At 37.0% G+C, this 55,000-nt stretch overlaps 1 protein-coding gene across 1 annotated transcript; it reads left to right on the top strand.

Moving 5' to 3' along the window:
* Positions 1–2,243: 2,243 nt before the first annotated feature.
* LOC143032764 (trehalose synthase/amylase TreS-like) lies at positions 2,244–51,901 on the top strand. Its single transcript, XM_076197755.1, has 6 exons — positions 2,244–2,395; positions 7,255–7,580; positions 46,268–46,603; positions 46,759–46,926; positions 47,424–47,495; positions 47,859–51,901. Exons 2-6 carry the CDS (start codon positions 7,548–7,550, stop codon positions 48,084–48,086), a joined length of 837 nt encoding a protein of 278 aa, XP_076053870.1. The 5' UTR covers positions 2,244–2,395; positions 7,255–7,547; the 3' UTR covers positions 48,087–51,901.
* The last annotated feature ends 3,099 nt before the right edge of the window (positions 51,902–55,000 follow it).

The raw sequence follows: 55,000 nt of genomic DNA, 5'->3' as shown, positions 1-55,000 counted from the left end.
AGCGATAGGTTTGCTACAAACGTGCACAGAGCGACGTAATCCTTTCGCTTGATTAGCGTTTTGTGCTCTTGGTTTGCCCTTTCTTCTGCAGACAAGTGTTTTTCACTTCCCTTTTGGCTTTCGATTGTACCGGGAATGGCCTCCGCGTGGGTTTCGAACCTTGTTTGGCACTGATGGATGATGCTGGCTCTGAATGCTTCTGCAGTTGTCTTCTCCAAGTTTTCGATAAGCATTCTGCACAGCTTGGAATAGGTCCTTCCATAGAAGTTTTGCTTTATGGCAAATTCTGTGACCATGCAAGCAGCTTTTCCTGCTGTGGACGGGTGCTCGGCGATGAACGAATGAATCTATAAGGAGAGCTTTTCAAAATTCTTGGGCGACAGTTTGTTTTAACAGATTCGAGAAATATCTCGGGTAAGACTTGTGAATATATTATTAAAAAAAAGTGACTCGATAGTTCCAGGTCATCAGTATTAGCAGAAAAATATAGTTTATTTCATAATAGAGATAGTTAACGCTATTCACCCACTTTATATTGAACAAACGATTTGACAGATTTATGCCATAATGTCGACAACACGCAACCGCCTGAAATTTCTAAGCCTTTGCGTTCTGTATTTCTTTTCGTTCAGATTCACCCCACACCAAAAAGGTATTAGTAGAAATGTATGATTCATTTTACACTAGAAATGCTCAACGCTATTCACCGGATTTATATTGAACAGAGGAGTTAATTAATAATTTTATGCCATAATGTCGACAATACAAAACCGCCTGCAATCCAAAATCCTTTGCGTTCTGTATATATGTTGTCATTAAAATTTACCCCCATATTATGCATGTATCATCAGAAAATTATAATATATCTTATGCCAGAGAAACTTAACGCTATTCACCGAGTTTATATATATTAAACAGACGAATTTGTAAATTCATACAATAATGTCGACAATACGAAACCACCTGGAATTCCAAATCCTTTACATTCTATATTTTCGTTATCATTAAAATCCATCCCACGCCATCCCTTAACAACGAAATAATTATTAATGCTTTTATTTAATGCTCACAGATGTGCTGATGGATATTTTACCGACCCGACCAGCCCAGGTGGGGCTCCTTGCAGTGGTGCCAGATTGTTTTTTTTGACGCCAGATTTTGCCATTCTGGCTTATTTTAAAGCCGTTTGGCGTGCGAAAATATATTTAGCATTTTGGCTTTTTTCTTGGCTTATTCTGAATTAGCTTTGGGCAGTAATTTGTTTGTTTTTTATACATTTTTGAAAGAGACAAGACTTTTTCATTTGGTCTTTTTATGCATATTTACTTTGTTTTGGTTTCTTTTCCCAATTTACTTGGCTATAAAAAAAATTCCTTCTTTGGTGAACAGTGTTGACCAAAGTTATTGCGATGAAGCTTTGAATTTAGCACAATTACAGTGACCATAAATATAGTTTGCGGTTACACGCGTTTGGGTGTATTAGAGTGGTATTTAGTTAAATTATTGCAAAATCTATAATAAATTGAAATGATAATAATAAATGATAATAAATTGAGTATATGATTCTACTTAAATTGACAGCCATTTTTAATAATAAGCCGAGCGGGACTGACGTTGTGTTTACGGATTTGGTTTAGGTTAGTTTTCTTGTGCTTATTTTCGTTGCAACAGTTGATACTTGGATTGCACAATGCCTTTAACGTGATAGAAATATATGTGTTATTGCGAAGATACCAATATATCAATATTTCTCCATTGCAAGCAGTGTATATGCTTCAAATTGGTGATTCGAGTTTAATTTTTAGTTGGTCTGCAATCTTGAAAGTTTACATTCAATGTTGAGATTTTGTACACGAGATTAGAAAATTATATGTGAAATGTTCTCTTCAGTATTGTAGTTATACTTTATAGATTCTGTGATACTGATTCTTTTTTGTGGTTTATATAGATACTTAAGCAACCTAGCCATGTCACCGAAGAAATGGAAAACTTCTTATGATCATCATCATGATGGTACTGAAGCAGCATACATGGTGATCCACTGCAAGTCTACCTACATTGATTGCACCATTACAGGCAGTGCTAATTAGTTTGATGTATACAGTTTTCTAACTTCAAAATGTTTTCATATGTATGTTGTGTAATATAATAATAATTCAAATCTATTTTTTTTTTTTTTTTCAATATAGTAGTTGTTGGCAAGCTGTCTAGTTTTTTTTTAATTTTCCAGAGTGGCAACACTGCTTGTCAGTGCAATGAAAACCTTGTTCGGGGTGAGACGGGCACTCCTACGTGTGACAGCCTCACTGGGCGGTGTTTGGCTTGTACTGGGAACACAGCTGGTTGGCATTGCCATTTATGCAAACCAGACCATTATGTATGGTGACCCAGAGAAGTAAGTAGAAATAGATTGGATTAGTAAAATCTGAATAAAGAAATATTTTTTGTTGTCGCCATGATGCTAGTATGTGACTGCATGTACCTGTTACCTGTATGTACGTAGCCTTCTTCTGGCCTAAATCTCCCTAAGTAAGAGAAGGGACTCCATAGGCCACACCACTGATCATGTCAACTCAACATTTGTAGTTGTTCTCGATGGTTTTTGTCTGCAAATCGTAGCATTCACTCAGCAAAGAGGTGTGTTTTCAATCTTTTTTTGAAAACACTGATATTATCACACTGCTTGACACAGGTTGATAGCTTGTTAAACAGTCGAGGGGCACAGTTTTGAAAGGCTCTATATCCGATTTCTTGATAATATCTTGGTTCATTAAGCCGACAGTGTTCAGTGTTATGTCGCAGAATAACTTGAGACATTGTGTAGTAATCTTCTAGCTCATTTAAGTACATTGGTGTACTTTTTTTTTTTTTTTTTTTTTACTGTGAGTACACATATTTTGTATTCTATTCTAGCTTTTATTGGGAGCCAGTGTAATTCAATTAATGTGGGAGTAATTCTTTCTCAATGAGGAATATTTTTTATCAAACGTGCAGCTCTTTTCATTATCATATGCAGTTTCTTCAGCAGGTAGTTTGGCAGGCCGTAATAAGAAAAATTGCAGTAGTCTAACCTACTGATAACATGATTGTGAATTGTTTTTTTCATCAAATCTATGTCAAGGTATTTTCTAACAAAGGATAAGTTTTTCAAATGGTAGTTTGCAACTTTCACTATGCTATTTACTTTCTCACAGAAATCTAAGTTTTTATCAGTTATAATAATCCCCAAGTCTTTCACTTTGTTGTTAAGTGGCATGTATGTGTCAAGAGCTTTGAAACTTGTAAGGTCATAGCAAACTAGATCATTATGTTTTCCGATTACCATACACTCATTCTTGTCCTAATTAAGTTTCAATTTCTTTGAGTTCATCCAACTTTTCACTTCACTTATTATTTCATTCAATTTAATTTCAGTTTGGACAATGTTTGTTAATGTTAGATAAAACTGTGTGTCATCAGCATAAAGCCTAAAGTCATTTTCATGATTTCTTAGTATCTGTGCAAGGCCGATTGTGTAAATACAAAAAAGAATTGGACCTAATACACTACCTTGAGGTACCCCCTCTATGTAGCGTTCTTATTTCCGAAAAGGTACCACCAAATTGCACTCGATAAGTTCTGTTTTTAAGATAACTCTCCAGGTATTCCAAAGCTTCATTAACTATTCCAATGTTATGACAATCTTGTATTCATAGATTATGTTCAACAGTGTCGGAAGCTGCACTTAGATCTAACAAAATTAAAATGCTACATTTACCTTCGTCCATGTTTACCAACATATTATTCACCACGGCACATAAGGTTGTTTTTAGTTGAGTGTAGTCTTCTATATGCTGACTGATTGTCAGGAAAAATATTGATGGCCAACAAGTGTTCCATTAACTGTTCAAGGATTACTTTCTCAAACACTTTTGATAAAAATGTTAGGTGAGATACAGGTCTATATGAAGTCAAAGATTGTGGATCTTTATTGGCTTTAACTATTGGCTTCACTGTGGCATCAGGAAAAACCCTAGTGGCAATACTAGTATTCACCAACTCGGTCACTACCCCCCATGCCAGTTTATCAAGATTCCCACCGGTGAAAATTTTCCTGAAGGGAATCGGATCGTTATCACAGAACGTTGGATTTGCTCTAAGTATGATAGATTTAATCTTTGGTATGTCTTTTTGCTGAAAACATTCTAATCTCTCTTGATCGTCTGGTATAATTATTATAGGTATTCTGTAGTCATTGGTAGAAAAACCTCTTATTGCATTCTCAATTATCTCTTCAAAGAAGTAAAGAAACATTTGGGCCACTACACAATCAGAATATCCCTCCGGCATCTTTTTCTGTTTATTGTTGCCAGTTCAACTGCTTAATATATTATAGAGCAATCTAATATCGGATCCGGCTTCACTGGTTTTACCTCTACATTATTCATGTTTTCGTCGAACAATAACTTTTTTTCATCCTGTTTTGCTTCAATGTAGGCTAGTCTAGTTTCATTTGTCTGATCTCTGCACCATTTTCTTTCCTTTTCTTTTTTTCTTGTTAATAGTATTAAGCCCATTAAACCCCGTTGAATCATCTTTGATGGTCATTTCCTTTACAACTCTAGGGCATTGAGAGTTGTATAATTGTTTTATGGTGCTATTAAAATATGTTTGTCAAACAAATTGCACAATTTGTATATAACTTTTCATGGACGCAACTTTCTAGTTTTTTCTTAGTGAACATTATTTTCTTCTTTCGTTTTAAGTCTCTACTGAATGGAAGCTTAAATTGCACAAGTTTATCAACAGGCGACACATCACAAACTTCACCAACCTCCATCTCCATAACCAAGTCTCTATCCAAAGCACAGAAAACAAAGTCTAGAGTATGTCCACTTATTAGTTAAATTCAAGGAAGACATTATCTCCAAAAACGTGACTGTTGATGCAATGTTGTCATCAACCCAGATATTGAAGTCTCCACAATTAACAATTTCTGTACTGATCATATTAACTGTCTCTAAAAACTGGCGTAAATCAATAAATAGGTTAACATTGGTCTGCGGTGGTCTATATACAACCACAAAAGAACACTTTTCTGCTCCTGTCTCACACGTCATGTACATGCCTTCATATGTATATTGTGTTTCAATTTATTTAACAACAATTTTTTATTCAAAGGTATTTCTTAAAAATAGACCAACTCCTCCTCCACCTCTTCTTATATCCCTAGAAACATGAACAAAGTTATAAGAGTCAGGAGTCGTTTCTTTTATTTTCACATTTTCACCAACACTTAACCAAGTTTCAGTTAGCGCTAATATATCAAGATCATTATCCTTCAATAAGTTATATATTTCAAATGTTTTGTTGCCAACTGATTGTATGTTTCACAATCCACACTTAACACTACTATTCAGTCTAACAACAGCCATCATCTGTTAAATTACATATCCTACTTATTTCAGATTGGTAGACAGGGCAGTTAATGGTCATTAGCACTGAGATATTTCAGTTTTCTTGTATCTGACACAGTTAATACATTTCTCAATGGTAGCTGTACAGTCTTTGGATGCATGATTACCCGCACATTTAAAGCAAACGGGATCATCATCATTATCATTCTTAGCCTGACATTTATCAATCTTATGGTTGAACCTTTGGCAATAGTAGTAAACCATTGGGTGATACCTATCTCGAACAGTAAATCTCACTGTGTTATTAGCCGCATGTTTATCAAGTAGATAATGTGCACACCATTAAGTGCGCCAACCACATCTTTTTTCATTTCGCTGGATTTTTTCCCCATTTTCTTTTGCACTAACCACAAGCAAGTTTTTTTGTCTCCTTATCTCATTCCTTGATAACACTTGGCTCCATAATGGTGCTGAAGTCATGCCTACGGTAGTTTGGAGGTAAGCCGAGCCGGCTGCATGGGCGGTCGACTGTTCAGCAACCAGGCTGTCATTCTCTCACTCCTGCCACCTCTCTCTTTATACCCACAACAACATTCTCCTCCACATCTTTCTTCACTTCTTTAACCTCCTTCTTTGCATCATCTACCACGGTAACTACCTCTTTCTTCATGTCTTCAACTACTGTCTCAATTTCAGACTTGATCACAGTTTCCATATCACCTTTCAACAATTGTGAGCTATTTGACAACTGTGCCTTCATTTCATCCAACTTATTCATAATTAGATTGCCTGGGACAATACTTTCAAAACATGCGTCACATGCCTAGTTTATACTTGTAACATTGTCAGGATTGACACCTTTCAAACCTACACACTTCAAATGAGCCCATCTTATTTTCCTTGTAGGACATTTAGGGCAACCAATCCATTCCTGTTCCTTCCCCTTCGACTTGTTGCACTTATATGCTACTAGCACTCGCGGACACCCATCAGGGATAGCAGCGACATGACAGCGGTAGAGGGGTGCGCCAAGCAAGCGTCCACCTCTTGCGACTGCCATTCCTCAGGTTAAACTCGATTAGTTTGCACAAAAGTCTAATTGGCTGATAATTACCAGGATTGGATTTGTCACCCTTTTGAAACAAGGGTGCAGCATTTGCTATATATACATACATATATATATATATATATATATATAATGTATTTGCACACCTCTTCCAGATGCAAAAAATAAATTAAAAATAATACAGAGACATTTTCTGATTGCTTCTTATACACTCATATACAAAGGGTTTTTCCCCTTTACAAGGGAGGTAAACAAAAAAACAAAGGCATAAAATCCACTCCCACCCACTCCATCCCTACATACTCCACTCCCCGCCACCCTCTTCCCTCCCTCTTATCTTGGCACCTCATGGATGACGGATCATCCCTACATCTCGCCCACTGCCCTGGGTCAGAAGCAATGTCACAAGACACAGCACATCCACAGCAACGGCACTTCATAAAATTGGCAACCCCCCTCCCTCTCTGTCCCCTCATGCAGAAAAAGAGATGTGGAGAAATCCCTTCAGGCTGCGTCAATTTATTTCTCCAGGAGGAACCAAGACAGAGGGAGGGAAGTGGAGTATATGAGGGATGGGATGGGAGTGTTTTCTGTTGTTGTTTTCTGTTTTCTGTTGTTGTTGTTTTTTTTGTTGTTGTTTTTTTGTAAGGGGGGAAAAGTCTTTCGTGTATGTATATATACATAAGTAGGGCCCATAAAGTTGCCAGCTTCATCCTGATGCTTCATGACATTTGTAGATTTTTTTTTTTTATATATAACTGATTCAGATTTGTATAAATCTCCTCTCGACAGATGGCAGCTGGGCACGGCATTGGTGCCCTGGACGGAGACCTGAGTGAAGGCGACTTGCAGAGCGTGGTGCTGAATGACACGGTGGCCCCGTTAGGGTCCACACAGCCCCCTCCCCTCCCCTCCCCTGCCCCCATCCTCTGCTACCGACGACTCTGCCAATGTCGGATTAGGAGGCGGGGGAGGCCAGCCAGCTGGAGGGGTAGTGGGTCAACCGCCACCACCGCAGCAGCAGCAATAGCAGCAGCAAAGACCCAATTCAGTGCCACAGTACAATCCTGTACCTGCAGCTTCCTATGGTTCGCCAGGCAGCGCGGCGACCAGCCCAGGTGGGGTGCGGGGGGAGAGGAGCAGTGGAAGGGGGGGGGGGTTACTAGTTTCGCTTTATGTACAGTGATGCATAAAAAAGTGTTTTTTTAATCGCAAGTTTATTTATTTATTTTTTACTTTTTTCACTTTTTATTTATTTATTTATTTTTATTTTTTATTTATTTATTTATTATTATTATTATTATTTTTTTTTGCTGTGTCTTGCGACACTGCTTCTGACCCAGGGCAGTGGACAAGGTGCAGGGATGACCCATTATCCAGGAGGTGCTAAGATGAGAGGGAGGGTGGAGGGGTGTGGAGTGTATTCAGGGATGGAATGGGTGGGAATGATTTTATGCCTTTTCCTTTTTGGCTACCTCCCTTGTAAGGGGGGAAAAGCCTTGGTATGTGTATGTATGTATCTTTTACACATCCAAATTTGTTCAAGTATATGAAAACAGGTGTAAGTACTTGATTCATCCCTCCACATATGCGTATCTACCTTATCCAAAGAGACATCAGACACAGTATAAAAATAAACAAGTAATTGACCTTTTTAGCCAAGACTCAGATGCTGCAACAATATGGCTACCTTACAAAATTTGCTCTTAGTATAATCTTCAAAGATTAAACACTCCAAATTTCCTTGTCATGAATGGTTAAACATACACATAAAATAGGATATATAATAAGGTATGCACATATTAATCATGGTCTATGGGCCTGAAAAAAAACACGAAAATATCCATGTTTTCTATATTAGAAACATGTTTTTTATATAAAAAAAGGTCTTTTTATAAAAAAAACAGCAGTCTTTTTATTAAAAAGAATCAGCAGTTTTTCTTTTTCTTTTTTTTTTTAGTTGCATCTACATGTGTATGTGTCAGGAGATGGGAGACCAGGAGAGAAGTTTTGAAGAATTTTTCGGAAGGTCTTAGTTTAGTAGCAGCTTGTCGCATTGTGCTGCGGATTTCCCCGAGATCAGAAGTTTGTTTGGACACCATAAGTGAAATGATATTTATTTTTTATTCAGAGTGCATGAAGCAAAGGAGAACACCTTTTGACTACCTCCCTTGTACGTATGCATGAAGTAAAGAGTGCAAAGAGGCAAGTTGAAGAGAGAGAGGAAAGGGTAAAGGTATTTCAGCATAAGCTCGCTATATTAATCTCCCCCAATTGTGGAAAGCCTTGAATAGTAAACTCAGTAGTTTGAGGGAAAAAAATCTTGTTTCATAGATACATACCTACAAAGCAAATAATAATAAACAAACGGACAAATGATAACAAAATAAATAAGCAAATAATATAAAATAAATAATAATCATTCATACATTCTGTAAACTTTTCTAATTGGACTTTAGTTGAATTAGTTTGTTATATTGAGCTTGTACTGTAAATGGTACTTGTTAATGGAAGAGAAAGCTGTGAGGTGGAGATGGGCAGATTATTTCAAGGAGTTGCTAATTGTAGAGGAGGATAGAGGGAGCCAGGAGGTCTTTGATAGTAGCCATGGGAGATGATGATAGAGACTGACTGGGATAGGAAAGGAGAAAGCTGTTCTTAAGGAGGAGGTACCGTAAATGACAGTGGAAGAGAATGAAAGCTCTAAGGCACCTGTACTGGGTGGGTGCTGTCTATAGTGTTTGCCAGAGGGTGGGATAGTAATAGTGGAGTGACTGGTGAGATTGTTCAATGTGTGTCCAAGTGAAGGAAGGGTGACTAAGAGGCAAACTAAAATGGATGAAAGTTTTTTTTTCCCCACTGCCAAAGTTGCCCAGATATTAATATTGAGTATATAAAAACAAGTGCAACTTTGGCAGTGTAAAAAAGAAAAAAAAAAAAGATCCCAAGAAACTCAAATATTTTTTTTCTGCTACCCACACCACACTGCTTATGTCAGCGGCTATGTGTTAAGACAGAAATGATGAAAAACTCATCGAAACCCTGATGCATCCAAGATTGGAATATGCATCGATGGTATGGTCCCCGCACAGAGTGAAGTACATAAGCAAGATCGAGAGAATACAAAGGGCAGCAGTGACCAAACTGGTCCCCCCCCCCAAGCATGGCAGATAAACTGTGAACTCTCTCCCCCTCCGTCCATTTATTAGAGAGGTTTACGGAGAAGATGAAGAATGTTCCCTCAGGCTGCGTTACTTCCTCATCCACTCGGAACTTTTGCACTCTCTCTTCTTTGCTCAACAGGCACTCCTCTTGCATCCCTTCACTTTTGATGGAACAACCTGTCTGATTTCTTTCCACCTGTTATCTGCCTCACCTCCACACAACATAAGAATGGGGGAGACTGCAAGAGACCATAGAGCCTACACTAGGCAGTTCCATGTCCTTTACCATCTGTCATCCCATCCATAAAGTTATTGAATTTCCTCTTGATGATGATAATGATGATATGGTTTAACGTCACAACCCCCCCCTATTGGGAGACTAGGAAGGTGCCCCTTACAGTGAATTTTGTAGTGTGGAATTGAACAAAAATTTCCTCTTAAAACAATGAATAGTTTGAGCGCTTGCTACCTACGTTGTTACACAGTCCATTCCATTCGTTAACCACGCAGTTGGTGAACTGTTCTTGCCTATTTCCTTCTTAAACCCAAATTTGTCCAACTTGCACCCATTACTACCAGATCTGCCCTGTTGTTGTAATATGATGACCTTACCTGTGTCGCCCTTGTTCAAACCATTGACCCGTTTGAATACCTCTATCAGATCCCCCGCACTCTTCGTTTCTCCAGAGTTGAAGTTAAGATGCCACGAAGAGTCAAATATTGCTGACGTTATCCATTTTCATTACGCGGATTGTACTCCATCTTGAACACGTCAGGCTTCCTCTCCTCCTCCTCCTCAATCAGATTCCACGTCTCTGCTCCCTTGTATGATTTTCTCGTCCCTGTACATCTCTGCCTTAATTTTCACCCAAATTTATTTTTAGTCTATCCTCTTAAGTTGGTTGCTTATATTTTAGTTGCTCACTTAATTGTATTTAGTGATTAATTTATTATTAATAATTTTTTATTTTGCTTGTCATGAATTATTTTATGATATTTAAAGACCTGCTAGAAACACCAGAAGATGTATGTATTGTAGGACAGAGTTTAAGGTATTCTGCCAGGTTATGCTTTGAAGCTCTGCTTTAGTAGGTAAGTTTGCTGGTGCTATATTATGAGGTCTTAAAAGTTGGTCATTATATTCTAAACAAAAAGTACTTGTTGAATGTGCGCACTTTGAAAACCATGTCTATTTGTTATCATGGTTGCTACAGTTATGTTCTTGCATGTTTTATTCTGGGTCGCATTTGGTTATTCTGGTCATTTAGCGAGTATGGATCTCGAGCTTTTTCGGACGTGGAACAAACGTAATTCAATTCTTTTCACCTGTGTGACCTGAAATTCGGGAATATATATTAATTCCTTTTCATTTTGGAATGTTAATATTTCAATAATTTTGACAACCCTATGAACCAGTTATTTGGCATTCGTTTATAATTGAAGAGTAATCTCGACTTTTAAATTCTATTCCCCATGTGTCGTTGAGTCGGTAATTTAGGGATGTGATTGACATCCATATGGATCAGAGTCACAGAAATCTTATATGATCAGAAACTAATACCCATTCAATCTTTTTTTTCTCTCTCTCTCTCTTGTATACGTTATATACGTGGTTGTGGCCACCGCGAGCCACCAGTGTATACCAGTGTATACCAGTGTGGTACGGTTGAGTAACCGTTAAATATGGTGTGGGTGAGAGCACCGCTGGACACCAGTGTATACCGTTATGGTATGGTTGAGTAACCGTTAAATATGGTGTGGGTGAGAGTACCGCTGGACACCAGTGTATACCGTTATGGTATGGTTGAGTAACCGTTAAATATGGTTACGTAGGGAAGTCTTAATGTGGCGAGATAGACTCCAAAGCGGGAGTTTTCTATTTATTAAACAACAAGAGATTCAGTGGTTACACTACAAATGGAATGGCCCTTTGGGCTAAATACAATAAGTGCCAGGCCTTGACCTAGGGCACGATAGCTCTGACCTCCGGCCGGTAGGTTCGTGACCTACCCAGCCTCTGGCAGTAGGTTCTTCACCTACTCCAGCTCTGCCAACATTACATGGATGTCATAGAATATATAGGGTTAGAAGGGTTGCTGTAAGCAAAGGCGTTAGTCTCGTTAATCTATGGATTGGGGACGGTTTAGATATATAAGGGTTAGTTGTATAATTGGTGGAGATTGTTAGGTATATTATATCTATGTTAGTTTATGCGTAATACACTAGGGCAGTTATGATAAAAGGATTTATGATACGTTAGTCTGGTGACACTAGGCATCTATACTTGTTTGTCTTCAAATGTGCTGTGTTAGGGGTGCATATCGTGGGAAACGCAAGGTAATCAAGAGGAAGTCTCGCTCTGTTGCAAGCATGTGGATCACGTGCGTGGTGGGTGATAGTAATGGTAAAGGATACATTGCCTCCCTGACCTTTTTGAGGTACGTCCTCGTACCTTGGGTTGAGGTCGTGACAGTGGGGATGGCATACATAATTGAATATAATATAGATATGATAATTTGTAAGTTTGCTAGTGGGTGATATTGATCAACAAAATATGTTTGAATGAGTAAAAAGGGGGGATTTTTACGTATAATATCATATCTTTTTGTGTGTGTTTTCAGTAAGCTATGTACAAAAAAATTTACACTAGTATATTCTCTTTTCAATGAGGACAAATTTCACTGTTCACCATACACTTGTTTCTCTGTTCAATGAGAATTTTTTTTTTTATAATCTCTTTTCTATGAGATATTATTTGGAATGTACTATTTCACTACAGTCATAGCTTACTGAAGACATGACATCCTAAGTGGTTAGTGTGTTTTTAATTAATATGTTAGTTTGTGTAGAGCTAAAAATACATATTATATATAACATTTTATAGACATATAAACTTATACAAGTTTGTTATTTATGAGAATGGTTATTGGCTAAAATTTACATTTATATTTATTTAAGGCAGTTAATTTATTTTATTTTATTTATCTATTAATATATTTTTATTTATTCTAATGTATGTATGGTATGAATTGCTTATTCATCTTGTTTGAGTGGGTGGGGTTTTGAGTGTGTTATTTCGGGGCTTCACGGTCGGAAGGAAGTAGAGAAGTATTGTATAGATATTTAAAAAGTTTTTATAAGTAAATGATCGTGAGGACCTAACCTATCGAATCGCATGACGTCCTGCGTCCGAAGGGGGAATAATTTTTAAGTGTTAGTTATGTTCATCTTGGGAATTATCGTTGTATATTGATTTATCTTAATTTACTATGTTTCGGGTGACTGCCTGGGAGATTTCTTCGCGGTGACATTTTGATATTCTAATTCTACGTTAAAATTGAAAAATTATTTGTAAGTTAAAATTACATAGTGGATGTTTTGATTATTAGGTTTTGTTTATCGTGGTCTTTGAATTTCTATAATTGTAACTAATAGATAGTTCTACGTGAGCTAATTTACATTTAAAAAATTGTAATTAAAATGATTATTACATTTTTTGTGATACGTGTGTTATGCATATACATCTATGGGTGTATGATGTACAAGAATAAAATTAAATAATAAATTTGGGGTACTTAACGCAGGTCTGCACTGAATTCTGGAAGCACTGTTCTGCTCTGTTGGTGAATGTGACACTGTCGTGGGTTAAGTTGTTGACGTCCAGCTGACGCTGAACATCGCAGTGTCAGCAATTCTCGGTGACCCAAGGGTGGCGGTGTGTGGTTGGGGTGGGTAAGTGAGAATGCTGACCCGATGCAAGCCTCTGGTCTGGCCGGTCATAGCGAAGCTTCTGGTCTGGGTGGACATGGAGGGGGGGGGGTGGAGGTGGTTTCTCGTCCGGCTTCTGAATTATATATAAAAAAAAAAGGGGAGAATTAGTGGGAGTCTATGGTTTATACTCACGGAGATTGGTGACGGTAGTTTTTTTGTGGCGGACGAGATTGTCTCTCGGATGTGTCTCGTCGGCCTGGGTCCATCGGTATGTTGACTGAAGTCGTGACGTCGTGTCGATCTAGGAGTTGGTGCGCTGGATCTCTACAGGTGATTAGCTTGGGTTCACTGCTTGAAGGGATAGAGGTTAGATATGCTTACCGAGGTGCTGAGCTTGCAGATTTCGCGTTGTGGTTTTGATTGAAGTTCTATCTCTTGGTTTGGAGTCTTGATGAGGTGCGGTGTAGAGTTGACCGGTTCTTCTATGTCGCTGTAGATATCTGTCTACAGAGACTATGGTAGCGTACTGCCACCAGGTGGTTCAAAATCGAATGTGTTCGATTTCACCACCGATTCTAAGATTGATGCAAGGCTGCGATCTTAGAATTCTGACTGTCGTCTCGAAGGGAGTGGTTGGTTGTGCGCCTGTGGGTAGACGTGTTGCTTGCTTGACGAAGTGATGAGCTAGCTTTCTGATGCGGTTGATGAGAAGTAGACGATCTCGGTCGTCTGAGCTGCAGGCGCGGCTGATCTGAATAGAATCAAGTGGCTTGAAGGAAGATATGAGAAGTCGAAGATAGACGGTTTCTTCTTCGTTGCTCCTTCTGAATGTTCTGAATGGTAGGCGTGGCTTGAATGACTGAAGAATGTATTCGGCCTTCTGTGGTAGGCATGTGTGAAACCAGTGTTTCTTGGTATAAGGTAGGCTTGTATCTTCGGAGGTTGGAATAGAGTACCGCTCGCCAGTTGGATTGGTTGTGTAACCTTGTGTAGTATGGCTGATGACGGCGCTTCTATTCAGGACATGGGAGCACCGCTCGCCACCAGTGTATACGTTATATACGTGGTTGTGGCCACCGCGAGCCACCAGTGTATACCAGTGTATACCAGTGTGGTACGGTTGAGTAACCGTTAAATATGGTGTGGGTGAGAGCACCGCTGGACACCAGTGTATACCGTTATGGTATGGTTGAGTAACCGTTAAATATGGTGTGGGTGAGAGTACCGCTGGACACCAGTGTATACCGTTATGGTATGGTTGAGTAACCGTTAAATATGGTTACGTAGGGAAGTCTTAATGTGGCGAGATAGACTCCAAAGCGGGAGTTTTCTATTTATTAAACAACAAGAGATTCAGTGGTTACACTACAAATGGAATGGCCCTTTGGGCTAAATACAATAAGTGCCAGGCCTTGACCTAGGGCACGATAGCTCTGACCTCCGGCCGGTAGGTTCGTGACCTACCCAGCCTCTGGCAGTAGGTTCTTCACCTACTCCAGCTCTGCCAACATTACATGGATGTCATAGAATATATAGGGTTAGAAGGGTTGCTGTAAGCAAAGGCGTTAGTCTCGTTAATCTATGGATTGGGGACGGTTTAGATATATAAGGGTTAGTTGTATAATTGGTGGAGATTGTTAGGTATATTATATCTATGTTAGTTTATGCGTAATACACTAGGGCAGTTATGATAAAAGGATTTATGATACGTTAGTCTGGTGACACTAGGCATCTATACTTGTTTGTCTTCAAATGTGCTGTGTTAGGGGTGCATATCGTGGGAAACGCAAGGTAAGCAAGAGGAAGTCTCGCTCTGTTGCAAGCATGTGGATCACGTGCGTGGTGGGTGATAGTTAGTAATGGTAAAGGATACATCTCTTTCCATTACCTGCTGTGCGAGAGCCATTGTTAGTGTTGAGGCCTTTAAGGTTGTATTGCCTTGTTGACCTGGTTGACATTTACAGACCATCTGGAGGCCTTGAACTGCTGATCTGGGACTCCTGGGCTCCCCGACATGTCACCCTCGGCCACAACAAGGCTCTAGTCAAGATGAAACTTGCGAGGGGCAGGCATTGCTGTAGCAACAGAGTAACCAAGTTCAAATGATCTTTGAGACAGACTTGCGTGTTATACCAGTGCATAGAAAAAATGTGAATTTATGTAAAGTTTCGAAGATTTGTTTAGGTTTGGGATTGAGGTTTGGATTTGGTGTTCCAGTTGCACAATCTGTCTTGACTCTGCTCTGCTTAGGTATGGACCCGCTTAGTCCGTCTGACAGAAGAGTGTGCGTTCCCACCAGAGAAGGTGGGCATGTATGCTTTATTTTTTATTTTACGACTTTTTTTAGAGTTGCATTTCTTTTTTAGCCAAATTGGCTTTTTTTATTTATTTAAATATTTTGTCAAGATTCAATGATTATCTCCAAACCATTGCGTATCATGAGTCTTCAAAGTTAGCACATAAGTAGCTATGTAAGCACATGTGTGTGTTTGTGTGTATATATGTACACATGAGAAATCACATGAACTCGTGATTCTAGATATGTGGAAAAACCACCAAGGAAAATTATAAAATGATAACTGAGCGCTTTCATCTAGTTAGACAGCGTCATGGTATACACATTAATGCAAACATGTTTGCATTATCAATGTATGTAACATGAAGATGCCTAAATAGATGAAAGCCACTTGGTCATCATTTTATTATTTTCCTTGGTGGTTTTACTATATATATATATATATATATATACATATATATATATATATATATATATACACATATGTATATATATATATATATACACACATATATATTTTTTTCTGTCTTTTCTTATGTAGCTGATATAGAATGATTTGGGCTATAGGTACCTGGGAATTCACAGTTGAATTAAAAAAAAAAAAAATTTGCAAGCCACATTTGATTTAGTAACATTGGTGCAGCACTAATGAGCATATATTCACTGAGGAGATGCGCAGCACTTTGTACCGTAGTTGTTATGCTTATGATTGATGCATTGTTTGTTAAAGTAGTTCTAGTTTATGCCAAGTTGTTTTGTTTTATTATGTGATATTAATGTTACACAAGGGAAATTTCACCAGACATGATTTTTAGTGTGAAATAGCTGTGGGAGACTCCTGGTATTGTAGTGAAGGTTGAAAAATATTGTTTGGGGTACTGTGTCATTTGTTTTCAGTTGTGGTAAAGTGTCACATGCTATATTTGCTAAATATAGGGGTCTCACTAATTGCCGAACAAACCGAACAAAACCGGGAAAAGCCGAACAAAACAACAAAACCCAAACAAGGACGGGTTTTGCTCAAATGCACGCTTCTATATATGTATGGTTGTATTATTTGAACTATTTTCTTTCAGATGTGTGATTTCCATGTAATATAATCAAAGAGAACTTACGCTTTTATCCTCTGCAATTTTACCGACCCCGGCTACGACTCGTCCAGCCCGCCGTCTATGATTACTTGTGGTATGGATCAAACTACACGCTTTTAAGTTTCTTACTGTTGTGTTATTAGTGTAATAGACTGCATATAGTTGAATTATTTAAACTCTTTTCTTTAAAATGTGTGATTTTCATGTAATTTGACCAAAGAGAAGTTATGTTTTAGCCTCTGCAGTATGACCGACCACAGCTACATATACCGTAACAAATTAGCATATGGTTGCATTATTTGAACTATTTTCTTTAAAAGTTGTAATTTTCATGTAATTTGATCAAAGAGAAGTAACGTTTTTATCCTCTGCAAAATTACCGACCCCAGCTACGATTCGTGGTTACAAATTTACCGCTAGCCTGCCATCTATGTTCTGCGAATGCAGATCATCACTGAGCATCAGGGTTGCCAGATTTGCGTTTTTAATGCCAAATTTTGTATTTTTGGAATGTTCTTACTGTGTTTGGCAGGAAAATTTGTCGGGTGGCATTTTTAGGAAAAGAATGATCTCTAATCACGACCGGGTATCTAAAAACGCCCCCCAAAAATGCCACCCAACAAATTTTCCTGCCAAATTTTCCTGTCTATTACACTAATAACACAACAGTAAGAAGCTTAAAAGCGTGTAGTTTGATCCATACCACTAGTGATCATAGACGGCGGGCTGGACGAGTCGCAGCTGGGGTTGGTAAAATTGCAGAGGATAAAAGCGTAAGTTCTCTTTGATCATATTACATGGAAATCACACATTTTAAAGAAAATAGTTCAAATAATGCAACCATATATATATAGAAGTGTGCATTTGAGCAAAACCCATCCTTGTTTGGGTTTTGTGGTTTTGTTTGGCTTTTCTCGGTTTTGTTCGGTTTGTTCGGCAATTAGTGAGACCGAAATATAGTACATATATATAAATGTAATGGGATAATGTTGTCAGGGAGGTAGGGTTTTTGAAAGGGAATAAAGAAATTAATTGATAAAGAGAATAAAAAACTAATTGGTGGCTTTTGTTTTCAGTAGTGGTAAAATGTCACATGCTACATTTGCTAGATATAGTACTTATATATAAATATAATGGGATAATGTTGTTTTCAGGGAGGTAGTTTTTTTTAAGGGAATAAAAGGACTGTATTTGAAGGCTAAGAACACAGAGATGCACATTTTGTCCTTTTGTGTACACAGGGTATTTAGATAAAAACTTGCTTATTTGGGCATTCAATGTGTACTAAGATATGTATCCAGGAAATCTGTATTTGGAAAAATTGGAAACTTCCAGTGCTCGGAACGAAAATGAAGAAGTAGAGGTTCCCGCTGGTCTGCGGTTATTTCTGTCATTCATTTGTTTTATTATTTTTGTTATTTAATTGTTTATTTTCATCTAAGTATTGGGGATTCTCTTAATTCTAGAGATTTTGAATATGTGATCCATGGCGAGAAAAAAAGTCTAGACGAGACGTGCTGTAAGAACAACAGGAGCGCATTTTTCATGACACTGCACTCTAACTTAAAAGAGGAAATTGAAATAGTTGAATATGAAGTGACAACAGTACAGTACACCCTCAATATAATAGATCTCAACATATCGGATATAATGGACAAAAAATGTGACCAGACAAACCCTTGCTATAACGGATTTTCATCCACTATAGCGAGGGATCCTTGGTCATAACAGATCTTTGGACATGATGACAGGCCCCCTGTCCCCATACTGTCCATTATATCGGGGGCTTACTGTCATTTCTAATACCGGACAAACATCAGAATATAACGGAAAGCGTGTCACGATTCTTGTGGTTATTGTTTGTATTCTCATCAGCAGTCATGTCCCCAGTGCCTCTTATGTCGCCCGGAAGTGGAAGCGAGAACGGGTCTGCGGTAGTACGGCCCCCTCAGAGCAAGATGGACTCGATCAAGACGTGGTCCATAACCACGTACAAGTGCATGCATCAGCCCACTCATCTGAGAGAAACTGGGCAAGCAAGCAAGAGCTCACGTCCCGTTAACTCAGGTGAGGAAACGTCAGTTGCGGGTTCATTCGAGTCTGTACGGAAGCTTACATTTGGCTCGCTTGTCTTGGTACTCTTTGTCTAGATTCTCGCTTCCTTTCTGCCGATTCTTGGTCTTGCCGCACCAGTGACGGACAGGTGGCGGCTCAGTAGGATGGGCGTTGGAGAGGGTAGTCTCCATACTAACCCGTCTCCAGAATGTGGGTTCCATCTCAAGGAGCTCGTATTCTGACTGTATGTAGGCCAGCCAGCGGTGGGTGGGTGGGTGGGCAAACATTTCAGTGCTGCAAGGGATACATTCAGAAATCCATGATTTTAAAGGGTTGCATACTATCTTAAGTAAAATGATATTTGAAATGTCCAAATTATTATTATTATATATATTTTTTTAGATTATTTTCATTGTTAATATTCTTCATTAAAATAATATTTGAAATATCCAATATTACAAAGGATTACAAAGGCGGAGCAAGCCGACAGGAGACCTTTTGATCCATATCTAGGTCGGATGCGAAAAAAAAATCATATTAATAATAAAACAATAAATAAAAACTATAATAATGTAAATAACAATTAAAATATATAAATAAATGCATAGGTATAGTTGAATAATAAACAAACAGGTAAATAGTAAATAATGATAAATTGACATATAACTAATAATAAATGAAAATCAGACAGACAAATGATAAAACAAAAACAAAATAAATGAAAATCAGACAGACGAATAATAACAAAACAAAAACAAATAATATAAGATGAATTATAATCATTACAGCATCTTACTTAGGTATTTATCTAACTGATTCTTAAAGCTTCGAACTGAACTACATTGCACTACTTGTGCAGGAAGTTTATTCCATTCATTTACTACACGGTTGGCAAAGTTGTTTCTACCTACTTCCAAATTGAATCTATTTCCAGATAGTTTGAGACCATTGTTTCTTGTCTGATTCTCATTCAATGTGAAAATTTTGTCCCTTTTGATGTTGTCAATTCCCTTTAAAATCTTAAAGACCTGTATCAAGTCACCTCTGAGTCTACGCTTTTTTAGGGAAAACAGATTCATGTGTTTTAGTCGATTTTCGTATGATTTATTTTTGATATTTGGAATCAGTTTTGTGGCTCGCCGTTGTACTTTTTCCAGTCTGTCAATGTCTTTAATGAGATTCGGTGACCATACGGAAACAGCATATTCCAAATGTGGACGAACTAACGATTTATATAGCTTGTTAATGAGTGATGGACTTTTGAAATCAAAAGATCGCGCAATCAGTCCCAGAATCTTATTTGCTTTCTCAGAGGCTGAAATACACTGCTTGGATGATTTGAGGTCGTTACTGATAATTACGCCGAGATCTTTTTCACTATCCACTTTTGTTAACGAATTACCAAATAACTTGTAATCGTACTTACTGTTATTTTTACCTATGTGCATTACCTTGCATTTACTTGTGTTAAATTTCATTAGCCACTTTTCAGACCATTGCTGTAATTGATCTAAATCTTCTTGAATATCTAATTGGTTTGAGTGATCATTTGCCACTCCGCACAGTTTTGTATCATCAGCAAATTTGGACACAGTAGATTTTAGTCCATGGTCTATATCATTCATATATACTATGAAAAGAAGTGGCCCAAGAACGGAACCCTGAGGAACTCCACTTGCAACACTTTTCCATCCAGAAGTTTTTCCATTTAAAACAACTCTCTGTTTTCGACCCTTCAACCAATTACTAGTCCAACCTAATAGGCTACCACTTATTCCATGCAAAGCTAATTTAGTAAGTAGTCTTTCGTGTGGGACGGTATCAAAAGCTTTTGCAAAGTCTAGATATACTAAATCTATATTGTTTCTTTTGTCATAATTCGAGATAACTGTGTTGTAGAATTCGAGTAAGTTAGTCACGCAAGAACGTTTCCTTCTGAAACCATGCTGGCTATCATTTATCAAACGGTTACTTTCTAAATAATGTTCGACAGCATCTCTGATGATAGTTTCCATTATTTTTCCTATGATTGAAGTCAAACTTATAGGCCTATAGTTATTTGGTTTCTTTTTGTCACCTTTTTTGAATATGGGAGTAATGTTAGCTAGCTTCCATTCGTTGGGACATCTCCGGATATGATGGATTTCTTGAAAATAATTTCTAATGGAACAACAATCTCATTTTTCATTTCCTTTAAGATTCTTGGATGCCAACCGTCAGGCCCTGGTGTTTTATTAATTTTGAGTTTGTCTTTTACCTTTTAATTTTTTCTTTTGTTATATTTACTGTAGTAAGTTTACCCCAGACTTTTCACAGGTTTCAGTTTGGAATTCACTTTGAGGTGTTTCGTTTACGAATACTGAGCTAAAATAATTGTTTAAGATATTACACATTCCTTCATTTGAATATTCAAGTTGACCGTCAGCAGATAATAGTGGACCAATGTGATTCCTAACAACCTCTTTATCTCTAATGTAACTATAGAATTCTTTGGGATTCTCTTTGGATTTATCAGCGATGTTCATTTCGTATTGTCGTTTTCTTTTCCTTATTGTCTTTTTTAAATCTCTCTGTATTGATACATAATTTTCATAGTCATTAGATGCACCCGAGCACTTATATTTCTTATAAGCCTGTCTCTTTTTAGCAATACTGTATGTATATACAGGTATATATATATATATATATATATATATATATATATGTATGTGTGTGTGTGTGTATGTATATACATACATATATAATATATATATATGTATATATATATATATATATATAATATATATATTTGATTATTTCATTGTTAATTTTCTTAAGTAAAATAATATTTGAAGTGTCCAAAATGATTTTTTTTTTAGATTATTTTATTATTAATTAATATTCCTAAGTGAAATGATATTTGAAGTATCCGAAATAATTCTCTTATATTATTTTATTGTTAATATTCTTAACTGAATATTTGAAATAAAAAAGTTTGATATTATTTTATTGATAATATTCTTAAGTAAAATAATATTTGAAATGTCCAATATAATGTTTCGATATCATTTTACCGTATTGTTAATCAATATTCTTAAGTAAAATGATATTTGAAATATCCAATATATAAGAACATAAGAAATAAAGGAGACTGCAAAAGACCATAAGGCCAACACTAGGCAGCTCCGTATCCATCACCACCTGTCATCCCCATCCATAAAGTTGTCTAATCGTTTTTTAAAACAACTGATAGTTTCAGCGCTTACTACGTTGTTACTAAGTTTATTCCATTCATCGACCACCCTATTTGTGAACCAATTCTTGCCTATTTCCTTCTTAACATCCATTCCTAAGTGTCTATTTCTCATTACACTTTTCAATCCACCAAGGCATTTACTCGCTTCTCTCAATCTACATTCTACCTCCACCTCTTCTTCTCCCTTTCCCACCACATTGACACTCAAGTATCTAAAACTATCCACTTCCTCCAGTCTCTCTCCCTTAATACTCATTTCCAGATTCTGCCACTTTCTCCCCTTGTACATCTCATCACTTTACTTTTACCCACGTTCATTTTGAACTTCCTTCTTTCGCATGCCTTCCCAAACTCTGTCACTAACTTCCTCAATCCCTCCTCTGATCCTGCTACAAGCGCAGTGTCATCAGAAAACAACAACTGGCTTATCTCCCACTTTTCTCCATTTTCTTTAACCATCTCCAATCCCTGACCCACTACCCTTGCATTGACCTCTCACACCACCCCATTCATGTATAAATTGAACAGCCAGGGTGACATAACACATCCCTCACTCTCTCCATTTCTGATTTGAACACAAGCTCTACCACTCTCATAAAAACTCTGGACTCCTCTTAACTGTTTTCTTCCTACCCCATTGTCATGTTCCATGATGTGTCACTGACATGAAGGGATGTGGGTATGGCACCATAACCCACACTCTAGCAAGAGCCATAGTGCTCGCCATTCTTAGTACATACATACATATTTCAAAGGCTTTTTCCCCCTTATAAGGGAGGTAGCAAAAAAACAAAGTCATAAAAACCACTCTCACCCATTCCATCCCTAACATACTCCACTCTCCTCCACCCTCCTCCCTCCCTCTTATCTTGGCATCTCCTAGTAAATTGATTATAATATTTAATCCATCAAAGTAGTAGGTTACCTTAAATTAAATAGATATATACATACATATACCAAAGGCTTTTTCCCCCTTACACAGGGGGTAGCCAAAAAGGAAAAGGCATAGAAGTCACTCCCACCCATTTCATTTCCCATATATTCTACTCCCCTCCACCCTCCTCCCTCCCTTCCATCTTGTCACCTCCTGGATGACGGGTCATCCCTGCATCCTGTCCACTGCCCTGGGTCAGAAGCAGTGTTGCAAGACTCAGCACATCCACAGCAAGGCCGCTTCATAAATTCGGCGACCCCTCCTCTCCATCCCCTCATGCAGAAAAGGAAAAGACGGGGAGAAATCCCTATGGGCTGCATCAAATTTTTTCTCATACATACTTCCTCACCCCCCATCCCCCACCAACTCCCCCTCATGCATCACAGCGTCATCTATACACAACCCTTCTCCATTCACCCCTATCTTCTGTCCCCTCCTGTCCTTCCTCTACAGACATTCCTCTCTTTTGTAAAGCCCCTTTCACCCCATCCATCCATCTCATCCTAGGACGCCCCCTCATATTCACTCCTTCCACCTCCGCCTTCCACACTTCTTTTACTAATCTTTCTTTACTCATTCTTTCCATGTATCCAAACCATCCTAATACTCTTTCATCAACCCTATCTCTCAGCTCCCTTTCCACCCCTGTTCTCCTCCTCACCTCCTCATTTCTCACTCTATCTAGCCTAGTAACCCCTATCATACTTCTCAGACACCTCATCTCAAACACATTCAAACTCCTCCTCTCTTCCTCTCTCATGTTCCATGTTTCTGCCCTATAAAGTGCTGTTGGCACAATCACTCCTTCATATAACCTCTTAGCATCCATTCCCAGATGTCTATTTCTCATTACACTTTTCAATCCACCAAGGCATTTACTCGCTTCTCTCATTCTACATGCTACCTCCACCCCCACTCCTCCCTTTCCTGTCACATTTGCACCCAAGTATCTGAAACTATCCACTTCCTCCAGTTTCTCACCCTTAATGCTCACTTCCAGCCTACTGTCACTCTCTCCCCCCTTGTACATCTCATCACCTTACTTTTGCCCACATTTATCTTCAGCTTTCTTCTTTCACACACCTCAAACTCTTTCACTAACTTCCTGAATCCCTCCTCTGATCCTGCTACAAGCGCAGTGTTGTCAGCAAACAACAGCTGGCTCACCTCCCACTTTTCTCCATTTTCTTTAATCATCTCCAACCCTTGACCCACTACCCTTGCATTCACCTCTCGCACCACCCCATCCATGTAAAGATTGAACAGCCAGGGCAACAACACACCCCTTCAAATCATACAAAACAAAGCCCTAAAAACAATTACAGGCTGCACAAATACATCACCTACAGACCATTTACACCATGAAACCAAAGTCCTCAAAGTCAAGGACCACCTCGACATGAGAGGCACACAAACACTTGCTGCAGCCACCACAAACACATCACACCCGCTACACTACATAGCAGAACACCCACACACACCAAGAAACATTAAAACTACACCCAAAGACCTTTATTACGCACAGATACTCTCTTCTCTTCCTCCACAACCACCAAATACCAGCCTCCGGAAACATATTCATAATCATATCACTCACCACTCCATTAACACACTGAAAGACAACACACTGCTGCATGCCAAACCCCCTGATATCCACCCTTCTGAATCCTCTCTCCCACGAAAGGACAGAGTCCACTTGGCCAGACTGCGATGCGGTCACCACCCAGCACTTCTAAGCTACCAGAAGAGGCTGGACGACCGTGTTGTGAACAGCTGCCCAGGATGTAACACTTCACCCCATACCATACAACACATAATGGAAGACTGCATTATACACAATCATGCACGCAAACAACACAACATACACTCTATAAAGGATTTGTGGGAAAACCCAGTTTCGGCTGTGGCCTTCCTTGGGGAGACGGGACTGCTCGGACAGACAGTCTAGGGAACGACAACAACAACAACAATAACAACACACCCCAGATGAAGTCCCACCTTTACCTCAAACCATTCACTCTCTCCATTTCTAATCATAATGCAAGCTCTACTACTCTCATAAAAACTCTTGACTGCTCTTGACATACATATACCAAAAGCTTTTTCCCTCTTATAAGTGCTTAAATTAAATAATAAGATAAAATGAATTAGGTTTTTTCTTGTGATGAATGACTAGTTGCAGGAGATCTGCAAGCCAGTGGCGGAGGAGTACAAAATTGAAGCCTTCTCCCCTCGGAGGTCAGAGGGCATGTAAACAAGATGACACTATGAAGTAGTGTCCTTGTATATGTACGTACCTTTCCCCATTTGATTAGTTAGATAATGATTGAAATTTTATAAGCCTTCTTTACACACAAATAAAAAAATAGAAAGATTGTGTGGAGCTGGGCATAGTGATAGAATAGGCTTCTGTAGTGACACATCGCCACCTGTCCTTGGCACTGATGTTGTGTGGTCATAGTATAAATTAAGATGCATGGGCATTGAATTTCTGACTCCCGCACTCATACTCTGTTCATACCCAACTCCGTTGTAAGTCAATATATTATTTTATTAGATAATGTTAATGAAATAAGTTTTGCACATAACCACTTTTACTATCAGGGTCAGAGGAGGGATTGAGGAAGCTGGTGGCAGAGTTTGGGAGAGTATGTGATAGAAGAAAGCTAAAGATAAATGTAGGTAAAAGTAAGGTGATGAGATGTACAAGGGGTGAAAGTGGCAGTAGACTGGAAGTGAACATTAAGGGAGAGCGACTGGAGGAAGTGGATAGTTTTAGATACTTGGGTGCAAGTGTAGCAGGAAAAGGTGGAGTGAAGGTGGAGGTAGAATGTAGATTGAGAGAAGCGAGTAAATGCCTTGGTGGATTAAAGAGTGTAATGAGGAATAGACATTTGGGAATGGATGCAAAGAGGAGACTGTATGAAGGAGTGATTGTGCCAACAGCACTGTATGGGGCAGAAACGTGGAACATAAGAGAAGAAGAGAGAAGGAGTTTGAATGTGTTTGAGATGAGGTGTCTGAGAAGTATGGTGGGGGTTACTAGGCTGGATAGTGAGAAATGAGGAGGTGAGAAGGAGAACAGGGGTAAAAAAGGAGCTGAGAGATAGGGTTGATGAAAGAATATTAGGATGGTTTGGATACATGGAAAGAATGAGTGAAGAAAGACTAGTAAAAGAGGTATGGAAGGCAGAAGTGGAGGGAGTGAACATGAGGGGACGTCCTAGGATGAGGTGGATGGATGGGGTGAAGGGGGCTGTGGGGAAGAGGGGAATGTCTGTTGAGGAAGGAAGGGAGAGGACGGAAGACAGAGGTGAGTGGAGAATGGTTGTATATGGATGATGTTGTGATTGCATGAGGAGGAAGGGGCAGGGGGGTGGGGGGTGGGGTAGTATGTGTGAGTAAATTTTGACGCAGCACGAAGGGATTTCTCCCCGTCCTCTCCTTATATGCAAGGGGGGACGGAGAGGGGGGGTCGCCGATTAAGTGAAGTGGCCTTGCTGTGGATGTGCTGTGTCTTGCGACACTGCTTCTGACCCAGGGCGGTGGGCGGGGTGCAGGGATGACCCGTCATCCGGGAGGTGCTCAGATGAGAGGGAGGGTGGGAGGGGTGTGGAGTGTATGTAGGGATGAAATGGGTGGGAGTGTTTTTATGGCTTTCCCTTTTTGGCTACCTCCCTTGTAAGGGGGAAAAAGCCTTGGTATATGTATGTATGTATGTATAAATAGGCTAAATATCACCCTGGCCATTGGATTGAAGGAACTGTTCAAATCACAGCCAAGATTCAATACATCAATTCAATGCCTCCCTCAGTGCCTTCCTCTCTACCCTGTTGTAAGCCTTTTCCAAATCCATAACAACCCAAAAAAAATCCATCTCACAAATCTGTCTTACCACAAAAATCTGATCCATGCAACCCTCACTTGTCTTAAACCCGCACTGTTCCTCACCAATTACTCTTCTGTTCCTCCTAATCCTCTCAATGAAGACCCTCCCATAAGCCTTCCCAACTACACTTAACAAACTTATCCCTCTGAAACTACTACATTCACACATGTCCCCTTTTCCCTTGTAAACTGGAACTATACAGGCACTCCTCCATTCCTCCGGCACTCTACCCTCTCTTAAACAAGCATTAAATAATGTCAACACCCAGTCCACCATCACTGTACCTCCTTTTTGTTTTAGACATTCTCCATGACATCCATCCAACCCAGGTGCTTTACCTGCTCTCATCATCTTAACAACTTCCTTCACCTCATCTTTCCTTATTTCTCCTCCATTTTCCTCTCTCATCACTGTCCTTTTCTTAGCGCTACCCACTGCAACTACCTTTCCCTCCCTATCCTCCTTCACATTGAGCAACTCCCTAAAATACTTTCCAATCTTCCTCTTATTGCCATCTCTTCCATTATCATCTCTCCATCTGCACCTTTTACCTTTTCTTCTCTATTTGATTCACCTCCTCCTCCTCTTAATTTAGAATTTTTATTTTAATGAAAAAAATAAAGCACATCTCTAGGCTATTATAAACAGCCATATAAGGTTGTTTATCTTGGTAATTTTCGTGTAATTAACTTATAAGTAAACACCATGTATTTACAAAATGTTTGTCAGTTCATAAAGTACTGAATGATCTGGCAATTTTTGGAACATGTTGCTATTTGTACAGAATCAGTACAGATAGTTGTAGTTTAGATCTACAAGTTAGTACAGTTTCAGCCAGAAATGTGTGTGTGGTTGGTTGTTATGCTTTTCTAATGAGCCTCATAGAATATTTAAGAATTCAAATATAATCTATAACTGGATTAAAAAATGTGGCACCTTATTGTATTCTTTTTTTTACAGATTTATAGAAATTACTCATAGTGATATCTACATCTTGGCTATTAGGCCTTTTCAGCAAAATGCAATGGCTCGGCACTTGAAATACTGCCAAGACCCTACTACTAAAAACATAAGTGCATAACAATCAATCTTAGAAAATTGACTGATGTGCTTATTGAAAAGTGTGATGGAAGATGGAAAAAAGACTCTTTGCTGTGTGTGAACTGTTGGACACTAATAATGAATAACTCCACAATAATTAGAACCAGTAGTGGGATTCAGCCGGTTCTTACCTATTCGCTAGAACCGGCTCACGCAAATTTGTCAGTTCGGCGAACCGTTTAACTGGCGAACCGACTAGTTGCTCAGCTGGTCAGTGGTCTTCTGCATCTCATCCGATAAGTACCGGGACAGTATGTTTCGTAACTTTCGTTAGTGATTTATTGCATAGTTTATTTACACAAGTGGTTACCAGTTTTTTTTTCATGTATATAGTGCTTGGTTTCTCTGTATATTTGTGTTATTAAACTACATTTTATTATAATTATGGACATACATACATACACGCACTCTCATACACACTCCTTAGGCCTACCCACACAAACATGTTTGTTTATAAATAACACAAATGCATTGCACACATGCACACACATACTCATGTACATGTACACATATGCACACGTGTAAGCACATACATAGCCTACACATGCACACACTACCCCCACACAAACATGCGTCCGTAAAAAAATAAATACACCTGCACTAGGTTGCCCAAATCGAATTTTTTGATCACGAGACTAACTATAGTTTGGCACCCAGGTCTATACCCCATTTTTTTTTTCCACCTGACAATTTTTCAGGTTTTTCGTATGTAAATATTTGAATATTTTTTACGTTTGGCAGCCAGAGATGCATTTTAAATATAATATTGTTAGTTTTCCATATTTCTAGTTAGAATATTTAATTGATAACAATAATATAAAGCAAATGTGGCTAAGAAGTGGTTGCAAATTAGAACCGGCTGACGAAAAATTTGAATCCCACTACTGATTAGAACCATTGAAAACTATGAGACTGAACAACATTTATTCAAATCATCTTCAAGCAGTGATTTGAGTGATGTAATATCTTCAAATCGAGATCTGTACAGTGAATACCCAGTTGAAGAAAATCCTTTAACTTCAATTGAACCATTTCTAGCACTTCTGGACCAAACACCAGTAAAAAAAAAAAAAAGAGTAAAAAGAAAATTATTTGGGTTTGATCTGTATGGTATACAATTTTCCTTTATATAAGCATTCTAAATCAGTTTGCATTCTTAATCAGTAGATATTTTTTATTTCAATGCCATTTTTGTTTAATTGGTAATTTTTTGCATAGGAATGTATGTATTTAATTGTTTAGCATGTCTAAAAATAAATGGATAACTCATAAGTAATATTTATCTCTCTATACATATACATATATATATATATATATATATATATATATATATATATATATATATATATATATATATGTACCGTATATGTATGTGCTAACCTAATTTATGTTTGTTGCAATTATTATTTTGAAGTATGTGTTCCTGCATTTCATGTACATGTATATTGATTCTTTGCCAAATAAACTTATTATTATTAATATTATTTTTATATATGTGGTGAGAGAGGAAATATTCCTTATAATTTTTCCATTTATTTTTAGAAATGTTACAATTAAATCATATATTGTAATGACAACTATGACGTTATTTTGTATCAAATTTTCCTCTGTATATTAATGTAAATGTATGAATTTTTATTTCTTTTCAGAAGGGTTATCATTGAGCCAGAAGAAGTGCAAAGCTCATGGTAAGCTATCAGATGCCAGAAAAACATTTGAAGGAAAGCCTAGAGGTCAGTTATGGTGTTCATGTTAATAGCAAGGCAGAAAGTGAGGCTTCAAAACCTGAAACACAATCTGAGAAATTGAAAAAGTTATTCCTGGATAGCAAATAATCATAAACTGCATGCATTGACTCTCTCCCTATACTAAATTAAAGAAACCACATTTTTGTTTGTTTTGTTTCAAACTACAACATATATGGTGAGAGAGAGCCATTTACTAAAATCAGAATTTGGAATCTTTCTAAAGATTCCAATCATGAGCAAAGGAAAAGTGGCATCAGAAGAGCACAAAGATTTAGTTTGAAGATTCTATAAGTCAGATGAGGTTAGTCATATGTGTCGTGGCCAAAAGGATTGTGTGAAAATCACCAGTGCTGAAGGTGCAAAAGCAGCTGGTTCTTGGGAATTTAAGAGAGATATTTGAACTATATAAAAATGATAAAAAGAATATTAAAATGTGATTCTCTACATTTGGTAAATTACAGCCATCATGTTGTGTGTTTGCTGGTAGTGGTGGGACCCGTTCTCTCTGTGTCTGTACAGATTATCAGAACCCAAAATTACAGTTGGCTGCATTTGGAAAATAAGGTCACTCATACAAAGATCCTATGGATTATAGTGTCTGCAGTAAAGAAAAAGAAGCTTGCATGATGCAAATTTGCAAAGACTGCCCAAGAGAAGGTGTTCTGAACTTTCTCGACTTGCTTGACAATGTTGAATCAGCTCCAAATGAAATATCAGGCAAGCAATGGGTGACCGTTGACTGTTGTACATTGGTAGACAAAGTGGAGCCACTTCATGAATACAATAAAAGCTCTTTTAACTGGCACGAGTGGGACCAAAGATGTGCCGGAAAGGGGAAATCCCGGTTACGAGAAGGAAAAATAAAAAAAAATACATGTATTGCCTTTATTCATTGAGTACTTAAATCAAATTGATTCATTGGCTTCACTTTTGTTGTTTATTTATTTACCAGTATATTCATATTTATTTATCTTTATTTATTTTCGTGAAATCACGTATGTCTCTTTGTTTAGAATGTTTGTCTCTCTGCATTAAAAACTCATTTTGAAGACTGAAGAGACATCACGTCGTGAGTCCCCATGTAGGTGCACTGCTCCACAAACTTGATAATGTTGCCAATCCTTTAGCAGCATCCTTCCACGTTACTCTTGGCTCTAGGTCATCTTCCTCTTCACTATCAGCCTCTGTTTCCTTACCATGCTTCTCCTCAATCACTGCCTGAATGATTTCGTCATCAGTTAGTCTTTGTCGACCTCCATCCACTCCTGAAGAGCTTCATCAGTGACGCTAAGCTTAGCACTACCACGCATATCCTTCAATTCAGCCATCACTACCTTCCTTTGCTGTCAGTATGTGTTTGTGTTTTGAGAGAGTTGCTAATAGACAGTCGCACGCTTAACATCAGGCGTCTTATTACAGTGGGCACTGGGCCTGACGGAGTGGCGGGATTTATGGGAGATGGCAGCAAAGATGCGCTCTACCTCTGGCGGCGGCGGGAATGGCGCGGGAATTTTAAATTTCATTTTTTCGAATTTTTTACATTTTTATACAAAATTGTTATTTCCTCATGAATAATATGCCAGTTATAAGAAGGAGCCGGATACGAGAATAATGGATAAAAGACCTTTTACTGTACTTACCATCACTAAGCAAGAAAATATCCTGCATGGTTTGTCATCATTTTGTTGCACAGCAGCAATCACAGTACTTAAAACAGTTGAAAGAAACAGTACACCTCTGAAGGAGGCAGTTATAGTAGGAGGTGATTTTTCAGAGGGTTATTCTTTCATTGCCCAAGATGCTGCTAAGGGATTTCACTGGGACAACTCACAATGTACAGTTCACCCTTTTGTCGCCTATTAATTATAGATCATCTGAAGACCAAGAACTTAACCTTTTCACTGACTGTTTGTTATCTCCATCACTAAAACACAACACTAATGGTTTACTCATTTATAGAACAGCTTATGGGCTATGTCAAATTCAAGTGCTCACAACTGAAAAAAGTTGTACTATTTTTCGGATGGATGAAGAAAATTTTGGTTTGTCTTGTGAATGGCATTTTTTTTGTACATCTCATGGCAAAGATGCATAAAATGATCACTTAAACCAATTATTCAAGAAGATTTAGATAAATTACAGCAATGGTCTGAAAAGTGGTTAATGAAATTTAACACAAGTAAATGCAAGGTAATGCACATAGGTAAAAAATAACAGTAAGTACGATTACAAATTATTTGGAAATTCGTTAACAAAAGTGAATACCTGTAGTGCACATAGGTAATGCACATAGGTAAAAAATAACAGTAAGTACGATTACAAATTATTTGGAAATTCGTTAACAAAAGTGAATACCTGTAGTGAAAAATATCTCGGCATAATTATCATTAACGATCTCAAATCATCCAAGCAGTGTATTTCAGCCTCTGAGAAAGCAAATAAGATTCTAGGACTGATTGCACGATCTTTTGACTTTAAAAGTCCATCACTCATTAACAAGCTATATAAATTGATAGTTCGTCCACATTTGGAATATGCTATTTCTGTATGGTCACTGAATCTCATTAAAGACATTGACAGATTGGAAAAAGTACAATGGTGAGCCACAAAACTGATTCCAAATATCAAAAATAAATAATACAAAAGTCGACTGAAACACATGAATCTGTTTTCCTTAAAAAAGCGTAGACTCAGAGGTGACTTGATACAGGTCCTTAAAATTCTAAAGGGAATTGACAGCATCAAAAGTGACAAAATTTTCACACTGAATGAGAATCCGACAAGAAACAATGGTCTCAAATTGTCCGGAAATAGATTAAATTTGGAAGTGGGTAGAAACAACTTTACCAACCATGTAGTTAATGAATGGCATAAACTTCCTGCAGAGGCAGTGCAATGTAGTTCAGTTCGAAGCTTTAAGAATCATTTTGATGAACACCTAAGCAAGATGCTGTAATGATTATCATTTATTTTATATTATATGTTTATTTGTTTTGTTATCATTTGTCTGTTTTATCATTATTTGGTTGATTCTCATTTATTATTAGTTATATGTCTATTATTATTTATTATTTACCTGTTTGTTTATTATTTAACTATACCTATGTATTTATCTACATATTTTATATATTATGCTCCGCCTTTGTAATCCATTGTGATGGGATTGGCAGAACAGTGAAGGGAGCTACTGCTCAGGTCAGTTTGCAGAGAGGCAAATTCTTACACCAGAAAACTTGAACAAGACAATAAAAATGTTCATTGTAACTGTCTGATTTGAAAGATGCAGAACAACTGATGGAATATCAATTCCACAACAGTGTGGCTATTCAGGGAACTCGGAAATATCATACATTTGTTCCTATAAACAAGGAGGAACTGAACATGGTGTGTCCCATTTCAAGTGGCATTGGAGAGAAGAAACGAATACAGAAAGGTCATATGATTAATGAACCTGCAATGGTTGATACCATAAAATGTGTCAAACCAGGAGAGTATGTTAGCAAGTACGTATCATTATCCACCAAATAAATATTCATGTTCAGTGCCAGAACATCATATATTATCTGCCATGAGTTATCTCAGACTAAGAGGAGGCAGCCAAATTAACTATATTTTACTTCAGAAAGAAATTCACGAAAGTATTGAATATGCCAAAATTGTATCCAGTACAATTTTATGCTGACATTATATTTGTTGTAATTGTGCTTATGCTTATGCAGTATATAATGCTTATGATTGTATGCAGTTTGTAAGTACATGGTGTTCACTTGTAAGTTTTTTATAAAAATAAATGTAATTAATTAGATAAAGGCCTAAGTATGAAAAATATGTAGTTGACAGACAATATATAAATAAGGCGCTCACTTGTGTTAATTATATGAAAAATACCAGCATAATTTTTTTTTACCGATTGTAATAGCCAAAGCTTATGCCTTCATTTTCTCACACACACACACACACACACACACACACACACACACACACACTTTCAACGAACGGACGGCTTGAAGAACGTTCCGAAGAAAAGTGCCGATTGTGGATCCCAACGCAAAGAGAAGTACCTTTTTGTATTTGCAGGGTGGGGGAAATTGCTCGTGAGGTAGTGGGAAAGTAAGGAAAGAGGAGAAGGGGAGGGATTGCTGGGGAAATGGAAGGAAATGAGGATGTGGAGGACTTGGCCCAGGCAGACGGGCGTAAGGTCAACATGAAACGACCACCGGACCAGCTCAGTGATGACGAAATGGCAAATAAAAATGTAAAGATTAGAAGTATAGAGAGGAGAAATACAGTAGAAAGTGACGAGAATATGTTCCAGGGATTTAAAGAGGGTGGGGGGGACACAACCCCCCCCAGACTGATAAGACTAGAGGAGAGAGTTGATAAAGTGATCGAGGACTTGGAACGTAAGTTAGGTAAGGTAGACTCCATTTTCCAGAGAATTGAAAGGTTGGAACAACTAGAGAAGGCTAACAGAAACTTAACTGAAGAAGTAGAGGACCTAAAAAGACAGTTAGGAAATGTAAAGGAGGAGAATGAGAAATTGAAGAAGAATAGTAATGAAAACAGTGAGAAAATAGCTACAGAAGCTAAAAATTGGAGAATAACTCAAGAAGGGAATAAGGTTTCATTCACTGACATAGTCAAACAGCAATTGAAAGAACATAATGAAGACTCAGTTATTAAAGTGATGAGACAGAAGGAGAATATAGTAAGAGAATTAGCTGACAAAAAGAAATGTATAATTATATTAGGAATGGAAGAGAAACATAACCCAGATAGAACCGCAAGAATCAAGGAGGAAAATGAAAGGGTAAGCAGTTTATTAAAATTAGTCCAGGAAGATGAACCAGAAATTATAAAGGAAATTGAGGAAAAATTCAGACTCGGAAAATATAGTACAGATAAGACCAGACCAATTAAGATTAAATTCAGGTCACAAACAACGGCAGAGAAAATTCTATCCAAGACAGGGAAACTAGCAACAAATGATCAATATAAAAAGGTATGGATAAAAAGAGAAATGAATAAGGAGGAAAGAGAGGCAGAAAAGCAGAAAAGAATTGAAGCTAAGGCAAAAAACGAGGAAAGAACGGAGTCAGAGAAAGAGAGATTCTATTGGAGAGTAGTGAACATGAAAATAAAGCAGTTCGACATACTAAAGAAAAACATAAGGGAAACAGAGAACACAATGGAAGTGGCAGAAAACTAAGAGTGTCTTACACAAATATAGATGGATTGATAACAGGATTGAATGAACTGAATGATTATTTGAAAGAAAAAGAACCGGACATAATGGGAATTGTAGAAACAAAATTAAAAGGCCCACTACCACCCAACAGTGTAGGACATGATACATACAATTATTGGATTAGAAACAGAGAGAAAAAACAAGGGGGTGGAGTTATGTTCCTGACTAAGAAGGATATAAACGTGAAAGGTGTCATATATGGAAAGAATACAGTAGAGATGATTATGATAGAAGTGGAAGACCGAGATAAGAAGAGCAGAAAATTTGTGATCAATTATGTGCCTCCGAAAACAGCCTCATGGGAGGAGAGTGAACATAAAAGTATGTTAGAGGACACAAAGATAGCATTAACTAAAATAATGGAAGACGGAGGAAGAATAGTTATGATGGGCGACTTTAATTGCAAAGAAATCTGCTGGGAAGAAATGACAGTAAAGAGTGGTGATGACTCATGGGGAAATGCTCTACTTGAGATGATTACTGACCATTCAATGACACAATGGATACAAGAGAACACTAGGTATAGAAATGAAGAAGAACCATCGAGGCTAGACTTAATAATTACATCTGAACCTAGAATAGTGGACAAGATTGAATATAAAACACCAATAGGTAAAAGTGACCACATATTGATTGAACTGGAACTTAATGAAGAAAAATATATCAAAAGAAATGAACAATATAGAAAAGGAAGAATGATGTATGAAAAAACAAACTTTGATAAAATAAGAGAATTCTTCCAACAAGAAAACTGGGAAGAAATATACAAAGAAGAAACATCAGTGGAAGAGAAATGGAATATTTTGACAAAAATTTACAAAGAAGGAGTGGAAAAGTATGTCCCAAGACAAAAACAAGAAAAAGAATATGTAAAATGCTGGTACAACAAAAGTTGTAGGGAGTTAAAAGACAAAAGAGACAAAGCCTGGACCGGATGGAAAAAAGACAGAAGACCTGAAAAATGGAAAATATATACTGGTTATAGAAATGAATATGTACAAAAGTGCAGAGAGGAAAAAAGAAAATATGAAAAAGATGTTATAGAAAAGTGTAAAGATCAACCAAAACTATTCTACAGATTTGTAAACAATAAACTGAAAAACAAACAAGACTTGGAGAAATTAAGACAATGAGTTGAATACACTGAGGAAATGGAAATGGCAGAAATTATGAACAAACATTTTAAATCAGTGTTTACAAGGGAAAATATACAACCTGAAGAGATTGAGTGGAAGGAAAAAGTCCCCCCTATGGAAGAAATAGAAGTAACGAAGAATGAAATATTGACACACTTGGGTAATTTTGATGTCAGAAAATCGCATGGGCCAGATGAAATAGCAAACTGGATTCTGAAAGTATGTAGGAATGAACTGGCAGACAAAATACATAGCATAATAAGCAGTTCCTTAAAAGAAGGAAAAGTTCCAGAAGATTGGAAAAAAGCAAATATAGTACCTATATATAAAGGAGGAAATAAAGAAGAACCTACCAACTATAGACCAGTCTCTCTAACAAGTACAATAGCAAAAATATGTGAAAGAATTATCAAAAGTAGATGGGTAAAATACTTGGAAAAAAACAACGTACTAAATCCAAGGCAATTTGGATTCAGACAAGGACGATCATGCGTCACCAATTTAATATGTTTCTATTCAAGGCTAATAGATATAATACAAGAAAGAGATGGATGGGCTGATTGTGCATTTCTAGACCTAAAAAAAGCTTTTGACAAAGTACCACATAAGAAGTTGCTTAAGAAATTAGAATATGAAGGAGGAATACAAGGTAAATTGCTAAATTGGATGGAAGACTTTTTGCAAGAAAGAAAAATGAGAGTAGTGATAAGAGATCAGCACTCAAAATGGAATGAAGTAATAAGCGGTGTCCCGCAGGGAACAGTTCTGGCCCCAATAATGTTTGCTATATATATTAATGATATGGATGAAGGAATTGAAAGCTATATGAGCTTCTTTGCAGATGATGCAAAATTACTGAAAAGAGTGAAAACTGAAGAAGATTGTGAATCACTACAGAGAGATCTAAATAAAGTACAAGAATGGAGTAGGAAGTGGGAGATGGAGTTCAATACAAAAAAGTGTAGTATAATGGAATTTGGAAAAAGCAAAAACAGAATAACAGGATCATATAATTTGGGAGAAGAAGGAATAAAAAGAGTAGAAAATGAGAAGGGACCTGGGAGTCATTGTTATGAATAATATGTCACCTGAGAAACATATAAATAAGATTTTTGGAGAAACTTATAATTTAATAAGAACAATCAAAGTGGCATTTACATACCTGGATGAAGAAATGGTGAGGAAAATCCTAATCACCCTGATAAGACCAAGATTGGAATATGCAGCAACGATATGGTCACCAAGTACAAAAAAATGTATAAAAAAACTTGAAAGAATACAAAGAGCAATTACTAAACTGGCACCAACACTCTCAAAACTATCATATGAAGAGAGACTACAAAAACTTAAACTACAGACACTAGAGCAAAGAAGAGAGAGAGGAGATTTGATAGCTATTTACAGAATCATGAAAGGCATAGAAATTACTGATAGAGAGAATCTGATAAAATGGGATGACAGAAATACAAGAGGACACGGAAAGAAAATAAAAAAAGACAACTATAGAAGAGATTTGAAAAAGAACAGCTTTCCTCACAGAGCAATAGACAGTTGGAACAAGTTAGATGAGAAAGTGGTGTGTGCAAAAACAATACATGAATTTAAAAATAGTTTAGATAAAATGAGATATGAAGACGGGACCCCACGAGCATAGCTCCCCTTCCCGTAAAATACAACTAGGTAAATACAACTAGGTAAATACACAATCACACACTTCAACGAATGGACGGCTTGAAGAACGTTCTGAAGAGAATTGAAGTTTGTGGATCCCAACGCAAAGAGAAGTGCCTTGTGTTTTTACTGGGTGGGGGGGGAATTGCTCGTGGACTAGTGGGAAAGTAGGGAAAGAGGAAAAGGGGAGGGATTACTGAGGGAAATGGAAGGAAATGAGGAGGGAGTAGACTTGGCCCAGACAGACAAGCGAAAGGTAAACAAAAGATTGAGTGAGGATGAAATGTCTAATAAAAATGTAAAGATTAGAAGTATAGAGAGGAGCAATACAGTAGAAAGTGACGAGAATATGTTCCAGGGATTTAAAGAGGGTGGGGGGGACACAACCCCCCCCCCGACTGATAAGACTAGAGGAGAGAGTTGATAAGGTGATCGAGGACTTGGAGCGTAAGTTAGGTAATGTAGACTCCATTTTCCAAAGAAACTTAACTGAAGAAATAGAGGACCTAAAAAGACAGTTAGGAAATGTAAAGGAGGAGAATGAGAAATTGAAGAAGAATAGTAATGAAAACAGAGAGAAAATAGCTACAGAAGCTAAAAATTGGAGAACAACCCAAGAAGGGAATAAGGTTTCATTCACTGACATAGTCAAACAGCAATTGAAAGAACATAATGAAGACTCAGTTATTAAAGTGATGAGACAGAAGGAGAATATAGTAAGAGAATTAGCTGACAAAAAGAAATGTATAATTATATTAGGAATGGAAGAGAAACATAACCCAGATAGAACCGCAAGAATCAAGGAGGAAAATGAAAGAGTAAGCAGTTTATTAAAATTAGTCCAGGAAGATGAACCAGAAATTATAAAGGAAATTGAGGAAAAATTCAGACTCGGAAAATATAGTACAGATAAGACCAGACCAATTAAGATTAAATTCAGGTCACAAACAACGGCAGAGAAAATTCTATCCAAAACAGGGAAACTAGCAACAAATGATCAATATAAAAAGGTATGGATAAAAAGAGAAATGAATAAAGAGGAAAGAGAGGCAGAAAAGCAGAAAAGACTTGAAGCTAAGGCAAAAAACGAGGAAAGAACGGAGTCAGAGAAAGAGAGATTCTATTGGAGAGTAGTGAACATGAAAATAAAGCAGTTCGACATACAAAAGAAAAACATAAGGGAAACAGAGAACACAATGGAAGTGGCAGAAAACTAAGAGTGTCTTACACAAATATAGATGGATTGATAACAGGATTGAATGAACTGAATGATTATTTGAAAGAAAAAGAACCGGACATAATGGGAATTGTAGAAACAAAATTAAAAGGCCCACTACCACCCAACAGTGTAGGACATGATGCATACAATTATTGGATTAGAAACAGAGAGAAAAAACAAGGGGGTGGAGTTATGTTCCTGACTAAGAAGGATATAAACGTGAAAGGTGTCATATATGGAAAGAATACAGTAGAGATGATTATGATAGAAGTGGAAGACCGAGATAAGAAGAGCAGAAAATTTGTGATCAATTATGTGCCTCCGAAAACAGCCTCATGGGAGGAGAGTGAACATAAAAGTATGTTAGAGGACACAAAGATAGCATTAACTAAAATAATGGAAGACGGAGGAAGAATAGTTATGATGGGCGACTTTAATTGCAAAGAAATCTGCTGGGAAGAAATGACAGTAAAGAGTGGTGATGACTCATGGGGAAATGCTCTACTTGAGATGATTACTGACCATTCAATGACACAATGGATACAAGAGAACACTAGGTATAGAAATGAAGAAGAACCATCGAGGCTAGACTTAATAATTACATCTGAACCTAGAATAGTGGACAAGATTGAATATAAAACACCAATAGGTAAAAGTGACCACATATTGATTGAACTGGAACTTAATGAAGAAAAATATATGAAAAGAAATGAACAATATAGAAAAGGAAGAATGATGTATGAAAAAACAAACTTTGATAAAATAAGAGAATTCTTTCAACAAGAAAACTGGGAAGAAATATACAAAGAAGAAACATCAGTGGAAGAGAAATGGAATATTTTGACAAAAATTTACAAAAAAGGAGTGGAAAAGTATGTCCCAAGACAAAAACAAGAAAAAGAATATGTAAAATGCTGGTACAACAAAAGTTGTAGGGAGTTAAAAGACAAAAGAGACAAAGCCTGGACCAGATGGAAAAAAGACAGAAGACCTGAAAAATGGAAAATATATACTGGTTATAGAAATGAATATGTACAAAAGTGCAGAGAGGAAAAAAGAAAATATGAAAAAGATGTTATAGAAAAGTGTAAAGATCAACCAAAACTATTCTACAGATTTGTAAACAATAAACTGAAAAACAAACAAGACTTGGAGAAATTAAGACAAGGAGGAGTTGAATACACTGAGGAAATGGAAATGGCAGAAATTATGAACAAACATTTTAAATCAGTGTTTACAAGGGAAAATATACAACCTGAAGAGATTGAGTGGAAAGAAAAAGTCCCCCCTATGGAAGAAATAGAAGTAACAAAGAATGAAATATTGACACACTTGGGTAATTTTGATGTCAGAAAATCGCATGGGCCAGATGAAATAGCAAACTGGATTCTGAAAGAATGCAGGAATGAACTGGCAGACAAAATACATAGCATAATAAGCAGTTCCTTAAAAGAAGGAAAAGTTCCAGAAGATTGGAAAAAAGCAAATATAGTACCTATATATAAAGGAGGAAATAAAGAAGAACCTACCAACTATAGACCAGTCTCTCTAACAAGTACAATAGCAAAAATATGTGAAAGAATTATCAAAAGTAGATGGGTAAAATACTTGGAAAAAAACAACGTACTAAATCCAAGGCAATTTGGATTCAGACAAGGACGATCATGCGTCACCAATTTAATATGTTTCTATTCAAGGCTAATAGATATAATACAAGAAAGAGATGGATGGGCTGATTGTGCATTTCTAGACCTAAAAAAAGCTTTTGACAAAGTACCACATAAGAAGTTGCTTAAGAAATTAGAATATGAAGGAGGAATACAAGGTAAATTGCTAAATTGGATGGAAGACTTTTTGCAAGAAAGAAAAATGAGAGTAGTGATAAGAGATCAGCACTCAAAATGGAATGAAGTAATAAGCGGTGTCCCGCAGGGAACAGTTCTGGCCCCAATAATGTTTGCTATATATATTAATGATATGGATGAAGGAATTGAAAGCTATATGAGCTTCTTTGCAGATGATGCAAAACTACTGAAAAGAGTGAAAACTGAAGAAGATTGTGAATCACTACAGAGAGATCTAAATAAAGTACAAGAATGGAGTAGGAAGTGGGAGATGGAGTTCAATACAAAAAAGTGTAGTATAATGGAATTTGGAAAAAGCAAAAACAGAATAACAGGATCATATAATTTGGGAGAAGAAGGAATAAAAAAAGTAGAAAATGAGAAGGACCTGGGAGTCATTGTTATGAATAATATGTCACCTGAGAAACATATAAATAAGATTTTTGGAGAAACTTATAATTTAATAAGAACAATCAAAGTGGCATTTACATACCTGGATGAAGAAATGGTGAGGAAAATCCTAATCACCCTGATAAGACCAAGATTGGAATATGCAGCAACGATATGGTCACCAAGTACAAAAAAATGTATAAAAAAACTTGAAAGAATACAAAGAGCAATTACAAAACTGGCACCAACACTCTCAAAACTATCATATGAAGAGAGACTACAAAAACTTAAACTACAGACACTAGAGCAAAGAAGAGAGAGAGGAGATTTGATAGCTATTTACAGAATCATGAAAGGCATAGAAATTACTGATAGAGAGAATCTGATAAAATGGGATGACAGAAATACAAGAGGACACGGAAAGAAAATAAAAAAAGACAGCTATAGAAGAGATTTGAAAAAGAACAGCTTTCCTCACAGAGTAATAGACAGTTGGAACAAGTTAGATGAGAAAGTGGTGTGTGCAAAAACAATACATGAATTTAAAAATAGTTTAGATAAAATGAGATATGAAGACGGGACCCCACGAGCATAGCTCCCCTTCCCGTAAAATACAACTAGGTAAATACAACTAGGTAAATACACACACACTTTCAATGAACGGACGGCTTGAAGAACGTTCTGAAGAAAAGTGCAGATTGTGGATCCCAACGCAAAGAGAAGTGCCTTTTTGTATTTGCAGGGTGGGGGGAAATTGCTCGTGGGGTAGTGGGAAAGTGAGGAAAGAGGAGAGGGGGAGGGATTGCTGGGGAAATGGAAGGTAATGAGGAGGTGGAGGAATTGGCCCTAACGGGCCGCCGAAAGGTGGACAAGCGACCGCAAGACGAGCTGGAGGATGACAACATGTCTAATAGGAATGTGAAGATTAGAAGTATAGATAGGAGCAATACAGTAGAAAGTGATGAGAATATTTTCAAGGGATTTAAAGAGGGTGGGGGGGACTGACAAGACTAGAAGAGAAGGTCGATAAGATGAACGAGGACTTGGAGCGTAGGTTCGGTAATGTTGACAGTATGATACGAAGAATTGAAAAATTGGAAGAACTAGAGAGGGCGAACAAAAACTTAACTAAGGAAATTGAAGAATTAAAACAACAGTTAAAAGAAGTAAAAGATGAGAATAAAGTCTTAAAGGAGAATAATATGGAGAACAAGGAGGGTTGGAAAAAAATTCATGAAAATAGCAAGGTTGCATTCACTGACATAATCAGACAGCAAATGAATGAACAAACTGAAAACTCAGTTATTAAAGTGATGAGACAGAAGGAGAATATAGTAAGAGACTTAGCAGACAAAAAGAAATGTATAATTATATTAGGAATGGAAGAGAAACATAACCCAGATAGAACCACAAGAATCAAAGAGGAAAATGAAAAAGTAAGAAATTTACTAGAATTAGTTCAGGAAGATGAACCAGAAATAATGAAACAAATCGAAGAGAAATTCAGGCTAGGAAAATATAGTACAGACAAGACCAGACCAATCAAGATTAAATTCAGGTCACAAACTACGGCTGAGAATATCTTATCCAAAACAGGGAAACTAGCAACAAGTGAACAATATAAAAAGGTATGGATAAAAAGGGAAATGAATAAAGAGGAAAGAGAGGAAGAAAAACAGAAAAGACTTGAAGCAAAGGAAAAAAACGAGATAAGAACGGAGTCAGAAAAAGAGAGATTCTATTGGAGAGTAGTGAATATGAAACTGAAGAAAGTCGACATACAAGAGAAAAACAAAAGGGAAACAGAGAACACAATGGAAGTGGCAGAAAACTAAGAGTGTCTTACACAAATATAGATGGATTAATAACAGGATTGAATGAACTGAATGATTACTTGAAAGAAAAAGAACCAGACATAATGGGAATTGTAGAAACAAAATTAAAAGGTCCACTACCACCCAACAGTGTAGGACATGATGCATATAATTATTGGATTAGAAACAGAGTGAAAAAGGAAGGGGGTGGAGTTATGTTCCTAACTAAGAAGGATATAAACGTGAAGGGTGTCACATATGGAAAGAATACAGTAGAAATGATAATGATGGAAGTAGAAGACAGAGATAAGAAGAACAGAAAGTTTGTGATAAATTATGTGCCCCCAAAAACAAACTCATGGGAAGAGAGTGAACATAAAAGTATGTTAGAGGACACAAAGATAACATTAAACAAGATAATGGAAGAGGGAGAAAAAATAGTTATGATGGGCGACTTTAATTGCAAAGAAATCTGCTGGGAAGAAATGACAGTAAAGGGTGGAGACGGCTCATGGGGTAACGCTCTACTCGAGATGGTTACTGACCATACAATGACACAATGGATACAGGAGAACACTAGGTATAGAAATGAAGAAGAGCCATCGAAACTAGACCTAGTAATTACATCCGAACCTAGAATAGTGGACAAAATTGAATATAAAACACCAATAAGTAAAAGTGACCACATACTGATTGAACTGGAACTTAATGAAGAAAAATATATGAAAAGAAATGAACAATACAGAAAAGGAAGAATGATGTATGAAAAAACAAACTTTGATAAAATAAGAGAATTCTTTCAACAAGAAAACTGGGAAGAAATATACAAAGAAGAAACAACAGTAGAAGAGAAATGGAATATTTTGACAAAAATTTACAAAAAAGGAGTGGAAAAGTATGTCCCAAGACAAAAACAAGAAAAAGAATATGTAAAATGCTGGTACAACAAAAGCTGTAGGGAGTTAAAAGACAATAGAGACAAAGCCTGGACCAGATGGAAAAAAGACAGAAGACCTGAAAAATGGAAAATATATACCTGCTATAGAAATGAATATGTACAAATGTGCAGAGAAGAAAAGAGAAAATATGAAAAAGATATCATAGAAAAGTGTAAAGATCAACCAAAACTATTCTACAGATTTGTAAACAATAAACTGAAAAACAAACAAGACTTGGAGAAATTAAGACAGGAGGGAGTTGAATACACTGAGGAAATGGAAATGGCGGAAATTATGAACAAACATTTTAAATCAGTGTTTACAAGGGAGAACATACAACCTGAAGAGAACGAATGGAAAGAGAAAGTCCCCCCTATGGAAGAAATAAAAGTAACAAAGAATGAAATATTAACACACTTGAGTAATCTTGATGTCAGAAAATCGCATGGACCAGATGAAATAGCAAACTGGATACTAAAAGAATGCAGGAATGAACTGGCAGACAAAATACATAGCATACTAAATAGTTCCTTGAAAGAAGGAAAAGTTCCAGAAGATTGGAAAAAAGCAAACATAGTACCTATATACAAAGGAGGAAATAAAGAAGAACCTACCAACTATAGACCAGTCTCTCTAACAAGTACAATAGCAAAAATTTGTGAAAGAATTATCAAAAGTAGATGGGTAAAATATTTAGAAAAAAACAAAGTGTTAAATCCAAGGCAATTTGGATTCAGACAAGGACGATCATGCGTCACCAATTTAATATGTTTCTATTCAAGACTAATAGATATAATACAGGAAAGAGATGGATGGGCTGATTGTGCATTTCTAGACCTAAAAAAAGCTTTTGACAAAGTACCACATAAGAAGTTGCTTAAGAAATTAGAAACTGAAGGAGGAATACAGGGCAAGCTACTAAATTGGATGGAGGACTTTTTGCAAGAAAGAAAAATGAGAGTAGTGATAAGAAACCAGCACTCAAAATGGAATGAAGTAATAAGCGGTGTTCCGCAGGGAACAGTTCTGGCCCCAATAATGTTTGCTATATATATTAATGATATGGATGAAGGAATAGAAAGCTATATGAGCTTCTTTGCAGATGATGCAAAACTACTGAAAAGAGTGAAAACTGAAGAGGATTGTGAATCACTACAGAGAGATCTAAATAAAGTACAAGAATGGAGTAGGAAATGGGAGATGGAGTTCAATACAAAAAAGTGTAGTATAATGGAATTTGGAAAAAGCAAAAACAGAATAACAGGAGCATATAATTTGGGAGAAGAAGGAATAAAAAAAGTAGAAAATGAGAAGGACCTGGGAGTCATTGTTATGAATAATATGTCACCTGAGAAACATATAAATAAGATTTTTGGAGAGACTTATAATTTAATAAGAACAATCAAAGTTGCATTTACATACCTGGATGAAGAAATGGTGAAGAAAATCCTAATCACCCTGATAAGACCAAGATTGGAATATGCAGCAACGATATGGTCACCAAGTACAAAAAAATGTATAAAAAAACTTGAAAGAATACAAAGAGCAATTACAAAACTGGCACCAACACTCTCAAAACTATCATATGAAGAGAGACTACAAAAACTTGAACTACAGACACTAGAGCAAAGAAGAGAGAGAGGAGATTTGATAGCTATTTACAGAATCATGAAAGGCATAGAAATTACTGATAGAGAGAATCTGATAAAATGGGATGACAGAAATACAAGAGGACACGGAAAGAAAATAAAAAAAGACAGCTATAGAAGAGATTTGAAAAAGAACAGCTTTCCTCACAGAGTAATAGACAGTTGGAACAAGTTAGATGAGAAAGTGGTGTGTGCAAAAACAATACATGAATTTAAAAATAGTTTAGATAAAATGAGATATGAAGACGGGACCCCACGAGCATAGCTCCCCTTCCCGTAAAATACAACTAGGTAAATACAACTAGGTAAATACACACACACACGTTGCAACAAATTACTGCACATTGCTGTTCGTTTGCAATTCACGATTGTGCTGCCTATAATTCACTTACAATAATATATATACTGTAAGTGTGTGTGTGTGTACAGTAGGGAATTTTTAGGTACGTATCATTTTTACAATCTGCTCTGGCAACACTGTTACACCAACGCTCACTCGCTCAATTTAACGGAAAATTCACTTTAGCGGACTGGACCTTGGCTGAATTAGTTCGTTAAATCGGGCTTCTACTGTATTGAGCAATGTATTACCTCATAGTTTGTTCACTAGATTTAATGTTTATGTACATTTATATGATGAATTATAGAAAATAATGTATATATGTGATTCAGGTACCTGTAGGGTTTTTGGAGAAGATGCGTGAGTTTGAATTCCCTCATCTGGATCGCCTCATCACAATCGTGGACTTGATCGATGCCCCACTGGACATGAGTGGCATTGAAAAGCTTCCAGAACGGATCCAGTCTGTGGTGGCTTGGGATGCCCACCAGTCTTTCCCATGGATCAACTGGCATGTTGCTACTTTGGCTGCTGGCCACTCGAGTCCTGGTGCACAACACTATAGCTCCATTGGGGCTACCATATTTCTCTTGACTTTGCCTGGCACTGTCTCTGTTCATTATGGAGATGAAATCAACCTCCATGGCCCTAAGCAAGGGAAAGTGGAGGTAAGAAATTGCTTTGAAGTTAGGTGGTGCAAGGGAACATCTTTTTACAGAGTAACTCATTTATTCATGTATCTAGGAATTAGAATGAATATATATTTTTTTCCTGTTAAAGTGTCATTTAACATTGGTTTTAATTCCTATGGTTTATATTACAGCCACATAACTGGACTTCAATTATGCAGTGGACAGACCAAAAATTTGCAGGCTTTAGCACTACAGATCCATGGAAAAGCCTTAGTCCTGGATGGGATTTTAACAATGTCTACAATCACAACCACACAATAGAACCAGTTAGGCAGATGATAAAACTCCGACAAGAAAAGGTGCTTTTCTAGTTATGTTCCTCTAGTCAATCAACCACCACCCACAAAGCAAGTTGGATGGTCATAAAAGTAAAATCCTCCCCACTCTTTTTGCTTCTGTCATATGCATCCATTTTACTTTTTTTCTGCTTAAACCATGCAAAAATTGCACCTCACCTCTTTTCCAGCATAACTCTTCATCCCTAATGCATCCCTCTTAAGGAGTAGGTCATTTTTTTGTCCATGCATTCCTCTGCAGCTGTCATTCATACATTTTGACTTGTTTAGTATCCTCACTGTGTGCTCTTATAACATCATTTATCCTATCCACCTACTTTACCCTTTGTCTATCCAAGTGAGATGCTTGTTTTTTAATAGTTTAGCAGCACTGAACCTTAGTCTCGGATATTATTCACCAAAAGATGTGTTGGTCATTGTATAATACATGTATACCAAAATCTAGATTTATTTTAAAAGTTAGTTTTATGTAGAGAGGTTTAATTTATTTTATTTTACAGGTTCCAATATATGTTAATGGGATCTTTAACTATGAAGGTGATTATCACCCAACAAAATCAACAAATTACAAGGTAAGAACCTTTGTTATGGAAACTGATATTACACATAATTGGCCTCTTTTTAACCTACAGATTTTATTCATATCTCCAGGTGAATCACTCGGATGCTTTAGTTCTCTTCCAGGAGATCTGTGGCCACCAGTTCAGCCTATAAGTGACTCAATGAAGTGATTATGTAGCTCAATCAATCAATTTTGTGTTGCTATCTAGAAAGAGTGAATGTAGGACAGTGTAATACAAAGTACTCTGTGGTGGTTATATCTAGTTTCATGAAGAATACACTTTTATTTACAACATAACTGAGACCATGAGAAATAGTCATCAGTATGCCTAGGCAAACCAATGCTAATATGTGTTGTGTATGTATTTATACAGATGAGGATTGCAAGAGATGGCCTGGTAGTACTTGACCGTTTCTACCCACGGCGTCACCAGTATGCTGTCATCTCTAATCTAAGTCCACAGCTGCTGGATGCGGATATATCTCACCTTTACTATGGTGGAGCTGTTGCAGTGTCATCCCATGATAAGGAGGGTTACCTTATCTTTAAGAATGTCACTTTGGCACCTGGGGAAGGACTTCTTTGTATTTTGGACAAGTAACAGCAGACTCTTGTGGGATTGAATATTGAAAAAGTGTGCGTGTTAAGCATAATGGCTATATTTTCATGATCTTTATGAACTGTAGGGTTTCTCATGACTGCACCTGTGGTATAAGGCTGTCAACAGCTGTGCAGTGAATTGTTTGTTGTCTCTTTTTAAGGAAAGAGGGTGAGGGTATTTGCTGAAGATGGTTATGACAATATTGTATATTTTTTACAGGTTCATGTGACAACATTTATAGAACAAAATGATATGACTGTTGAAAAAGAATTAAGTTGCTCAGGGTATAATTGCACAATACCTTGAAATATTATATGAAATAGATTGAAATATGCTATTAGTATTCTTTTATGAAGTAGGAAGGTGGAAAGAAGGATAGCATGAAGCCATTTTGTTTAAGGGAAGATGGAGGAAAAACTAGTCAAACCTGTACAGCAGAATATTTAATCTTTTGAGTTTTACTTGTTTCCTTACTATTTCATAGGGAATTGAGAATAATGATAATAATTATTGCCTTGGGTTTCACTGACTGGAAACCTACTGTAGTAAAGAGTGAGCTTTGGGCTTTCCCATAGATCTGAGAAGAAATAGACTGATGTAATTTTTTAATTTCTTTATTTTATTTCTTTATTTATTTATTTATTTTTTTATATATTTATTTATTATTTATTTATTGATTTTCTTTTCTTTTTCTTTTTTGTGGGTCTGTTGCCTGTTATCATGAGGTGGGGAGCAGTTACCGATTGTCAGCTCCCCTCATGTGAGAATGTTGAGAAACGGTAATCAAAGTTGATAGAGCTTTTAAGATTGGTCTGGAGACAGAGCGCCCTTTGGAGCTACACTTCCAGATGGAGGTGAAGGTATCAATGGGATATGAAGGCAGGTGGCAGGGAGACCATTATTTTTGACATCCATTTCCCTGGACCACCATATATTGTAACAAATGTCTTGTGTGAAGAGTTTGTTCAGTTTGAATGCTTATTAGTCTTGTCTGTTCAGTAATGGTATTTTATGCCAAGTCCCATTAAAAAGAAAATAAAAAAGTGCTGTAACTGTTTTCAAGTGGAATTTACTAGGTGGATACTGATACTGATGGGTTTGTGAATGGGAGTGGAGTGGGTGGGGATAAAATGGGTGGGAGTGGAATTATGCCTTTTGACTTTGGCTACCTCCCTTTAAAGGGGAAAAAAGCCCTTAGTATTATGTATGTAGATACTGATGCATTCATGTCTTTAGTACGGGTTGATTTTAGGAGGTGCTGAGATAGGAAGGGCATTGAATAGTAATTAATGTGTATGAAGTTGGTGTGTGTGTGTGTTAATGTGTCCATCTCCTGTGTAGGAGAAAAAGTAGCCTACAGTATTTTTTCAGCCTCGGAGTCTCCTGAGAAAGCCGACAACAGCCATCAGTAGAGGTGATATATTTCAAACTGGAGTGTTTTAAGTTAACATGAAAGCTATTGTCTAAGAAAGAAAAGGGTGTTTAGAATAACTTGTTTTTGTGCTGTGGTCTAGGTGGAAAAGGATATATGCAAGTTAACAGATTTGTCACCAATATGGAGTGCTTGTAACTGAAGATATTCTGGTTAAGGGATGAATTATCCATAGACGATGTACTTTTTATTGCAAATACCAGCAGATTCCCTGAATTTTATTACTCGTTTTTGTCTTTATATGTGGTGATGTTGTTGAAAATAAGTGTTGTTATTGTTTTCAAAACTTGTGGATGCTTTGTGTGTGTGTATGTGTGCATGTGTATGTCTGTATGTGTAGGACAAAGAGTACATCATGTATTTTTGTTATTTTAGAAAGTAATTCTTTCCTTAAGTTGATGTACTTCATAGGTATTTGTTCAGGCTAAGACCAGATGATGTTACTTAGTTCATGGGTGAACTTAGGACAAAAGGACAGGTTTAGGGGGTGGAGGGGTTCTTTATCTATTAAGAATCCCTTTTTGTCCTAATTTCATCCCACAACTGAGTAAATTATCAAATTTTTGCCTGGAGGAAGAAAAATAAATAAATAAATTGAAAATAATAAATGTATATACTCCCTCGAGCTCTATCCACATGAGCATGCAGTGCCTGTAGACACAAGTGAGAAATTTGTTTTATTATGGATGAAGGTAGAATCTATCACACAATGAATTTCTAACTTGTGTATGCAAGCACTGCTTATGTGGATGGGGCTTAAAATAAATGGGTTAATATTTATACTTGCCATGGTGCAATAATGAGGCTTTGTATATTTTTATCACTATTATATTGTATATTTTCACTATTCTAATCAAAAACAGTATTCAGCATTCTGAATGAACATAACAGTTTACAGTTTTTCTTTTCTTTTTAAGAGTAAAAAACCTCATCACCAAAATTGTCACAAAAAAGTATATTTTGTTAGATATATGTTGCTTGCCCATAGATCCCCAGTTTTACTTTGTTTAAAGAAAATTGGAAAATTATTTACAATTGTACCTAACTCTATATAATCTAAATTGAATGTAATTGGAATTTTTGGTTCATCATTAATACTCAGGAGGCCAAGTGCAATGCAGAGCAGAAGTACTGACTCTGCTAAAAGTATAAGGAGAATTGCAAGTTTACTTCCTTGTGGGTTTGATGATGTTGTTTAAACCAGGAATAGTTTAAATTGCTGAAGTTCTCTCAATATATCCTACTTTCTATTCTTTTTTATGACAAGGAAAGGTAACTACATCTGTATGTGATAAGAGTTGTTGTAGTTCATTAATATATAGTGATGAGTATTTAAAAAACTTTTATACATGTCATTAATGCCTTATTCCCAAAAAGTGCACATCTTAACAAGGTGAATTTCAAGGGTGAGGTAATTTTATTTATCAGTTGTTATAAGACCACTGTACAGCTGGATTCCAAAGTTTGGCTACTGTTGTGTGGCATCTTTATCTACAAATGGATGACACCAGATGATATTGTCCTTATTTTGGCAATATTTCAAGACAGAACTCTTTATCAGATATATTTGTAACACTGGAAGCAGTGATTTTGACACCATCTTTTACCAAGGTTTTAGGGTGGGTGTATGCTTGGCTTGGCATAAGGGGGAGAAGGCCTTTTGGCATGTATGTATAATAGCAAAGGAGGTACATATGGTCACTGCACAGTGGAATCTGGCTGCACATAATAGCTTACATTGAAGAGGGTGTTATTTTATAATTAGAATAAACACTCTTGTATAAGAATTCCATAAATTATGGATGTATGAGACTAAGTATCACACTGTTTTGGCTCAGAAATGGAAGTTTGACAAGTATGGAATAATAACAACAAGAACAACTGTTACCTCAAGTTTTACTGACTGGAAAGTTGCAGCACCACAATCACTGGCAACAGTCCTGGGGCCTTCCCATCACTCTGTGTGAGAAGAAACTTTGGACTGTTGTGTTGTTGTAGTGTGTGACATTTTCTGTGTTACGGACTTGTAGGAGGAGAGCATTCACTGGAGTGAAATGTTGAAGTTGAAATTGATAAGAGATCTTGGACCTAGTCTGGAAAGTGTCTGTCCATTGGAGTTGCACCTCTAGATGGAGGTGATGATGGTGACATGTTCTGAAGATGGGCAGCAGGGAGACCGTTATCCCTTTGATGTCCGTCTGGCAGGTACTTGTCAGAGTATTTAGTGGTGCTCTTGGTGTACATTAACAAGACCTTACTTCGTCATCCATCTGGAGTTGTCATGCAGGTCATACCATCAGTACCTGTCACTACCAGGAATCAAGTCATAGATACAAAGTTTGTTGGTTGTGATATTTTCCCACAATAAAAGGTATAAAAATTGTATATTTTTATTTTGTCTCCTTATTAAACCTTTGGCCATCTTTTAAACCTTTAAGAAACACAGCACACCCACCGCACTACATAGCAGAACATCCACACATACTAAGATATTGCTCACTGCTCCATCAATAAACTGACTAAAAGACAATACATTGTTGCGTGCCAGACCCCTTCATGTCCATTCATCTGAATCTTCTCTCCCTTGAAAAGACAGAGTCCACCTAGCCAGATTGCAGTGTGGCCACCATCTAGCCCTTCTAAGCTACCAGAGGAGGAAACTAACAATGTATATCCATTTCCATTAGTATGTGCAACTCAAATATGTTCAATATTGGGTGTCATGATACAATTACTGACACCTTTTCATTAGGTTATCGGTATTATATATATATATATATATATACTGTATATATATATATATATATATATATATATATATACTATATATATACTGTATATATGAATACATATATATGTGTGTGTGTGTGCGCGTTCATGTGTCTGTGTGTGTGTGTGTGTGCGTACGTGCGTGGGTGTGGGTGTGCTTGCGTGTGTGTGTGTTTGTGTGGATGTGTGAGTCTATCGGCGAGTACCACAAAATCCAATATTAGGACTTATTTGCTTGTCTTTTTTCAATGCCAGGAATATGGAAGATTGAGTAACGCTGATTCACCAAAGTAGCTCAATGTGGCGAACTAATAAGAACATTTAGACATACAAATGTCACGTACCATGTGTTCTAAATGGAATGATAAATAGCGTAATAAGAATATAAATGATAATCACAAAACGAGAAGATAGTGTTTATGTATTTGAGGAAAGACTATGCATCTGTGGCCAATTTATTGAATGTAATGAGTTAATGAATTTGATAGTTATAAAAGTAAACTTGGTGAATGCTATATGAATTATGTTTGTGCGTGCAACAAGTTACTTTGAAATTGTACCTGTATATACAGTATATATAAATGATAAGCTTAAGGCATATAACAAATATAGAATAAAGGAGTTAGTGAAGCTGATAGTTATAAAAATAAAGTTGATAAATGCTATGTCAATTGTGTTTGTGCGTCCAATAAGTTACTTTGAAATTGTAGCTGTACATACAGTATACAAATGATAAGCTTAGAATATATAAGAAATGTAGAATAGAGGAATATGTGTACATGTTAAGATATGCATATATACATAAAGTTGATGAATCCTACAACGATTATGTTTATGCATCCAATAAGTTGTTTTAAAATTGTAGCTTTACATACAATATAGAAATGATGAACTTAAGAAATGTAGAATATATTTGTATATGCAAAGATATATCTATATGCATATATTGGTGATGCGTGGGAGGCAGGCAGGAGATTATTTTTCAGTCATGTTGTGTGTGCAAGTTATGACAGCTAAGAAGCGGAGAGGGGAAGAAGTAAATCTCCAAGATTGATTGATTGGGAAGTTAAAATGAAGAGAAAAGACAAAAGGCTGAAGACAAAGAAAAAAAAGTGATAGTTGGTGCTGCCGCGATCAGAAAGTAGAGAAATGGAAGGAGAGTAATTATTACACGTAGATAAGTTGCATATACATTTGGTGATACATGGTGACTTGCGAGTCCTGAGAATGAGAGATACAGTCAAAGACTTAGCATATATAGAGCGAGGTGCGTGAGTGGTGTATTTATATGTTTGGAAGTGGTGAGTTGGCAGTGAGGGTGAATGAATTAATGAGATGGAAATGATGGTGAATGAAGTGTTGTGTTGAGACGTTGGGTCGTGCGTTGCATTTGTGAGATTTGATGTTTTTGTATGTTTGACAGCGGTAGGTAGGGGTTGTGGTTGGTAGCCATTGTTAGGTAGGATAAAGGAGATGTAAAGAGCAGCAGCAGCAGGAGGAGGAGGAGGCATATTGGTCGTTACGAGGGGGGTGGGGGGCTGCTTGCGAATTGAATGGGGGTGTAAGGAGTGTCAAGTGTCAAGAACCACTGACTTACTTTAAGTGTCAATTGTATTTAAAGTTACCACTTGAAGAGGTAGTTTGTTGGAAAGATTTACGATGCGGTTAAAGAAAAGATTGCTTGGTGTTTGATCTGTTATGGACTCTTTTGTAGCCATGATTATTTCTTGTGATACTAGTACTACGGGCCACAATAAAATAATGGTCTATATTGATATTAAGGAAGCCATGAATAAGTTAGATAGGCTTAACGCTCTTGATAGGGTTTATTTATTACGAGGTCGATAAGTATTTGTGGCGAAGCTGGTTTAGATTGACCAAGAATCCTAGGACAGAGCAGACAGAGAAAGTGGAATATGAGCCGTTTGTTTGTAGTTAAATTGGTATAAATGAAAGCAAAAATGTAGGACAGAAAGAGAAGAGAGGATAAATAGATACCAACAGCAGCATCTGGTGTTCCCAGGCGGTCGTCGTCACCCATCCAAGTACTAACTAACCAGACCCAACGCTGCTTAATTAACTTGGCTGATCGGACGAGAAGCGGCGTGTGTCTTCAGCCGTTGGCGCCTATAGTCATATCTTTTCTCAAACTAAAGAACATTTTGTGCCTACTTGTACACTATCACAACCTTACTTTGCTTCATTTTTGACACCATAGCATTAATGACCAACAATTGTCTATTGTCTACGTCCCAAGTGTCGTCTCTTTCTTTTCTCCTTTTCACTTTTATTTCTTCCTTACTTGCTACACTGATCATATCAACCATGCCTTAAAGTAGTCTCTCTTCCTTGTTTAGCTAAATCATCAGCTACATCATTGACATATATTCCACACTGTAATGGTGCTATCCATACAAAAGTTACATTGGTTGCATGTCCTTCATTAACTTTTGATTTACACTTAAAAACAAGACGGCTGTCATCACTGGAGTTTTGAATCAAATGCAAGTAATGCACTCTCACTATCTACAAATAGATATAATGATGACCGTCCTCTGTTGGAGGTTATTTTTCAATTTTGATGTATTGCATGTCATTGTGCTGCAGTTGTACCTTCTATTCTTTTGGAATATCGCTCTTCATTACTTATACGATATTCATACAGTTCCCTGGTCACAATAGCACATCCAGCTTTTTGGCCGACAACAGACCC

The sequence above is a fragment of the Oratosquilla oratoria genome, chromosome 14, assembly GCF_046742065.1.
Source record: "Oratosquilla oratoria isolate Oo_2021 chromosome 14, ASM4674206v1, whole genome shotgun sequence".
In the NCBI taxonomy this organism is placed as follows: domain Eukaryota; kingdom Metazoa; phylum Arthropoda; class Malacostraca; order Stomatopoda; family Squillidae; genus Oratosquilla; species Oratosquilla oratoria.
This window is presented reverse-complemented; position numbering and strand designations above follow the sequence as displayed.

Bases quoted from the DNA above. Each gene is read 5' to 3' on its own strand.
- LOC143032764 (XM_076197755.1), top strand. From the start codon at position 7,548: ATGGTTCGCCAGGCAGCGCGGCGACCAGCCCAG. The intron at 7,581-46,267 runs GTGGGGTGCGGG...TATGTGATTCAG, and splicing joins CAGCGCGGCGACCAGCCCAG to GTACCTGTAGGGTTTTTGGA. The intron at 46,927-47,423 runs GTGCTTTTCTAG...TTTATTTTACAG, and splicing joins TAAAACTCCGACAAGAAAAG to GTTCCAATATATGTTAATGG.